Raw genomic sequence first — 60,948 nt, 5'->3', positions numbered from 1 at the left:
CGACCAGAATATTTTTAATTAAATTCATGGATTTAATTTCTCCTTGTCTCTTTGAAAATTATTGTTGAATTTGTTAATTAAAATTTTGCTAGCACGGAATGTATATCGAACATTGATTCCTTTTTTAAATAAAAGTCGGTTGTACATCAAATCCGATGAATTTGCCAGGTGGAGAACTTGCAACAAAAAAAAAATAATAAATAAATAAAAAAATGTCAGAACCTTCTCTCTTTCTGCCTGACTACCTGTAAATTGTTCCAAAATTAAACTTTCCTCTTTCAATGTTCACGCTTCTGCAGGTTGAAATTTTTAAGCGACACGTGAAAGGTCAATTTTTACGATACACATGTGTGGATCAGAAATGCTGGAGACGCTGACGAATTGGTAATGTACAAGTACACGACAACCTTGCATTTAATCATGTTGACGAATAATTTGGAAACAATCACTGCAGAAGAGCAGTCACTCTTTTAGCTGCTTTATTTGGAGCTCGACAATTTATGAAAAAATTAAATCTTCATTGGTATTCTTTGCTTTAAAAGTTTAATTTAGAAAGAATAATTTAGAAAATTCACAAGTAAATTTCAAAACAAGTTTTAATTCTTGAGTTTTTAATATTTCTAATTTTTGATAAATATATCTTTATATTTAATAAGATATTACACTCTAAAGATTCTTTTTGTAATAATTAAAATAAACAAATTTGATATGAAAGAATATATTTTCCTTTATGATTTAAATTATAAATATAAAAAAAAATAATAAATGTTAATTGGTTTCAAAGTGATAATAATTTGACATAAAATAATCCTGTAATTGAATGAGAATATATAAAAATCAAATCAATTCGTATTTTAAAATAAAATCGTATATTATATTAGTTAATTTTGCTGATAATTCTTTATAAAAAAGAATCTTCATTAATCTGTTCATGTTTAAATTAATATCAATATATCCAAAATCAGATAAACAATAATAAATTATATTCTTTTATATTTATAATTTAACTTATAATTTGGATCTCAATTTCTTCTTTTTCACATTTGAATCGTGAATTTTCCTTCAGTTTTATGCAAAATTCATACTTCATAAATGTATCTTCGTGCACCATTATTACCAACATTAATGAAAAGGCTTACGTTATATAAGAACGCGACATTCCTTGGGAAAAATCTGTAATAAGAACGCATTATGAATCCAGTCTTGAAAACAGTGCAGACAAGGAGGACAGGATGACGGGGGCAACAATGAGAAGAGCCGGGATGAAATCAAGAAACGCAGTTGCACGTCGATTTGTTTGCTCTTCCTCTAACCGCCCACCGGATCTGAACCACCCCTCTGTCGTTCCCCGCACCGATCCGCTCGATTCCATTCGACCTTTTCTCTTTGCTACTTCAAGTGGAATCCGACTGACGTAAGAATCCTACTTAAACCTTCGTTCTCGCCTTCCTCTACGACTTTTCCCCCCTTTTCCTCCACCTACCCAGTTTCTTCCTCGTCTGTGTACCCAGCTTTCCACTGTTGGCGCCTCACCCTCCCCATCTGTATCGAACTTTCTTCGCCACCCTCTCTCCGTTCGATTTGGAATCTTGACAGGAAATGGTGACTTATAAAACTTACGCTTCGACAATTTTTACCAAGATTTTTTTTTTTTTTTTACGATTCATGCGGTTCGTTAGAGCAGCACTCTGTCCATACTGATTTTAGTTGTCATCGGATCGATGGAAATTTCCCTTATAATCCATCCTCGAATCTGATCTCATAATTGCAAGATCTCTTCCGTGTTATCTACAACATACAATAAAATTCACGCGTTAGAATTAGAAATAATCTTCGATTTTACTACTTTACTACTTTTCCGCGAGTCGTTCTCAAGAGCCTTTCGCAAACAATGCAGCAATGCAGAACACGGAAGCGCTTTGAAAAGCGTAGCACAGAATCCATAGATCTTAAATCTTGGCGAACGTAAAAGAGGGATGGATATCGCGGAAGGAAACGAGCGTGGCACGCGTTACACTCTCATACGGAATTCCGTACACACACGGTTCTCAGAAAATTACAGACGAGACGTGTCCTTAAACCCTATCCTCCCGCCCGGATAGAATTTCACTTGGCGAAGCTTTGCAAATATTCGTTCAACGTCGAATCGCGATGTGCAAGTGACAGAAATGGGGTGGAAGAATAAGGGATGGGAAATATAGAAAAAGTACACGAACGCGGAATCTAACCAACGTGGTTAGGTTCCACGCACCTCGTGATTTCGCAATCTTTCCAGCTTTCCTTTTTTTTTTATGTCCGACCAGTCATCCCCTGGTGACAAACTTGGGCCGTGGTCGAAAAATCTCGTCGAATGAGAAATGTAAAAGGCTCGTTTCCCTCGAGAGAGACCCATTTTCGTTTGATGAAAAAAAAAAAGAGAAAAAGAAGATAGAAAAGAAAAAAAGAAAAAGAAGGAAGGGATAGGGGAATCGAGACGAATAGGGGTGGAAGAGGAGCAAGAGGAGGAAAGATAAAAGGGGAGAGGAAGAAGGCAAGGTCGGGTTACACGGGAGATTAATTCCAGCGTGAATCAGCCTCGCTTTCCAACGATTACATAATTAATCGCGTTATAATTAAGGTGTTCAGAATCCCGTGGCTATTAATTAAATGTCCCCCATCAAAATGATCGCTGGTAGAACCGTCTGTCCCCGAATTACATCCCGTGCACCACGTTCAATCCAAAAGAGGCTTTGTGGTCGACCAATGTGGAATGATTTATCTGTGTATGTGATTTAAATTTTTTCACAGAGAATATTATGATCACTGCAAATCTTCTGTATATTTTTTATTCCATTGAAAATATGCTTTCTTATCCAATTAAATATCGATCGAAATATCTTTGAAGGTATAAATATCTTTGACACAAATATAGAGTCAAATATCGTCCATCAAAAATTTGTTCTTTTCTAAGGACACGGCTTTTTCTTAAAAGAGAGAGAGAGGGAGAGGGAGAAAGAGAGAAGGAAGAAACGAAAAGAATTAATAAAATAAAAAGAAGAGAACGAAAAAGGGACGCGAATCAAAAATAAATGTTTACATTGTTAATTACTTCGGCAGTAGTTCAAACGCGGGGAACAATTATTCTCCTACCGATTGAAATTCTGTGGTCTTAGCCGAAAGGTAATTAACTTTTAATTGAGAAAGTTCAGAGAGTTCTCCTCCTCGTCACAGCTTGGATCCTTGCTTCTTGTCCGCTTTCTCTTCCGCCCTTTTTCCTTCTTCTTGCCGTCCGCGAGGCTTTTCTCTCCGCCACTCAACTTGTCTAAACTTGTCTGATTCGTGACGTTCGAGAGTGATGAAAGGGCAGTGGAGGAACGGGTGCACGTTTATCAAGAGTGCATTTAACTGCTCTTTTTTTTTCCCCCCCCTTCTTTCTTCTTTCCTTTTTCTTTTCCGTCATGATATTCCACTACTGGCAATCCAGCTTTCCTCCCTTCGGCATTGCCCCGCGGCATATATTATTCAGTCCGGTTCTTGGTTCTCAGCTGAAACAACCGAGTCCCGGTCTCGTCCAAACCCTTGGAAACGAAGGCTTAATTTATTTAAAACTCGAGATTCTTCTCCACCGAAAGCAGAACTTTCATGGGGAGCCAAGTTTATTTCCCCGAGGACGCATAGCTGTGTACCGCGTGGCTTATAACGCTATAGAATTTGATAAAGTGCACGCCAAGAGAGGCTGCAACCGGTGTATTACCGACTGTGTATACACCGGTTGATTTAAAATCACTTGCCTTCACTATGGATCTAATGGTAATGTAGAGCCTAGGGGAAACTAGCGAGCGGCGAGGTTGATTTTTCTTGGGATACGGGATGGAAACTTTGGAAACGTTTCAACCGTTAAGTTGTGTTGCAGTTGCTCTTAACGTTTCCTTCTATCTTTGTGGATTTTAATATCGGAAAGTTGTTCGTGTTAACTTAAGAGTTAGTAAAATTTTTTATTCGAAACTTCTTCTACAACTTGTCCGAAGTTTGAAGTTTATTAGATTGTTGCAAGTGAAATGGCTGCTGATTTCTTAATGAAAACTTGGAATCTCCCAAGTTTCGATTAAAATAATATTGATCAAGGATGATTATTTAGATAACCGTTGCTGATAATTTTTCACTTTTATTTTTTTTCATATTTCTATCCTCGAATTCAAATGTTTCACGAGCAATACTCGTTCCTCTTAATAAACGTTTAATAAAATTAATAACAAACAATATAATTATCAATAAAAATTGAAAAGTAAATACGGATCTGCTTCGTTGTTCAATAAATCCTTCAAAAAAAATTTCACATCGAATCCAACAATACGTGGAGACAAATTATATAGAATCTATTTGCAGTTAGAGACGAGATTCTGTTAAACCGACTGAAAATTGCGGAATCGGAGTCGCGTGATACTATAAAGGAAACGATCCATTTGCCCAGCACTAGCTCGCTGAATATGCCGTCAAATTGAAATGGACGTCCAGTTGGAAACGCACACGGGCCACTCCTAGCGCAGATATCCACGTTCATCTTCTACGATGGAGATTCACCGGGCGCATTACCATCTTCTTCGGCCAATCTGCGCCGTATTCTCCCGGAACGGTGCAATTTACAATTTCCATGGATAAACAGGACGACTCGAATCACGATACCTCCACGATCGTCCCGTTTGATGCTCCCTTGATAACAAGCAATCAGGTTTAGGAGCTAATTTAATCCCGTCAAGATTAATAGGACGACGGTGTATCGAGTAATTTCTCTCAATATTGTGCAATTTGTTTCACAATTTTTGTTTCACAAGATCGATTTGGAATATACAGGATTCCCTTGTGTGGAAACGTGATTGTAATTAGATTCGATAATTAGAGATTATACGAGCAATTCTGTCGATTCTGTACACTCTGTAGACTTTCTATAGAAATCTGTAACAAATAATTCGATTCGAGGAACACGAATTGTTATATAAATTACGAAATCTTCTTCCCAGATTCTATTTGTCATCGAGAAAAGGAGAATTCACGAATCGATGAATTGAAATAATCAATAGTGGATTTGCATACAACATCAGGATACCTATATCAATTCACGTGAAAGGATTCTTGATTACACGTTCGCCGACTATTCAGCGAAGAGGATGAAATCACCAAACTTTCCAATCAGTCAGATGAATCCCAACCGCTAATCATTATCGCGTTGTTTCACCTTGAAAAGAAAGAAATAGAATATGAATATAGGGAAAGGAAAGAACACAAGTGAAAATGATCGAATATTCGAATTTATTCGACGAATAACGATAAGATAAGAACGAAAGAAGGATAGAAGTGAATTTTGGATATTCTCCTTATCTTATCTACTCGCTAATAATTTTCATTAAATCGAAAGAATTTATCCAGATAATGAGAAAACCGGTTTAATAGCTTCGAGTCGAATTTAAAATTAAAACGGGTACGTACATTCCCGTTTCTAAATAGCAGCATTATCGGCGACCTGTTGAAAATTACGGGGCCAGCCGGCGCCCCGTTATCAACGCGCCGACACCCGTGACCTCCCTGAAAATTCGACACGTGTTACAGCAACGTGGCGCGCCGGTTTACGCAGACAGCGCTATAAATTTACCCTCACCTTCCGCCGACTATAAAGCACCCTTTGCAAGTCGGCGAAGCGAGATCGCGAGATTTTTAACCCAACCCTCGTATCTTCCCTCCCTTCTATCCTCCCTACGTGATTTATTCCAACTTATTTCCAAGACGCAAACGTTTCTGCCCTGTGTAGCACGAACAATTGCGATTCCACGTAGGCAACTGTGACCGGTGACTTGGATTGTCCAGAATGTTCTATTCAAATATATATATATATATGAATATCTAGAGAAATATTCGTGGGTATTTTTGAAATTTATCTTTATGCACGAATGATTGGAAATGGATTTTTTAGAGAATTAAAATAAAAATAATTTGTAAACTGACAGTTTTTAAGAAAAGTGATTCATATTTAAAAAAACTATCATTCTATTTAAAAAAAAGACAAAGATATCATCTATTCTTTTTTAAATAAACTGTATCTTCAAATAATTGTAGTATCATCAATAATTTAGATACTTGGATGAGTCGATTTAAATGAAACATCTTATATAAATACACAGTGGAGTCTTATAATTCCTGAACAAATTCAAGGCGAAGGTTTTGAAGAGAAGAAGGCAAATATGGTACGGGATGAAAAAGATAAATAAAATTTCGCGTTTCTTCCTTCTTCCTTTTCGCGGGGTGATGCGAACGAGAAGAGGCAAACACAAAAGCAAAGGAATGAAACGGAATAAAAATAGATGTGGAAAAGCCGCGAAAATAAATGGGGTGCGGTTTCTGCGGCTGGCGAACAAGTTCAGGGAATTTTCATTAAAATACTACCGTAACGAGAAGGTGCATAAATAGGCCTTGAGAAAGCGTAGACAGACCCTCTGCATCTTCCACGGAGGAACATTCATCCTAAATCCCGACGACTCGTAAATATTTGCCGTTACATTAGCGTAGGCAAAGATAAATCCCATATCAACTGTAATTATACCTATTTGTCGGCGCGATCCGAGAGTGAACTCGAGCGGAAAAATGGCGGGAAACCCAGGCTCCATCTCGTTGAAGTGGTAAGCAAATTAATCTTTGTTCGACCACTTTGAATTTCCTTATTGGAGAACATATTTAAGGTTCTACTTAGTTGTCAAATTTCTTGCTAAAATTTTGTTTTAATTATTCTTTCTTCGATCTATGACGAATATTTATAAACTAAAATTACGTTCCATCTTTTAGATAATTTTTAAAATCGCCTGATAAAAAAAAATGTGTTTGTCAAATGATGTTGAAGTATTTTTCTGTTCGAATATAAATTGTTAAAGCGTTTAAAAAATCTGTTAATCCTTAACAATTCCACTCGATATCGTTTATTTATAGTTCGAAAAATAGCGTGTACTTTATAAAACTTTTGTGACAAATAGATACAGATTTTTATTCTAACATTATATCCGAGTTTTATACGTACAACGAAAGATTTAGAGTGACAGCCATGCATAAACGTCACGAAGAAACTTTGAATAAATTCAGTTCAGTTTATCTAATCTGACGTGTGTTGATGAGTTATAGCTACCTATATCGTGTGTGTTAGTTTTAGAAATAGTGTTATCAGAAATTTTTAAACCTATTATCGTACGGACAGATGACACGTTAGAGAACAGCTTAGAACCGATCAATAAAATTAATACTGATCTATAGATACAACAGATCCGCGCTTCCTCACCATATATATATATTTCCATTTCGCTATTTCATATAATATCATATAAATATCCACGAGAAATATTTTTTATATTCGATCTTCAAAGTACAACTTGAGAAAAAAAAATCAATTTTCCAAAAACAATCTTGAAATTTCAATTAATTTCTCAATAACGATCGCCTATAAAAAATATCCTTCCTTCATCGATGCTTCCATATTACGTGGAAAGCAGAACAAAGGAAACAATTTGATTCCCGGAGAGCGTACTCCCCTCCCCTTTTTCCCTCACTTCCTCTTATTTTCCTCACTTCTAAAAATTATTTTGAGTGCAACCAGCGGGAAAGCAAACTGGGAAAGTGAAGCGGAACCCTCGAGCGGTGGGCAAATTTGCAGTGGATCCTTATTTCACCCGGATACGAACTTTTCGAATAACGTAATTACGCGAAGAACCGGGCAGATTTCCCGCGCGTGCAAATTTCTGCACGTTCGGTTCAATTACCTTTCACGATCGGATGGCCTCGCCTCGATTTTCGCGAGATGCGAATGTGGAGTGAACATGGAGAATTTAAAATAAAAACAAAGGGAGGGGGGAAAAAAAAGAAAGAAAAAGAAGAAGAAAGGGAGGAAAAAAGGGGTGACGAGAAATTTATCGTTTGCACAGCGCGGAGCAGGGATTCTTTTATTAAAAATATCTTTCCGTACTCCCTTTCACGCTCGTTGACTCCGTAAATGAATTTCTGCGTCAAGAATACCAATTACGTAGCGGACTAACGTTCCTGGATCGTTTCCGCTGGAAACATTCCAATTTCGACGAGAGGTCTGCCAAGTGCGTTAAAATCTATCGATCTGCAAATTGCACCTAGAGCCCATATAATCTCCGCGGTGCTGTTAGATCGATATATATATAAACGCCGCTGCCACCACTGATACCATTGTCTTTTACGTTTGGGGACATTTGCACGATATAATGTGATCCTTGGCTTATCTCTGACTTGGCTTATACATAATCTACGAGCACGTGGTATAAATTTAGGATAAGCGCTTGAGTTCATGGAAATGCGTTTTTGTTTATGACAAAGGAAAGATCGTAACGTTTGTATTCGTCCATTTCCTAGATTTATGCGCAAGTATTTCAACTATGTTGTGAAAACATTAGAATATTTCCTGTTACATATTTCTTTCTAAGTTAAGTTTATCGTATAAATGATAAAAATAATAATTTGTACACAAATATACATAGATGAAAAATTTCTTTCAATTTACGAATAATTTAATCAATTAATATTATTCGTATATTAAATTTGTATCGTTATTGATGCATTTATTTCATTCTTTCTTACAATGTTTATTAAATCATGCTACAAGAATTTATCCAAACTTTCTGCTCGTATCATTTGTAACGTGAATATTCCCGAAGTTCGTCCAAAATTTCTCGAAACATCCCTATTGAACATACAATGTCTGACATGGTCGAAATTCAACGAACCCGCAATCATTATGTCGACATGCTTACCGTATACACGGAGAGGGTCAGCGAGTGTGGCTCGGCGAATTTTCAGCAAGCTCTGCACATTGAATTATATTATACTCGTAAGCGGTGGTTGTGCACGGACAGAAATGTCGGGGACAAATATAATAAACGCTGCATCCATTGTTGACATTAATGGAAACCGACCGGAGGCGAATCGAAGTGTACCAAGAATATATCCACTGCCTTACGAATTATATTATGAACGTGATACGTTTAAATATCGTTATATTGTATCGATCATTTGTGATTGGTATATTAACAGCAAATTTGAAAACCGTTGACACGTTTTGAAACTATTTTAGAAAATTTTATTTGAATGCAATGAATAAATCAAATTAAAACAAATAAGTGTTCTATTCGTGTAATATATAAGTGGAAATAATTTTATAAATGATTTCTTTTTAGGATGTAGATAAAAAGGATAAGTTTAAATTATTCCAATTTAATCCAATTTAATCCAATTTAATTAATCCAATTTATCGTTCTTGTTAAGTAAAGTGTCTTTATCTTTTCAACATACAATAGTGATGGGTTAAAATTTTTAAAGTTTATTTAATTGGATCATTGGATCTCGTTAAAATAATCATTCTTATCGTTGACTTACGTACATATATATACGTTTTTAAAGTGTGATGTGATTAATTTAATATATTCAAAATTTGGAGTTTTGTATTTTCATCTTGTTTGATGGTGGATAAAGTTTAAGAAGTTACAGTGAGGATGGTTGAATTTGTTGAAACAGTAAACAGGTGCCCGCATATTTAGCTTATTGCTTAGTTTACTTAGTGTTCACAATTTGTCTTCGTTTAGCTTACTGTGCATAATTTTATTGCATAACTAGCGTTTAATTAAATAAAATATCTAATTTTTTTATTGCAATTTTGTAAAATTCCGAATTCTTTAAATTTTATTATAAATTTATTTATTTTGAATAATTAAAATTATTATAGTTTTATTTATCCAAGATAAATATCAATAATATCAATAAATATTCTGTTAAATTCTATTCCAAGACTAACTTTAAAATCTACATTCTAAAAATTTCTAAAATATTAAATTCTTTGTTTATTATATATAAAAAAAAAATAAATTACAAATAGTTTGAAAATAAAGCAGTTCTTTACTATCCCAAAGAATTTCAATTGAAATTATATTAATTATATAGATGTTTCCTTTGTTCAAATAAAATTATATCATCAATTTGAAACGTTAAACAATCGAGGAAGTCTCTCCTCCACGAAAGTGTAAACGTTAAATCAAATTGCATAGACCGCGAGACAAAAGGTAAATGAAATTTCATTTGGTTGAATGCGGATAAACGAAGCTTGACCGGCCACGATGGACGTTTGACGGCGAGGAAAAATTGTCTAGGAAATTGACAGTATCACGAGAGACTGCGTGTCACGTCATGTATCGTGCCTTTGGCATGAAAAAACATCATAGAGCATTTTCAGTTTTCCCACCTAGATAACCAAACGAATTTTCCGATTCAATTTTCGGGTGGAGCGCGCAAAAGCTTAAGTCACGGAAGTGATAACTGGATTGAATGTCGACGAGGATACCATTGATACGAAATATCGGAACGAGCTAAATTACACGCGAGATGATCATCATTCGTTACAGCATCGAGATGTAAATGTAAATATCTTGGTGATTTTATGCAAAAACTATGCAGAAAATTTAGAGAACAAATTTTCTCTATTATAGTTCATTTAATTTCACACGAGAATATTGTATTCCTTTGATGATCTGTAACAATGGATTTATTCGATTATATCATTTGACGTATCGATACTTTTTCGATAATTGAATTTCTGTTTAATATTTCTTCAGTAAGTCTCCATTGTCCGAATATTTGTACCAGTTTCCAATTAATAAAATTATCATTAACAATTAAATGAATCATGATTTGATTTTTGAATCTGTGGTTATGCTTTTCATTCATCAACTGATCTAATTTAAAGTGAGAGTTTTCATACGTATTATTGGATTCTTCTTTTCATAATATTCCATTATTACAAGATATTATCTTAATAATTAATTGAAGAAGATTATAAATAAATTCTATTACATCAGTTTTACTTGCTTCATTTTCTTTGTATTTTCTTTGTGTGAGTTTTTAATATAGATGTTACGTCTCTGAGCTATTTTTATTGGTTTCCACTTTGAAACTTGATCGATTCAAATCTTACGCGATTGTTGAATTACGAGGGAAAAATCATGCCGTGACATAAATATTAATTGTGCGTGAAATTGTATGGATAAGGGGGATCGAATTTTTCCCTGGTCCGCTTTCTCGAGAAGCAAATCGTCTCGAGAAAGAGAATTCAACGTACCGTATAAGCGAGAATGAAGTTTAAAATGAATACTTTATATAAGTTTACGCTTTAGAATCTGGAACTTGAAATACTATTGAATTTCTCCTTGAAAGTTGAGACCTTGAGGCTGCAAACACTATGACCGTGAAGTTGGGGAACTTGTTCAGAACTATCTTAAATCAAAGATCTTTCATCGCACGATCACGAAACTGTAGAACCACTGTCCATTTGTAGAATTCTACGTTACAAAATTTTTATGATACTGTTACGGAAAAATTTTTAAATTTACGATTCTGAGATACGAAAATTACTCACGATTGTAAAATAATGGACTTCAAAATCTCATTAATAAATTATTCGTAACGATAGTTCTGAAATTTTAAAGTTCGATGTTTCTTGATTAAAAGATTCGTGGTTTCCTTAATTTTAATTTGTAGAATTCGATATCATTCGATTTAATTCATTTTACTATGATTATGACGTCAAGTACAAAAACTTTTCTTAGAAAAAAGTAAAAAATAAATGAATACAATAAAATATTATTTCTTAATTAATAATATATCATAAAATCATAATCGTTGCAAATAAAGAATTTTACAAATTTTAAAATTATAAATATCTTTCATTTAAAGAATAAATTTTTTCTAAATTACATTGTATCCATATTAACATAAAATTTAGAACTAATATACGATTTATTCTATTTTTAAAATATTATTTTCTTTCTCAAAGGAAAACAGATCTTGTTTTCATTCAGAAATATTTTGAATATAATTTGTTGATCTAAAATTATACGGATGATTGTGGATACACGTCGTTTCATTCCAGTTTCTGTCATTTACTATCATTAGAGTGTCATAAACCGTGATATTTCGATTCAAAAATATACACAGTGTAGATTCATGCGGTGTCGTAGCTAAACAAGTGAAAAAGATGTTTCTAGGTCAACAGAATGAAGAAAGATATCATATATGCGAAGCTAAAATGAAAACTACTACGTAAGCTTTTCAACATCCAATATGAGATCAGATATGATCCAAGACATGATCTATCTTCATCAAATTGTTTGTGTATCCATTTTCCAAGACAGATACTCGTATCAGTGACATTTCTTCTTGTTCATATTATTTCATTAAAAAAACTTGACTTGGTTTGTCTTGATTAACTGTTTTTATAGTAAAATAAAATACTTCAATTTCTTATCTTTTTAATTTTTTATCTTATTTTTTCTAAAATTAAACTCTATAACAATTCCACATTAACAATTTTCATAATTTCTTATTTAATTATTATTCTTTGTATAAATTTTATTATTGTCGACCGAATTCTATTCAGAATTTCACGTATCTCATTGTACTCTACTTATTCCTTTAATTTTCTTCAATTTATAAAATCATTACACAGAGAAGAACCAACTTTATTTTTCACTTTCATCTATCCATTATAATTTTATTTCTTCAAAACCAATGATCGATCAACCGATTCCAACCAATTGCTCAAGTTCCACGTCGAGCAGCACGATTCATCGATGCGACTAAAGAATCGTGGAAATCCGTGCTCGGTCATTAATAACGAAGCGCATAAATAAGGCGATTTACAGTGGTGATTCGAGGGCGAAACATACGCGGCATACCGTCGTAACATAAGCCGGGACAGTGGAGAGTTACTGGGCCCGCAGATATGTACACATCACAATTGCAACGGGCAACATATGCATACCGTGCATTGATGCAGGTATGCGTGTCCAGCACGATGGCAAAGGGCTCGCCTAATTGTTGCTGGTAGCGTTCTCGTAGAATACAACAGGGTTCGGTAGCTTCGTTTTACTGTATACGATTCACCCGCAATGTCCCTCCACGGTTGCACGTGTGCCCGCGTTCTATATATTAGCCAGACAGTGCTCCACGTTCCTTGGCTCGAGTATACGTGTTAATGGATCCTTGCACGGTGAGTTAGGTTCATCTGCCAAATGGACGTGCACGTTGCCATCAACAGAACCCTAATTATCAAGGCCTGCTCGTAGCACGTTGGTTCAACGCGACAACGATACGGCCTTTTGAAGCAAACGGTGGCCGAACTTCTCCAATTGCTGGTTAGCCATATTGCTCGCTCGATTGGCGGGAATAGGTGGTAGTCAACCTGGTGGTCGAGGGCTAGGTATGCACGTTCGTCGTTGATGTGATGTTTCATCGCGTGGTCGGTGGTCTTTAGCTTTGATAAATGTTACGTGATTGAATTACGGAATGTGGAGCACGGGACACATTTTGGAAATTTGAAAATGTGACCATTCATGGCCGTTGTAATTAAACTTTTATACTTTCGCGTATCGCGATTCTTCTTCTTTTTCGAAATTTTCTGTCATCATCATCGGAAACGAGATTTTTTTTTTTTTATAAAGGAACGTTTAATATTTAAATGATAGATTGAAATTATAAGCGATAGAATTTGTAACAATTTAATGTATTATAGCTTCTGGAAGCTGACAGTTGGCAAAGTTAATATTTCTTGTTACGGACGAAATTTTAGCCAGCATATCCAATAGGAAGCATTTAACAGATGTTCGTTTTGCAATTTACATCGCGATCCTGTAACACATTTATCTTTGAACACATTACAGTCAAATGCAGCTAGAGATTTGGAATAATTAGATGTGTATCAACCAAGTTTAATGAAACTATATAAATACTATATAATCGGGAATTGATAAATGTATCGTGTACAAATTTAACTATTTACAATGCAAAGTAATAATAATTGTTATTGCGTTCATGTCAAATATCTCTATATAAATGCAAACAAATAATATCTATAAATTAAATTTGTTATTATTAAGGAAAGTATTGTTACGAATAATTTTTATAATTACAAAATTACGAAGAGAATTTCATTTGGAAATTACGTGGATTTTAAAAAATTATTATTTCCTTTTTTATTTCACAAAAAAATTTTAATCATTTATCGATACGATGCAAATCCTCTTACAATAAATAAATAAATTTTCACGTAAAACATAAATCATCAATTTTGTCTACGTCAATTACAAACGTGTATATTGCCATTAAAACGTTCGTTAAAGGAAAATTAATTTTTGCGAATAACAACGTATGCAACGGGATTAACGCGAATTCCATTCGGGAAAAACCTTTTAATTCGACAACGAAGATGTGGACAACGATGATTCCACGTGAAACAATTTCAAAGGTAGAAGTTTCTCCCAGATGAGGATACGACAACGACGATTCGACGCCTGCACGTATGGTCACGGCTAAAGGAGGAAACTATTTCAATTCGCCGAACAATTCCCGATATTAGTGAAATTATGGACATTAGACGCGCGTGTTTCTCGAAATACTACCCGCTACACTGGTAGTTAGAATTATGCAGATTAAACTCGTTCACCGTGTTCAAGTGCATGGAAGCTCCTCGACAAATGTCAAATTGCGTCTGTTCTTCCATCCTCGAGAAGAGAATCTCTCCTGTGGGAATATCTTTTTCCATATTGAGAATCTATTTTGCATCTATTCGTAGCTTTGTATGCTCATATAAGAAACAGTATAAAATAAAAACTTCTGTTTAATACTTAATATCCTGTGTTATTTTTTTTTTCTCTATACTTGGAATATAATTCATCCTGAATACACATAAAAAAATAAATTGTTTCTAACTTAATAAATAAGTCTTTCTTGCACACTAATTTTCGTACTTTTTTTAATTCTAAACTACGTAGACTTTCACTCTCAACAACACTGGCCGATAAAAGTCAATTGTCCCTGTCAAGATTCGATCCCGATAAAACTTTAAATACAGCCATCGACATTAGAGCGCTCCCTATTCCCGACTCGCCATCTCAAGTCAACCGGAAGGAGGGATCCAGGTTGCGATCGTAACTCAAGACAACCGTCCCTGTATTTCCACGCAGAAGTAAGATCGACGTCGGCAGTAAGTATACCATCCAAGATAGATTAGGATTCGAGTCGTGGCGACTGTTCGTACGGTGCCCTCCTCTCAAAAACGATCTTGTGCCGATCTCAAAGCCGTAATGATTAATGGAGTTAGGGCGGTGCGCGCAGTTCCGTAATACCGTGGCAACTATCGAGTCGGAATTACAGTTGAGAAACTTCGAGGTGAGTTAGGGGGCCGACGTCGTCGTCGTCGTCGTCGTCTCGGTTCGAGGATCCACCCTGTCTCTCCTTAACTCCACCACTCATCCGACCACGTTCCAAACTCGATTTGATTTTGATTCGACATACACTGGAAACGCATTTAATGCATGCGCTTACGTGGCAAGCACGCGTGTATCGACTAAGAATGAACACCGCGTGGATCATATTCCGGCCCTCGTATTAGATTGGAACACCTTCGGCTGGATTCGTTAATATTTAGAGCGATCTAATTTCTCTCTTTCCCTTCATCGATATACGTCTCGTTCTCCAACTCGTTATGAGACAGGATTTTAGTGTATAATTATTTGAACGATTGTTGGATAAAATAAATATAAGCGAGAATTCTTCAGATTTATACTTGTAGAGAGAATTATGAATTATTTCACTGTATTTATATGGTTTTTTTTTCATCTTTTAGAGAAAGTAGGATAAAGTCTGATAATTCAATAAATCTGAATGCTAAAAATCTTTCGAAAACGAGGAAACATTTTCACAAATTTATAAGTCTCGAGAAATGTGAAATATCTGAATATTTATGAGTGGTATTATCAGAATTATGCTGACAGTAAGTTGATATAATCTGCAAATTGACCAATTGAATATTATCCATTCTCTATATGCACGAATTTGATCCTATATTTCATCTCATCCACGAACAGAATATTCAGAAATTGTGTAAAAGAGCGATTTAATAGAGCAACACTGATAAGTTGATTTGTTTGCATCTGTAATTTATGACACACATATTATGCATTATGCAACTTGTAAATTGAATTTGAATTATGAAATAAACAAATCTAATTCTCAAAGAAATTTTCCTATTGAAATTAGATTGAAACAAATTTCCTTGTAATAAATATACGTAAATTTTTGTGAACAGATTATTATCCAAGAAATAAAAATTATCGATATTAACGAAGAATAAATCATTGCTCGAAGATTATCTTATATTTCCCTTGCCTTGATTTCCTCGATAGAACGATTTTTCTCCACTTACTAAAATTTCACCAGTCTTGATTGTCATTCGAAACAGGAGAAGATTAAAGCGGATCCCGGGGCAAACGCGATTTTTTCCGGACGAGTGGAGAGGCAGCGAAGACCCTTCAAGACTGAATCAAATCGATAGAATTCGACACCAGGCTAGAAAAACCACACTTCCACACCGTCGAAAGCTCCCCGCCGTCGACACGACGATTTGTCGCCGCTTTGAATTCCTTCGAAGCAATTTTCCCTCCGGGATAATATCGAGTAGGCGGCGAAGCACGTTTGTCATTCTTCTGCATCGACGAGATTTTTACCTACGTTAAACGGGATTTCAATTTCTACGCATTTCTGGCTAAGTGTTTCCAGATAAATGGCCACATTTTTTTTTCTCGTCGATTATTTCAATCTTGCTGACGAAAATGTTTGCCGATCAAATATACGATTACGATATAAAGATTGGATTTTTTCCTCTTCCTTTCTTTAAGTCGTGAAAATCTTTTATAATGTTTGAGCAATTTTCCAATTGTAAAAATAAAAAAGGGAAATTGTACTTATTTCGATTTGAATAGAAAGAATTCTTATACAATATAATAATTTGATCAATATTGAAATAAACGAATGACGAAAATAGCAATCCTTTTTTAAGAGTTATAAAAGTTACAAGAATTATTGAGATATGACATGAAGGTATTTATTTAAAGTATTTTTAATTTTTTCGTCTGTTTTGAAATATAATTGTGAAAGAAATAATATCAATTCTTTTGATCAGTAATATATTCGTCATAGGAAAATCGCGATATTTATAAGGCGGTTACGAAGTTATGGAAAGTTTTATGGTTCGAGTAAAAGTTGAGTAAGCAGTATTCGAAGTAGATTGAAGTTAATGCAACTACTAAGGGATTTGACATATTACCGTTTCGTGGTAGATGTCGTGTGAAGATTTATGAAGAGAAAATGCAGCAAATACATTGATTAAGCTCAAATTGCAGTAAATGGATATTTGTATAAAAGATAAACAATATGAAGAAAAAAATATAACAATTTTTTTTAACGTTATATGATTAGAATTATATATATATATATATATATATATATATTTATCATGTGTATTTTTTATCGAAATTCCATGCCATTATCTTCGCAAACTTTCAATGTACGACATATTCTAATATATAATTAACTTTATTAATTTGATTTATATGTAAATTACGATATCCATTTGCAATATACCTCATTACATACGTACATTATATGTAATTTTATATATAATATATACATTATATATAATTAATATAATCGTATTTTCACATACGATTAAGTTAAAAAGTATTCCTGTTACTATTTAATCAGCTTGACATAATGATTTGGAAAATCAACGTTAAAGATCTTCGATCTTCGATCTTTTATCATTTTTATCATAAATTATTTTAATAATAAGTTTGCATACTGATAATATTAACAGATATCGGGTAATTTTTACAAAATTGTTTAAACTTCGTTTAGAAAAGATTGTTTCGTCTTCGATAAGATTCGCTGCTCGAAGCACTACGAAGATTGCTCAACAAAGATTTCAAAGTGTTTGTCGATTTAATCGTGTCAATAAAGCAAGATGTTTTTGTTATTATTCCTTTGTGAAACGTTTCGTTTAATTCTTTCTATATTTTTATTTTGCAACGAGCAAAAGCGATTTTCCCCGTTTAAACCGCTCGACATATACAGAGCCTCCGGTTACATATTGGCTTAACATCCGACCGGAAGCTCGCACGGGACTTAATACTTTACGAGATAAGATTCTACGTATGTTTGTACGGTATCTTGTTGTTGTTTATTATGAATAGACGTGTGCTGTGTTTATTCAGACGACTGCGAAAATAAAATATATCTGTTGTATACTTTTATTTGAGGAAAAGATAGTTATTGAAGGATATATTTTAAACAATATGTAAAATTTCTTCCTTTCATTCCGTGTAAAAATAAAAATCACGAAATTATTTCTTTTTTCACTTTTTAAATCGAAGAAATGGGGAGTATTCTATATCGAATTTTCATCTAAAGACATATAGATAGATCGACACAATCAATTTGCGTGAAAAAATCTATAGAATCATTTAAAAAAAAAAAAAGAAACAATTTATTGTAAATTTTGAATCAATCCCACGATTGCTTCGTGCAAATTTGCGCTTCAAATTGAAAAAATTCTCCAAACAAAGACCCTTTCAATTCAATAATTACCAATTGTGTGAAAAAATATATTTTTACAAATAACTAAAATCCATTTCGATACAGAGTTTCGTTCAATTCAAACTATTCATTCCAAATAAATGCAAGAGTGACACTAATAATAAAAAGAGACAAACAGAGAAAAAACATTTCTGCCTAAAGCATTCTTACGTAACTTCATCCTGAAAACTTTATAAATCTTACTTCCTTTAGAGCTTTTTCAGAGGATTTCACTTGTAATCTTTCTCTATTGAATAATGATCGAACTATTCCCATAGTTAAATCATAGAATCGGTTACTGTTTATAGACGCCTCTCCGTTTCCGAATTCTGGCAATAACGGAGCCGATAATGGACGATCGGCCGTCTGTCCAAAATTGTTTTACAAATGAATCAAGTCGACCGGCGATATATCAATATTCGACCGGCAATTTGCCGCCCACTTTCCAACCTGTCGACTAAAAATACACGAAACGGGGATTTACGAGGGGCAGAGATCGGTTTCATTCCGCGGCGGAATCTCGTTACAACCACGTATCGCCACGACGATTATTCCTCCACTTCTGCCCTCGTGACGTTTCGAACGTCGAGTTTCCATCCCGCGAATCGAACTTAGGGAGCCGGAATCCGACTGGAAAACACTTCCCCTCTCCATTCCCTCTTCCCCTCTAGGCATTTGTAATTCCATCGTCCGTGAAAGTCGAAACCTTCCCCTTCCCCATGACGAGACCAAGCTTACAAGTCAAATATCGACAATTTCATTTGAATGTTACCGCACCATTCCTCTTTCATTCCTCTTCGATTGGCGAACTTTCGCACGAACGAAGGCGAATTCGTTGCGGCTGAAATGAGAATGAGCGAAGTGAGTTTAAGAGTAATCGGTAGTTTCGCGAGATTTGCAAGGGAAGGGAAGGGAAATGGAACACGATTGAAGAGGGATTGAAAGTAAAAAATAATAAGATGGTGAAGACTATATGTGGAGGATAGTATGTATGCGATAGTAATTGCACTGATAATTGAATAATGGATGATTGAGAGCGAGAAGAAGAAATATCATGATTAATTTCGTTCAAATGAAAATCTAACGATAAATTTGTTAAATGTTTAAAAAATAAAGATTTTTAGGAATATCGAATTTGCAAATATGATTCTTGTTAAGAAGAATCCAAAGTATTTTTAAAATAAATATTTAAAATATAATATATTATTTAAAATATTGTTTTCTATATGTATATAAAGATACTTTTTTTTATTCTCTAATTTTTACGTACAATTTTAGTAAGGAAAAATTATAAGGATGTAATAAATATATATTTCAGTTTCTTTTTTTTTTTAAAACTTCTCTGGAGGAGGTATAGGCGATTTACATTCTTTATAAGGAGGGCAGTAAGTTTTGCAATATTGTAATCGATCGATAAACACTCGGCACACCGTATGAGGTTCCTTCACGCATTTAAATACAACTTTACCGTTTTTCGTGTATTGACTGAACGGTATATGCCAAATCATTTCCCACCGATATCCTTGACATATTCTTGAACAAAAGCTATATAGGACACGAGAAAATTTTATTAGATTAAGTTATCATTCAACCGTTCCAAATATTATTACACAAGACGAGATTTATTTCCTGTTCAAAATCAATAATAACAGTCAAGTATTATATTATCTAAAAAAGAAAAGTAAAAATAAAAGTGTTAAATTCTATAAAACGATAAAATAAAATATTTCTTTTTTACAGTTGAAGAAATACGTGAAATTTTCAAACGCGTCATAAATGAAATTCGGCTCACCTGTTGTTACAATCCATCCTGAATAACCGGAAACCACAATCGCGCGCCAAGTGCCAACTTTCCTGGATCAGTCTTTTCCCGATCCCCAATGATTGAAAATCTTTCCTTACTGCTAGGCTAGCTTGTTCGAAGATTGTCATTACGCAAAATCGTTCCCAAAGTTTGGGCGCCTCCGAAACGAAGCCGAAAAATTCGATGAGATCGCGCATCGGTCCTTCCGCGCAACATTTTGCTAAACAGTACATTTTGTCCGCATCGCTAGAATCCACCACGCAATTTAAGGCGGCGCCGATGATGCAGTTGTCTCGATCCTCGGCAATAATCGAGTATCCCCCTTTTACTTGATCAAACATCATAGTTCTCCAAATAGGTGGCGCTTCCGTGCCCGCCAAACCGATGTTAATGATTAACGGTTCGTATTTGTAGTACGCTTCGCACATAAAATCTACTACGTTCTCGTAATCGGGTGGTAAAGCTAAACGAGTTCTAAAAAACGGTCTATCCTGGAAAAATGTTACCCAATAATTTATATATAAGAAGATAAATTCAATTCTTTGTTTTTTTAAATACGATTTTGTAATAACGTAAGATAGAATAAATATATTGAATTGTAGTGATAGATTTTATCATTGTTTATTATGAGAAACATTTTCCTTTTTTTAAATTATATTCAAGATACGAAATATTGCTAAAATTTGGATCGATGATTGGTTTCATATATAATTCATTATATGCTCTGCATATATTATAAATTTTTATTAAAATCAGAATTTTTTAAACAAATGGTTTTATTTTTTAGATAATCTATAAACATTTATGACTTTGTATATTTATACATATAAATTATTTATTAGAATTTTGCGTGTAAAATCAATTTCAAAGTATATTTTTATTTTTGTGATTAATATATTAAAATTTATGTGCATGAAATCTCATAAAAATCGATATTTCAATAAAAATGATGTTTAAGTAAAATATTTAATTAATAAAAATTGTCAGTAATGATCAATTTAACATTGAAAACATTTAAATTACGATTTTAAAAAATAATTACGCTTTGCAAAAGTATTTTGCAATTTTAAATATTAATGTAAATCCAAACGTCAACGGTGTAATTACACTTTTCTATAGGTTATAAATGCAAACATATTACAAATTAAATTTACAGTAGCAAAAAATGCACTTACGTCGCATTTCACTTCGAAATTTTTTGCCGTAGTATGAAAATTTATTTTTCCTTTTCCAATTGTATTGCATTTCGAAACGTGATTCGGATATTTGAGAATCAAACTTCCGTATATTTTCAACAGTGTCGCTGCCATTTCATTATGTTTCAGTACTTTTTCCCCGATAAAAATAACATTTTCTTTCAATGTGCTCACGTTACATTTTTAAAATTATACCTACCTTACTTGTAATCAATTCAAAAACTACTACTTGCGTACTCTCGATCTCGTGTTCTCTACGTACAGATTCGATGTTCTAAACGTCAGCCGAGAAACTCAAACGTAACCTATTATTATCGATAAGACAAAATTCTCGCAAACAATAATTAATACATCCACGCAATATTACGTTAACATCATGATGAAATATTTGCCTCAAATTAATTCGATTACTTTGAAATTGTTTGATTATTGAAATAAATAGACAGCGTGAATTATGCAACGTCAAAGAGGACGCTCGAAACCATTCGAGATTAGTTGTTTTAAATATGTATTATTTTCTAAGGCCAAGTTAATCCTTCTTCAATACTCGATATTTATCATTAATAAATAAGCTTGGATAATTTACTAAAATACTTTGTTAATTGGACAGGAATATAGAAGTAGGAGTATTATTATATTATAGGAGAAATTTATCGATTGTATGAGATCTTTCGTGTACTTTACTTCGAATGTATGCTTTGCAATACGTGATATAATGAAACATCTACATATGTAAATGTATGCGAAGAGGCTATAGATTTTGAAAGAACATGTAAAATAATAATTCAAACACCGTTCTTCATTCATCGTTGCACAAAATGACATGGCAGTTAATAGACCAACTGATTTATGTGTTACTCACACCGAGTTTCATCTGATATATTTCTACTAGTTCAAGCAAAAAATTGAAGAAATGATGAACTAAAAAAAATTGATATAAAATATAAGTTAAAAATATTAATATATTAAAAAATATTGACACGTACTTTAAAACATTAAGTTTAATTTTGAAAGAGTTATCGTATTTTTGATTTTATTATTAAATGATGCAAATGATTGTTGCAATTGAATTCCGGCTTCATTAAAAAGAATAAATATTTGAATTTATATTCTTTTTTTCATTAATTATACAAATAAGTTAATCTCTATGAAAAAATTGCAAATGCATTACATTTTCTTCATTGTAAATATACGAATATTACCATAAATATACATAAGAATACGTATAACAATTTATTCAACTGCATTTTCAACAAATATCCATAAAACGTTTCACCGTTACTATAAATAAAAGCACACATGCTGGAGGAAGATAAATTTTTCTATCCATTCCAGAGACGCACGCGAATACACGCGAAGGCTATGCACCGTCGTGCTCGAATAAGGGTATAACGAGAGGAGGAACACGTATACGTACGTTACAAAGCGGGCAGACGTGTTTGCATCAATTACCGTCTTTTATTCTCATTTCACCCGATACGCTGAAAGATTGCAATTTATCGGCGCAACAATGCCGAGCATTATTAATATCCATTAATCAAGCGGAGGCTTCGCTTGCTGACGCGCGAAACGATCCCGTGCACGGTCGAATTATCGGTTGCCCATCGTATAAATAAAAGCGGCAAGGGAAAGAGAGAGAGAAAAAAAAAGAAAAAAAAAGAGAAAAGAGAAAAAGTAACGGAACAATAGCGTTTCTGATGAACTGATGCAGGCGAATACGAGAGTATATTTTTGGGTTTCACGCTTCTTCTCCTTGTCGAATCGATGACACTCGAAATGAGAAAATTCTGAACCACGATGAAAAGGTTCGTGGAGGGGGTGTAGAAAAATGGACGAAAACGCGGGGTTGGCGAATATAAACGAGATGTAGACCATGGAAATTGATTTTTCCTTTGACGACCAAGTACATGTTGTTTAACGAAAGAAAATTGATATCTGTCGTACGATTTGTGCCGAGGCTTTTGTTATTGCGAATTTTTAACGATGAATCTTTGCCCACTCTTGCCTTTCAAGAGTTTTTCGAGGGATGTGTGGTTGATGGGATATCGATTGGACGGTGATATGGATGTTAGACCATGGTTGTTGACTGTGTGATAGAAGGGGAGTTTGTAATAAGTGATTTTGAATAAGTACGTGATTAATTATGACGTGAAATGGAAAAGTTTGAAGAATTTGTTTCTCGATATTGATAAATAATATTAGAAAATTTGTATTGAACGAAAATAAAATTGCGAGAAAAGTTGATTTTTAATTTGACAATTGCACATTATTGTAAAGGATAAATGTCATCCGTCTCGTTTTAAGTGTCCTGGATAAAAATGTGATACAGAAAATGGAAAAATTAACAAAATATATGAAATGAAATACATCAAGTGCGTATTGGAAACAATTGCGTATTTCTGAACAATTTAAAATAATCATCGAAATATGAAATATAAAACATAAAATAAGAGGAATATTTTATACATATTAAATGTATCAACATTTATATTACATTCATACTAATATTAATTTCTGGAATAAAAATTTCTGGAATAATATTACCTTTTACTACAATACTTAACTTTTCTAATTAAATACACATTTTCTTCTTAATCAGCTGCTTATAAAATTATATCAATTATTGCCTAAACAAACGAAATAATAAATAAAAAATTGTTCATGAAACAATAATCGATTAAAAAATAATTCTAATTTATTAGATATAATAAATACATTATCTTTCCAGACATATTATATTACCAAACTACTTACACAAGAATTAACACATTTTCATCTAATCGAAGCCAAAGTTTTCACCATTTCTGTTTCTCCGCTTCCTGAATCCCTGAAAGTTTTTAAAGAATCTATCCATGGCGAATCTCATAATCTCTGGTTTCACCGCTCGCTTGGGAGTTCCCCTGCTTCTAATGTTTCGCTTCATCGACATCATCAGAATCGTGAGCACCACCCTTCTTGTATCTACCCTCGATGGCGACATGCTTCTCGTTATATCGTCCATGTTTCTTCGAATGACCTCCCTGATCGTCGTTGTCGTAAAAATCATGATCCCTCTTGTATTCGTCTTTGTGATAAACGTTTAAGTAACCAATCGCTTTACGATTCGCGTGATCGTTGCTTTTCACCCGATAATTACCTCCTTTCTTACCTTTAGTCCGTTTCATTTTTTGCCCCGAATTGCTTCCTCGATTATGCTCAACCTTTTTCTTCCCACCAGTTTCAACGCGTTGAGTCCTCTTCCTCTTCCTCAAACTGTCCCCTCTCTGACCCTTTTCGAACGAAGATACTTCACGATATCCCTCTTCGTTACCCTCGTTACTTTTCGATTTCTTGGCCACTTGTCGACTGTCATCAGCCCTCTCGACTTTGGGCACAACTCGAGAAACTTGGGATTCGGCGTATTTCAGCTCCATATGATCGACTCCAGGAGGTTTGACACTCGTATAATGGAGGGGTAACATTTCAGCATCCGGTTCCAAAGGCAGTGCAAATATTCCAAGATTCTTTCGAGGCTCCTTTATGGGGATCAATTTCTTCTGGAAGTTCATTTCAACTATGGACGGTTCGTCATCAACTATTTCCGTGAATGATTGTCTCGTCTCGCGTGTTTCCGGATGTAGATTGTCGGCTCGAGCAATCGTAACTGTGAAATGCACGCAGAATACTGCGTGGACCGTGTACCATCCTCTTCTGAAGATTCTCATTTTTCTTCGTCGCAACACCGATGATGCTTTGATCTCTTTCCTTTCCTTTCCAAAATTGAATTTAAATTGTACACATTTCAAATTGTTTTAGGCGCAGTTACAGGTATGTTGGTTCACAGAAACGCGTTCAATTCTACTGTAATCGCGGCACAATCGAGCTCTTTTATACGTCACTGCGACCCACTCTAGTGATTGGACACGATTTCCTCTCGCCCAGGATTATCGACCAAGTAATACATCTGAAAGGACAGGCTCGAAAATGTCGTGATGAAATTTTCACTTCACGTGGCTTTACCTAGTCGTATCGTTGATCAAACTTCCAAGATCTTGGTTAATCATGTATTTGATGTTCCTTTGCGACTTTAGAGAAACTGAGCTAGCCTTGACAGCTGTGGTGGGATTTGAGAAACGATAGGTGTTCGCAACACTTTCCTTTGCCTTTCGTAAGAATTGCGGTTTCTCTCGTTTAGAATATCTCTGAAAATTAATTTTACAAACCTTCGAATTTAATAATAAATATTAAATTATTGCTTAATAAAGGTATTTAATTATTTGTTTCTGATCTTTAAACGTTCATCAATAGTTTTAATTTATAAAATATTATGAATAAGTATTATTTAGAATTGTAAAATATTATTGTTAAAGATTCAATTAAATGATCAATACTATTAGAATTTCATTATATAATAATCTTTCTTATGGTGTATAAACTTGTATAGCATATAAATTTTAATTAGACTCATCGTGTTTTGTATATCGTTAAAATTAGTTCTAACTTTTTATTAAAAATATATTAAAATTCCTCGTTCGATTTTGTAACACCAATCTGCTGGAATCGCCACTGGTTTCCTCTTCACGCCTATCAAATAAATTTACACGAAATACCGTGTATCCCAGTAAAAACTTAAACTCTCCATAAACTACATTTCACATTTTACGTACTTATCCTTAACAATCTTTCCTACAAAAATTTTCAAGTTTTCAATCTCTTTCATTATTCCAATTATTAAATCCTTTAAATCCTTCAAATCCTATCCTTCAGAATTGCCGAAATACTCATTCGACATTCTCAAAATCATAATTATCCATGGAATGATATGATTCAAAATGATTCAAAAACAATCTCCCACACTGAATATTGAAATTCTTGAAATCGCTATCCATTATTATTAGATCAACCCCCTTCGACATTCGTCTTATCTCCCATACTTGAGAATCGCGATCAAAATCAGCCGAAAGGATCGGTGATCAATTGGTCGGTGCTCGGCCCAGCCGCGTGGTGATGCATTACGCAAATCACCCACGATTCCCTAGAATGGTCGGCGAACAGGCCGAGCATAAACGTCAATAACACGGTGTACTTGAATTATCGTGCTCGGCCGTGGAATACTCTCGGTTCCGCTCCACGATCCCTTATTCCCGACGAATCACGTTTCCCGCGTGTATGGTATATATATAAGGCGAAACCGTCGATTCACGGGCACACCGGTTTGCATACCGATCCACCACCGATTACCAATTCCCCAACTCCCGAGTTTCGTAACTCGGAGGACCATGCTTTCGAGAGCTACGTTTCTCGCGTGCCTGTTTCTTCTGCGTCAAACTGGCGCAGCCACGGAGCAACGTATGACGTTGACGAGCAAGATGATCGCCGAGGATCTAGATAGGTCGGCGACCACTGGTTACGTGTACAATCAGCAACAAGGACTTCCGGTTTACTACGTGCGGTACACCAATCACGGAAGTGGACGGTACTATCATGCGCCGGCCGCCGTGCAATACGTTGTCGAGGCAGCTACACCTGTTGCACACCGTGTAACCGAGACGAATTCGCTTCTGCATCCGTACGGTGTTCCGAGTTATCAAGGAATTGCCAATTACGGTGACGAGCAATCGTTGGAACGTCAAGTAGCCGGGGATTTGTATCGTGTTGATGGAAAAATAACTGTGAACGAGAGAGATGATGCGGAAGAGGAGAAGGAGAAGGAGGAGGAGGATGGAGAGAGGGATGGTGAGGAGGAGAAGGATGAAGAGGAAGACGACGGTGTCGACGATGAGGAGATTCACGATGGATCTGGTGGATCAGTGAAACTGTTTGGGGGTTACGAGGATGAGGAGGTTGGTGAAATCTCCTCCAGTGATGAGAGTGGTTCGTTCGAGACTGGAAAGGGGGAGAGATATTCGGAGCATGGAGAGAAAGGGGAGAAGGGATACGAGACTTGGAAGGAGTTTAGCAAAGGAGAACGTGGTGACAATAATGATGAACGTCAAGAAGGTAAGTTTTTTTTAAATTATTTTAATTATCTCAATCAATTGTAAGAATAATGCTCGTTAATCTGAGAACAGTGTTCAACTTTCTTCGTAAGAAATAAAATTGTAGAAGTAAAATTATATGGTATCCTTTTAATCGATCCACGCTCGAGCAATTGCTCTTAAATGTCTATCAGGATACTATAAGAACAGAAGTGAAGACAAGAAGGGACACGTCGACGAAGCTGAAAATCACGGTTCTCACGAGGAGGAAGGGAAAGGCAAAAAGGACAAGAATTACGGTCACTCGTCTTACCATAAGAAGGGGCACAAAACTAATGGTTTCCACAATGTCTATCACAAGGACGAATACAAGAAGGAAACGGATTTCTACGACGATGAGCACAAGAAGGGCGATTTTGGCGAATACGAGGAATTCGACAAAGGTTACAAGATCGAGGAGGGTGATTTTAAGAAAGGAGGACATCATTCTTTTGAGAATGATTATCAGAATCGCGGAAAGAAAGGGCATTACGATAAGGGACACCGTGTAATCGAGGATCAAGGTCACCGGGCAGAAGAAAACGAAAAATCCCATTATGAGGAACACGAGGATTATAATGTCGCGGAAGATTCGAAATCTGACAAAGCGCACGAATTTAATAGGAAAAATCGTTGATCGTATCGTAGCAGCATCTGAAATTTTATGAAAATTCTATTATTATATTTTTATAATATATTAATCTTATACTGATTATATATTAGTATACTTAATTTAATTATTGATTCCTTCATAATTAAGAAAAATGAGTGTTATTTAATAAGGATAAATAAAAAGCAATTGGAAATTTAAATTGTTGTGAAATGAAAACTTTGTTACCTAATAGAATGAAATAACTCTTCCAGAAAGTGTTATTGACCTAATTTTTTTAGGATTATACCGCAATGTATCTAAAAAGATGAATTATGCAAAAATTGTTACTAAATCAACACTGACGATATTTTGTAATGCGTCGTAGAGAAGAAAATTGAGAAATAATCAATTTCAACATCTTTTATATATTTTGCTATTTTTTTGAAACATTTCAAAAAAATATTTTATAGAGATATTGATCGATATATTCTGTTCATCGTAGAAACCTAAATATTTTAACAATACATTAACTATTTATTATAACTGTATTGTAAATATTTTATATTAAACCATTTATCTCTCAAATATCTGAAAGATTCAGATATCATAACATTTAGTTTATATTTTGCTTATATAATATTTAATTTTGTTACAAAATATTTGATTCGAAAATACCGAACAACAAACAAAAGAAGGAAACATAAAAAAATTGTTTCCAAAAATACATTTATTTTCGATCAGATACAAAGATCAACTCTCAACAGTGTTCAACAAACATAACAATCGATAAAAATCATCCTCAATGCCCTTTCTTAAATCCCCATGACTTGTGATCATCGTGTCCCCCTTTCTTCCCATGATGGGAATGATGAGAATGATGCTCCTCGTGTCCACCTTCGCTCTTATGCCCCTTATCATCGTGATGATGATGTCCCTTCTCAAAGTGTCCCTTCTTCCCATAATGATCCTCGTGCTCCCCGTGATCGTGATGCCCTTTCTTGAAATGTCCACCCTTCTTGTGTCCGTGTTCGTGATGATGGCCACCGTGATCCTCGTGGTGTCCAGAATCGTGGTGTTCATCGAAGAATTCCTTGTCTTTCTTGAACTCGTCCAACTTGTGAACCTCGTGATGCCCCTTCGTCTTGTGCCCCTTCCCATAATGCCCCTCCTCGTGGAATTTGTGACCCTTCTCCCCCTTCTCCCCCTTATGATGCTCCCCGTAATAACCATCTTCGTGATGATGGCTCTTCTTGTGACCCTCGTCCTCGTCGTAATGACCGCTGTGATGATCCTTGTCGTGGTGTCCCTTCTCCCCTTTCTCGTGATGATGAGACGATTTGTAACCCTTGTCACCGTGGCCACCGTGCTTGCTGTGATGATCGGAGTGGTGCTCCTCGCCACCGCCCTCCTCGTGATGATGATGCTGATGAGTCGCCGCCGCAGCTAGGTCATCGTACGATCTCTTATCGATCTCTCGTGCAACGATCGAGCCGAACTGACAGAAGACAAACGCCAACAGTAGAGAAATCGCGAGTCGAGACTTCATGGTGGTGGGGGCAGGGTGGTAGGTAGGGATTCGATCGATGGTGATATCGGAACGTTCGACTCGGACGCTGTGCTCGGTATGATTAATCCGGCCATCACTCCCGGATTATATATCGAACGGGGAATAATCGATATTAAGGAAGCAGTGGTTCCTGCTTCTTTAGGAAAGTTGCGAAAGTAACGTCTCCTTAACCCGCTTGGCGATTCGTCGATTTCGATCGATCCAACGCCGTTATGCAACCTGCTCGAAATCGGTTGCTCAAACTTAACAGGCGAAATATCTCCATGTAAACATTATGTTTCTCGCTTCCATTTTTTGTAGACAATGTGTCTTTTCGTAATGATCCAATGATTTTCCAGGGAAATCTGGATTTTAGATTAAATATTTGTGGCCACAAATATTGTTATATTTAATAATTTTTATCTCGAGTCGATTCATCGATACACGATCGTAAAACTAACAGTGAGATAGAAGAAAATAAATGAAATTGTATTTATTAACAGGAACATACTTTTGTTGTTCATCGACCGCAAAATAGATAGAACGATTATGCCTCCTTTTAAGAAATTCTTCGACACGGTTGATCTCTTTATCTCGCGATCAATGTAATCGAACATATCTGACCGAACACTTTAAATTTATACTGAAATTCATTCCCTCATTACCTTCATTTTCAATTCGTGGTACGTAAAATGGTAATAACAAGAGAAAATGAAGGTAAAGGAAATTCAGGTAATAGTCGAATCGATCAGCAATACCATTGAAACAAGTTTCATTTTGATGAACTAATTTCATACGTTTATTATATTCAATTTCAATGTGCAATAGATTCTAGAATATTTAAGAGATCAGGATACAGTTTGAATTTATTATTGATACAATCTAATGCATTTATAAAATTGTCAATCCTTTCTTTAATTGGAACACTCTATCGATCTTTTCATTTAGATATGCTCGATGGTAATAAAATTTATGATTTAAAATTTAAAATTCGAAGAAAGGAATTTATCCGGCTGTTTGGAAAATTTCGATTTAAATTTAATTCATATATCTTTCCCGTTCGTTAATTGAAATAACTTCTGAACCAATACTGAATCGGGAACGAAAGCTAGAAACTATTGTTGCAGAAAGAAGTTCGGTGAACGGTGAAAATAATATTTTCGTATTACCGGCTGTTTTGTAATAAACGTTCTACTGTTATTCAGCCGTCTACAAATTGATTGGCTTTTTATCGGGATTGCCGCGTTAGCGATGCTTGATTTGACTCTGTACTTTCCACGTTACGAGCAAATAACATTAATTTATTTCACAGTTAATTGCTTTGTAGGCTGAAAATATCCGATTATTCTTATTTATTTAGAAAAAGTGTACCCCTATCTTTATTCATCGTTCAACGTCTTTATTTTGCTCGAATTTATATCAATAATATGAATAAAGAAATATTTCTTATCTTTTATTATTATTCAAAGTGTAGAAAGTAATAACAAATCATCTAATATATTTTTCATTTTTTATATTCTCTATGTGATTCAAAGATTTCTATATTTTATATAATATTCATATTATAAAATGATTAAAATATAAATTTTTTTTTCGAAAGAAATATCTTCATTCATATTTATTAAAATCCGAAAAATGATTATATGAGTCACTAGTGAGATGAAGTTTTTGAATAAAAAAGAATAAATTTTTAAATCGTATTAAAATTCTTTTTCTAAAAAATGTCATAAAAAATCATATAAAAGTAAGACAGACTACTTATGAGCTAAAATAGGAGTAAAATATAGATGTAGAATAAAACAAGAAAAGAGTATTAACATTGAACATTGAGATATTAATAGAGAATAAGTAAATAGATAAAAAGAAAACGTACAAACTGAAAAGTATAGTGAATAAAAAATTGAGAATGGAATAACGAACAATAACTATAAATGAAATTGATATGGAAGAAGTGAAGAGTGAAGGAACAAAATTTTGAGCAACTCTCGATACTACTCTGTTTAGTATCAACAAGCGAACGAACGAAAGCGATTACGTATAAAACGCCACTATGCCACTAGGTATATAAGCATTGCTTTAAAGCGATGTGATCAGTCGACGATAGCACTCGTTGGTATACAAAGGATCCCAATATGGCGAAGAGTTTGTGGCTGTGCCTCGGCCTAGCCGTGATTTGCACAATCGTCTCTCAATCAACAGCTAGGGAGTTGAGAAACAGAAGGGATCTCGATATGGCAGCTACCCATCATGGTCATCATCACGAAGAGGGTGGTGGCCATGAAAATCACGGACATCACCATGACGAGCATGGGGAAAAGGGTGAAAAGGGGTACAAGCATTATCACCATCACGACAAGGGTGATCATGGCCATTACGGTAAGGATCATGACGAAGGTCATCACGAAGAGCATGGAGGTCACAAGAAGGGGCATTTCGACGAGCATGAAGAACACGGACACCATCATGAACATGAAGATGGGCACAAGGGTTCAAAGTATGGGCACAAAAAGGGTCACAAGAAGGGTGAAAAGACTCATGGCTATCATCATAAAGCTCACAAGGATGAATACCATAAAGAGCACAAGTTCTACGACGATTACCACAAGGGTGGCCATCACGAGAAACATGGAAATCACCATGGACACCACGAGAGTAAGGAAGGCCATCATAAGAAGGGCGGCCATCACCATTCCGGCCATCATGAAGATCATCACGGAAAGAAAGGTCATTTCGACAAGGGACATTATGACGAGGATCATAAGGGTTACCATGGAAAGCATGGGCACGATGAACATCATTCGCATCACGAGGATTATGGCAAAAAGGAAGAGCACCATGGAGGGAAGAAGCATGGATATTCGAGTGGAGGTGGAGGTGGTGGACATCACCATTAAATGCAGCAAAAACAATAAAATTTATTTATTTAATTTGTTTTTTATTCTATCGTTGATTAATTTTAGAATGAAGTTGAAATTTAAAGTTTGTCATGTTTTATTTTAATAATAAAATTGTCCCCCAATAATTAAATTTTATTTTTATTCCTTAAAATATATTTCTTTTATATTTTTTAGAAAATTTTATACCTTTGAAATCCTGCATTTTTTTTTAATTTTATCAAAGAAAATCCTGTTCTTTTATTCTCAAATAAATTGATTTTCTTCTGAAAAGATGAAACTTACATCATCTTTCGATTCCTCTCTATATATTACAGAAGATAAGTTTCAAGATATGGAAATCAATAGGTTTGAACAGTTTCAATGACTACACATTCCTTGTAATGCAATCACACTTCAGTTACAACTACTACGACATAGTAACGGAAACAATGTAAAGCAATTTGGATTCCAGAATTAATAGATTAATCTATATCTATCGATATAGATCTTTTCATAAATAGCTGTCAAGCGATAAAAGAAATTTATAATCTCTCATTTGCATTATCTCTATTTATTTTCACTTTAAGAATTACAGCAAGGCTTATTCAAGTACAAAAAACAAGTAATTCAATACATTGTAATATTTATCAAAGTTTCAAACTCACATCAAATCATAAAAAATTTTTATTATATTATTAAGTCTCTCACTTTCGTTTCTTAAATTTGTCCAATCCATAAAAGAGAAGAAACGAGTTCTTACCTTCGTTTCAAACAATGGATCACTTCGCGTAAGAAAAATACGAGACTGCTAATCGCGAATCAATATATACATTTCCCATCAACTATCCAACTTTACAAAATACACATTTGTGCCCTTTTCGAAAAATAGGAAGCCGACCGGGGAGATTAAAGAAAACCGATACGTTTGCCGTACGTGAAGCTCCGATATTGATACTACTGGCTATTTTGGCGCCCCCCAGTTTCACGGCTAGTATCAATTACAGATCCTCGAACCGGTCGATACCTTTCTATCGATAGGGGAAGATAATGGAAGTGATCATTATGCCGTTCACGAAGACAATACTGGTAATTACATCGATAATGATTACTGCTATGGCGATGGAAAAGCTAACAAAAGCCACCATGACAAACATTACGTATATTATGATCAAGATGATGATGGAGAAAAGGATGATCATTCATCGATGACAATTATTATCGATGAATATCACGAAGGAGAGGCAAGGAGGTGAAAATTTCGAGGAGAATGGCCATTATAGAAAAGGATACTCATGGTTATCACGAAGTGAAAAAAGTTAGAGTATAAAAAAATACAAGGATCTCTACGATGAGGATTATGATTCTGACTTCGAATGCAATGGCGGTTATCACTATGATCACGAATGGGAGGACGGTTGATATTGCAACGAAGATCGTCACGATTATGAACAAAAGCAGGATCATGGTAAGAGAGATCATTACGAAAAAGAGTATCATCACAGAGATCGTAAAGGACGCGGTGACGACGAGGATCACGAGGATTATTATTACAAGGATTATCGTCATGGCGAGAAAGACTTTCGTGACTATGAAAACAAGTGGGAATATAATGAAACGTTAGATTTCTTCCTTTCTTTATTGTTATTTCTCATAAAAATCAACGTTTCATTTGTATATTATAAAAGCTACTGCAAACTTAAGTTATTTATTAATAAATATTTTTTGTATTTATTTTTATAATATTTATGAAAATTACAACTTTTAAGACAATCATCTAATAAAGGTGAACCAATTAAAATATTTAATAACATATCAAACAGAGATTATAAATAATATAGAATCATACATAGTACGATGAATATAAATTCAATTAAAATTTGAACAGGACATTAAATTATTCAACACGTCGGCATCTTACGCGTATATATTCCACAAGTATGCTTAAAATTTCAACGCGCCCTAATAAATTTTCACGTTCCGCGTGACGAGAATGTATAAAAATATAAAGATATAAATGCTCAAAGCAATTTTGAAACGCGAAACTTTATACACACAACAAACATCCGTATACGTACACACGTGTCCCCCTCCCCCATCATTTTCTTCGCGGCATTTTCATTTTATCACGCCACTAAAACACGTGTACACATGTACACACAAACACACATTGAGAGAAAAAAAAACGCGCGCACGAAGAGAACAGTCGGCCAGGCAACTAGCAGCGGGGTTTGATTAACGATTCCACCCTCTGCAAATGAAATTGCCATGGCCATTTGTGGGTCTATCTAGACTGGATTCCGGTGCACCGGACACGGATTAACGAAGCTTTATACGCTTCTTTTAGGGCGGCCTGGATGTTGCACCAAGCCACACGATCACGCTTGCCCATTCTCGGCCGGAGATTGCATACAAGCGAGCGGATCTACTTGAAATTCTCTGGCGTGTGACAATTCCGCCACTGTGGAAGCCCTACGCTCCGCCACCAACACCGCCGAGCATTGTTTCATCCCGTGATGCATATACGCGTGGCTGGCTTAATTAATCTAATTGGAGTGGTCGCGCGACTCATAAAAGAAAAAGAGGAAACGGTCGTGGATCTCGAGTTACTGTGCCATACCGTGTACGCTCCTCTTTCTCTCTTTATCTTCCTCTCTCTCTTTCTCTCTCTTAGGATGTACGCGGAAGCGGCCTGTTAAAGAGGCGAGAAGCGAATCTATCTCGCGCTGGTACTTTCTTTTTTTTTCTTTTTTTTTCTTTGATCGATCGCATGATAATCCTGTCGTTCGAGCAAATTAATGAGCACTCTCGAGCACAGCGTCGCCGATTCATTCGTCCTCGCGGAGAGGCTGTTGTCGGCATGATACGAACAAAAAGAAAAATTATCCGCGTCTCGCCAACGAGCCACTCGTACGGAGCAATTTCTGCGGGACAGGATTTTTCATCGTCAACCACGCCACGTTTCTCGAATTCGGTGCAACGGGATTCCTGCAATTTATCGGTTTTCCTCTCCGGTTAAATATTCTCGATAGGGACATTGAAATCGTCTTTTTTTTTTTTTCCGCCCCTTTTTTCGATTTTATCTCTTCCCTGATCTCTTCTTTCTCTCTTCCCTTCTCGTATTTCCGTTCATGCTTGTCCCACTCGTCGCATCAATTAGCAACGTTCAGACGTTGTAAAATGTAAAAGGTAAATGCGTAATAATTTAACGAGATGATGATGCAATTCTGATTTATATATTTAAATTGCAAAAGAGAATTCAGAGTGGCTTCAAGGAGTAATGGATTCAAAGAATGAGCAAAGAATTATAAAGGAAATTGTATGTATCAAAACAAAAATATCTTTTTTTTCCTTATCTTCATTAAAGTGTGAAAAGAAATATTGTTGTATCTATATATATATATATATTTTTTTGTTTTTTGCTTTTAATTCACGTCTTGTTCAAGAAATATATCTCACTGGGACAGGATCTATTGTATCGTTTCATTGTTCCGCTCCACGTCACTGTCAACTCACACTGTGTGTTTTCTTCCGATGCAGTCGAGTTTTTGCTATCCGACCGGAAACAAGGAAACTACGACAGACTCTTCTTCGAGTAAATTCGATCGAAGCATTCGATTAGAAGCTTTCTTTTTCACTTAAAGGATTACGCCCCGGTTCCACGGGATCGATCAACGGCACATCGACAATTTATCTTTTTCTTCGACCAAGACGAAGACGTTCCCGTTGCGAAATTACTACATTTAATTACAGTCGCTCGTTCGTATTTCCTCCCCGCTTCCTGGATGCTTCTCGACCGCGGCCACGAATCCAAATTGATTGGATTTTCAAGAATTCTTCAAGAAAGGAGATATATATATTTGTCAGAATATATTTCACGGGGAAGATAAGTTGAAGAAGTGTGAATTTTTACACGGCGATGATCTTTGAAAGATTTCTTATTCGAATAAGATTCGACATTTGAAATTTAGATTAGATCGAAAAATTATAGAATATTAATTATTCTTGTGAAAGTTAATTAAGAAATCGTATTTCATCAAATTCATTCGTATATATTGTCTGATACATTATCATTATTAATTAGTAAATTTACATATTATTAGTTTTCAGTTATGTATACAAGTAATGAATATAAATTGTTTCTAAAAGCTTTGACAAATTTCATATATCTAATAGCAGCCATCGCCGTTCGTTACACGATTAATTTTGAAATTAATATAATTAATTTTAGACAGTTCTGCCAAAACACTTTTGCCAACTAAATTAACCATTCCATCATAACTGACGAAATCATAAATAGGAGATATATATAAGTATCTTGCTGGAATATTAATCCTCGTGTATTTTCGTTATATGCGGTTGTCGGCGATTCATTTATATCAAATTAAGAACATTGAAATAACTTTCTCGCTCAATTTATAAAACGTTAGTTAAAGCGGAAACATTTTCTCTAAAACTGGAAGGAGAATTATCCCCACGTATATAGAGTCCTGTTTGATTTCAGTCGTTCAGTTAGTTTTTATTTATGCCACGCTTCTCCTCGCAAAAGTTTTTCCTTGCCTGAATTACTGATTACGGATTGAATTATTTTCCAGGGAAAAATTTCCACAAATTTGTTTACCGTTTGTTTTAGATTTTATTCAGAGAAAGATAAAAGAATAATTATCGAATTAATCTTGCTCGTTATAATATCCATTTGTCGAAATGAAATTTTTTATCAATATAATAATTGTTTATATTTTACTTTTGCTCGTTTCTCATCATCATCATCATCATATAAATGATTTTATTAAAACAATATTATTCCATTTATGCCAACATTTCAAACAATTCATCCTCAAATTCCAGTTAACGAGTGAATGTGCTGTTCAAATCCAATTATTTGAATTATTCTATGTATTCGGATAAATTGAGCTGTGTCATATATTACATTTCTTTCCTGATAATTGCGTAATTTAATCTGAATTTTGTAGCGTTGTAACATGTTTAGTTGATCAATATATGCAGAAGTTATTATTAGAGTAATAGCTCCAATTACTCTAATTCTTGTTTTCATGCATATAGGAAATGCTATTGAAAATTAATCAACTATGCATTTGGGTGCATCCAATGAAAACTATTAAATTTACATTACATTTAACATAGAAACCGGTTATTATTATACATTGATGATTCGTTTATGCGAAAATTGATCAGATTGGAAAACTTACTTTAAAAATTTGATTGAACTTAATATTAAAATTAGAAAAATTAAACTACTTTCACAAATATTTTGTATATTGATCATCGATTCAAACATTTTCATTCAAGAAATAAGATTTTCTTCTCTCGTCAAAATTTTATCAATAATGCATCAGGCTACAATTTACATATGATACCTCAAGATAGTATTAAGACACTATTATTATTGCAAACGATAGATTAGTAGCCAATTAGTAGCCAACGGATAATTCGTAAAGGAATGGTTAGAAACGTTCTACTGGTAACCGGTTTTATTTTAATGAAATCGAGTCGTGAACGAAGCTGTTAATAGAGTTTACACCGGCACGCAAGTAGCAAGTAACGAGGACTTAGTATGCGAGCCGAGGACAATGAAAAGCGTTTAAATTAAACGGGACGTGTAAATTCCGAGTGAATACGATGAAAAGCCATGTCTGGAATACGAAAATTTAGATCATAGACTTTAAAGGAGACCTCATCGATGATCCAGGCATACTAAAGATCGATGACGAATGACTTAGTTAATGAAACGAGGATTTCAATATTATTCCATTTCAGTTCTATCTCTGTATATAAAAATTTAAATTTGTATAAATATAAATTCACAATCTATTCATTAAAGTAGAATTAAAAGACAAAATGGATTTTTAAATACAGTGTTAATAATCAATGAATATTTATATTTAAGTTTCGTTTTGAATAAGAAAATATTCAAATAACGAAATCTTAAATTTGTCTTATAATTATTTCATTTTGTACTTTTCCTTTAAATCGTATAATATTTTAAATATTCTCAAGTTTTTTATTATTTAAAATCGTATATACTCTCGTAGATGTAGATTCAATAAAGACAAGTAAAGTAAAGTAAATTTTGAAATTTTTTTCCCTAAGAGCAACGAATCGGAATACATAAAAAAGCTATTTGCATACAAATCTGCAATACGTAGTTTGAATTATTTTTAAATATAAATCCGATATATCTTGTTTCCTCTTTTTTTTATTTTTTTTTTTTTCACGAAATTCTTTAAATCGTTCAATTTCACAGATTTTCCACGGTAAACATAGAATATTCGTGTTTTCATTTACAAACCGAAGTACAACACAACTCTCTCTGTTTACTTTTCTTCGAGCTTAAAATTGAATTAAATCGCGTATGAGCAACAAAGAACAAAAATTAAAATACACTTGCGATAGTCTGGCAAAGATATGTAGGAATTCGTTCTCATTCGAAAAATCAACATTACCGAGCAATTTGTTTCGTTTACTGAAAAACCAACCGACTGGTACGTCCATCCTGTTCAATCTCCGAGTAAAATATAATTTTAACTGAAAATTACAGTTTTCGTTTTAATACGTTTCAGAGTTAAAGCACACGTGAAATGTTTGAAATTAAAAAGGGGGGCGCGGGCTCTCTGATTCTTGTTACGATCGTCGAAATACGATATTCCGAAGAGAATGGAATGGAATGGTATGGAAGTTCCGTATAAATAATAATTATGAACACGAAATAGGGAGCGTAATAACAAAATAATTCCATATTGGACGATTAATCCTTTGATAAAATGTTCATCATCCGATGAAATAATAAATTCGTATATAGTTACAGGTCCCTCTTGTTTCCATTGAAAATTGCACGATAAGTTCATGGGAAGAGAGCCCTTCGCGATATAAGCCAGCCGGATTAAAGTGCTCGGGATAAGCATTTATGTTCTCCCAACGTTTCCATTCCTTTCGAAACTCTGACCAATGGGCAGCCAATGTATGGAGGGAAATAGTTTAATTAAAAAGAAAAATGTTCTTGAATTTAAACATAATTTGTAAAAATGGAATAATATCTATCCTATTTTTATCTTTGTATAATCGATTAACAAACTCTTACAATTAGATTCATAATAGATTCTTCTTTTAATAGAATGTTACATCTTTTTAATATTTTGAAACGTGAGTAATTTTTATGATAAAAGGAATTTCGATATGGATGAAAAATTTTAATACAAAAAATTTCATATCTATTTTTCATCATCACAGCATAGAAATCATGATGAATCCAATGGCCTATAAAGAAAATAGCTGCGAATTATTCTGTCAGTCACACGAAATCTTCGCTGTTAAGACATAAAACGTACATTTAAAAAAGTTTAAAAATCCACGTTGAAAAATAAAAAATTCTTTTATCTTTCAGGATCCAATGAAATTTCCTTACGATACAATTTAATTGTTTGCCACTCGGCTCGTTTCATCGGCGATTTAAACTCGCGACAGCTCGGAATGAAATTTTTCGAGCGTGCGGGACCGATCCGTGATGGAAAAGCCTTTATTGCATTACATGAAACAATTTTCCAACGTATCGGGGACGCGCTCGCATAAATAGCGAAATTGTCCGGATTACAGGCGGGCGCGATCGCGTTTGATTAAAATCCCGGACGGCCTGGACACACTCCCTTCGCTATGTGCTTTTTTCGATTGTAGCTCCAATTTCGAGCCGAGCACATTGTTTTTCGCTCTCGTTATTACCGTAGGCGCTTCCTTGCGCGAGCACACAACCCGATGACGGCGCGCAAACCGGCGTTACACACCGATGTTGGTCCCGATGTGAATCAACTTTTCCAAGGTGTGGGATTATACGGGACGGACGGGTAAATAGAAAGAATTTCCCGATGGAAATATTCGCGCGAGCAGCGATGTCTTCGATATGAATATATATACGTGAATAAACAACGAAGGGAAATCGATATAGGATGTGTCAGGCGAGCCTCTTAGGAGGTATTCGTAAATGAAGTTATTACACTGTGTTATTTCATTCAATATAATCGTCAAATGTTTAATAATAAAACTCGTATAAAACTTTTCAATTACTTCCACGAAAAATTGCGAATGTTAAATTTAAATTATAATAATTATTTAAACGTGCTCATAATAATAATTACATTTGCACGTTTGCTTTTAAATTAATCGATTCCTTTCTTCTTTTTGATATACTTTGGTAAGTTAAATGTGTTTAACATTTCGAAAATGGATAATAAAATTGCAGATGTAAAATGCAATTTCAATTACTAAATATATTTCATATTTAAAATATATCGTGTTTATTCAATGTAAATGTAATTGACTACTATTGTAATAGTCATAATAATAATTTGATCATTGGAATATTTTTGTAAAATTACATCGTATACGATTCGATTAAATCGTACGATGGAAGATGAAATTTTTATCGAAAGAAAGGAGCACAACATCCTCTCGATTTGATTAATGGCTATATTATGAGACAAATATGTGCAACGGAGAAACTTATTCGCAGCACGCCGCGGATAAAGTGAAAAAGAGAGCAATGAGGCACGTCATATCGATGTTTTTTCTCGCGCGTGCAGCCACTATATCCGTGCGCGTATTTACATAATGTATTTACACAATACTGGTCATGATATATATATATATACATATATATCGTATCGTAATACATTATTTCGCCGTCACTTTGGAAAAACTTAAGACTGACGGCTGTGAAATATTTAAGGTATTAAACGAGTGTAGCATGAATAACGAATGGCGTAAATAACGTTCCGTTAAGCGTGTAATTCCACATTGTATTACGGAGATATAAGCTACGTATAAAGTAATAATAATCATCATTGAAGACAGTTAACTTAATATCAAATTTTACAATATTACAATATAATAACCATTATATTGCAATATAATATAAAATTCGTTTTATCTAAAATTCACTTTCTTCTTCGTATAAAAATATTAATTTGTTATTCCTCTATTATTAAAAAAGTGGTAACAATATTCGCTTTTTAAATCGTCGATTCACAAGAATAGAGTTACAACACGTCTATTCTTGAACTGAAAACAAGACGACAATTCTGAAAGAATCCAGAATCCTTCTTAATCGACTCTTCTTCAACCTTTGTGCCCTTTATTGTATCCGTATTTCTTCCCGGAATGATGATCACCCTTCTTCCCGTAAGAATCATGATGGCTGTAATGCTCATCGTGCCCGTGTTTCCCATGATGACCTTTGTGCTCCTCATCGATGTGCCCCTTGTCGCGATGACCCTTTTTACCACGATGATCCTCGTGATACCCGGAATGACGATGACCACCTTTCTTATGCTGCCCTTCCTTCTTCTCGTGATGCCCGTGGAAGTCGCCGTGCTTCTTATGATGACCCCCTTTATGATAATCGTCGTAAAACTTGTGCTCCTTGTGATACTCGTCCTTGTGGAACTTGTTGTGGTACCCTTTCGTCTTGTGACCTTTCTTGTGCCCCTTCTTCTCCCCAAACTTGCCAGCCTTGTGCCCCTTCTCGCCTTCGTGGTGTTCCCCGTACTTCTCGTGCTCATCGTGGTGCCCCTTCTTCTGGCCACCGTGCTCCTCGTGATGGCCGGAATGATGATGTTTGTCGTGCTCACCCTTGTCGATCTTGTCGTGATGGTGATGGCTCTTGTACCCTTTCTCACCCTCCTCGCCGTGCTCCTCGTGGTGATCAGAATGATGGCTCTGCCCCCCTCCGGACTCGTGACGATGACCTTGGTGTCCGGAGGCAGCTGGCACGAGGTCAGTCTTCGACTCGATGGGCATCGAGGTGACGGAGGTGACATCCTGGACGTCTCGACGATCTCGAATCAATTCCCGAGCAACGCATGTTTGAAACAATAAGAGAATTACGGGCGCGAGACGCAGCATCTCCAGATCAAGCCTCGACTGATGATCGCGTAGCCACCGGTCACACTTAAATATCCACGGTTCGATCGTTCCTTCGAGGGGCTTCCGACCGATTCCGCTTTCATCCGCGCGACCGCAACGCTTCCGCCGCGTGGGGCGTACCTTTCACACTTTCTCGAGTAATGAAACGATCCAGTGTTTTTCGGGGTTAGAAAAGATGGTTGGAATCTGATTGGAAGTGATGCAATCGAACATCGAGGAAAGGATCGAAGAATAAAATATAGGAATATAATTTAAATGCACAAGTTGGGAACGATGGAAGAAGGAAATGGCGTTAAATGTCGTGTGTAATTCGGAGAATTGGGAGTAGTAAGTCGGTGATGGATTTATTCGTTGAGAAGGTATATGATCGATCTGTTTTCTATAGAATTATGCATGCTTTCCGAGGATTTTTAGTTAAATTCGTGTAAGATCTTTTTTGTTACACATAGTATGAAGTGAAAGTAAAGTTACATAAAGTTTATAAAAAATAAAAATAAATTTTCAATTCAGAAAAAACCGTGATATTACGTTAGTTTAGTAGAAAAATTTATAAAGACTTAAAAAAATTCGTACAATTTATTTGTTGGGCCTTCTTTTTTCCATAAATATAAATTCATTACATCTCTGTATTAAATCATCTTGAAAAAGTATGGATGTTAATATGCTATCCCATAAGAATTTTTGGATAGTGAATATGTCCATTGCTCACCTTATGAAAATTGAGCATTTGCTATGTTGGGCGAATTCATGAAAATTATAAATCCAATTTATAGAATTTCACAGACGTTGGCGATTTATACATGATATATCATCGATCGTTCTTCCAACTGTTCCTCCATTTAATCCATTTATTATATATTTCCATTTCCATTTATTATAGAATTTTGCTGACGATTTTATTACGGTACGATCTTGTAAAATTTCATCGAGTCGACACTGAATCTTTAAGATATTCGCTTCGTGCTAGTATCCTCAGGATTGATATATATCTGAAAGTCGAAGGAATCTTGCGAATTCGACTCAATCGATCGACAAAGTTGTTGTTGTAGAAAGGGATGAGATTTTGCCACTGTTATTCGGTTCCAGAATTTTTAGGTTACGAAGTTGCTAGGAAGTTGGCGAGTTGGTCGTCGCCAAGTTAAGAAAACTCCACACTGCTGTATAATTTTGTAATGTGTACTTATCCTCCTGTATAAAATATTCCTTTTTCAATTGTTTTTCAAGGTGCATGCAAATGGGTAAAATAAAAGAAGAAAAAAAACCGATACTAATACTTTCGATTTATAAATTTCATTTAAAGGAAATCGCTAAATTATTCCATTTTTCGATTATTCCTTAATTTTTTAACAATCCTTTGAAATAACTTTATCAAATATGCTTTGCACGTTCTTTCTTTCAATTGTTCGAAAAAGAAAAATGTTTAAAATATTCAGGGATATATAAATATACAAATAGATTCAATCAAGTATCATTCAATTTTTAAACGTAATAACGTCGCGAGTAGATGAATAACAATTTAAAATTCATCTCAATTTAATCGTCAATGAAGCAATTAACGAATGACTCCTCGCTTCAACGAATCGATTTGAATCCGTGCTGTTTGGACGGATATCTGTTCACGGTTTGTCAAGACTCCACCTCGACTCCAAGTGTTCGCAGGAATAATCAGTCAACGGTTCGTTTTTCCTCTCCACGCCCGATACAGAAGAGTCGAGTTTCTTTTCTCAGCTACTTATTCGAGAATGGGAGGTTCGCATCGTCGTCGTTCTCGGCTTCTCCCAATCTCCATTGCAAATCAGCCGCGCCGAATTTGCAGTTTGAAACGGTGATCGATAGATTCGGCCTCTTTACGACCTTATTTGGCAGCCTGTTCGGCTAGAGATTGGCTCCTCCGGCGTTGGCGCTGCATAATCAAGATAAAGATTGGTTACTGCCCAGGCTCCATCGTGGGAAGGCTCCTTTAGAGATCGGGAGAAAACCGGATACCGGAAGCTCTTGCCAACTTCGATTTGGACTCGGCATCGTCGTAACGGAGATTAGATTAGGTGGCGTTCCCTTTGGACCTTCCCAGATGGAGAGATTGCTTTGTAAGCAGATCCAAGGGCGGCGGTGGTGGATCGCCGCTGAAGAGTATCCACTTCCCTCCCCCCTTTCCCCTTCGTTTGGAAAAGAACAGGCCGCTGACTATTAAATTAAGGCTTCGAGTGACGCAGCTAACTCGAAAACATTTCAACCCGATGCTCTCCGCTTCTCCTCTTTCTCACGCTGCTCAGATTTTTCATTTCTCTCACAGTTCTCTCTTTCCTTTCTTCTTTGTTAAAGGAAGTGAAAAATGAGAATTGATTTTAAAATTATTCCCGTTAATGTCTTTCAAATTATCCATTTAATATATTACAAGCTTTTAATCCATTCTTGATTTTTTAACATATTAAATTGTAAAAGAAAAAGTGTATGAATAATGATGCTTGTTTCGATGATAACTTATATTATCTTTGTAAAATCATTACAGAATTATGGAAATAATTTAGACGTGTAAAAAATTGTTCCAAATTGTGCATCATAATTAGAGGAAAATTCGCTTTGATAAATTTTAACCCCTTGATCCCTTCTTCAAAGGGAAACAACTTTGGCAAAAAGAAACGCAAGTAATAGTTCGGGATGACGTTGCTTTTAATTTTCTTTCCTATAGATTTACTTAATTGCACCGAGTTGAAGCTGTTCCCCGGGTAAGATGAGAGCGCCACCCTGTCGCAATCAGTTGATGGCTCAACGTAACCACCATTCTTTTCTTTTCATTCCTCTCACTGAAATTACTTTGCATTCAAGTCGAATCGGTCACGATATATTCCTTCTCTCTTTTTCCCTCGATGCCACCACAATGCAACCATTCCTCGATACTATTTCATTCGAGCAATCGACCAATCCAACTATAGGCCACCAACAATGGCACTCGCGTTGTCCATTGGACGGCTAATGAAATTGTTTTCTAATTTGCGCTCTCTATGGATACAATGCTCCCTCTCCTTCTCTCTCTCTCTGTTTTCCAGATCGAGAAGAAGGGTAACTAACATTGACATTCGACAATTCGAGTCCCGAGGCGCACGATGCGATTCGGATTAAGTGCACTTGAACACGGATTGCGTGCCAGTTTGAAAACGAGTTGAACCAGAGGGTGGCTTGTTTATTGGGCACGGGAGAAGGATGCTTGAATTTCACGCGTGATAGGAATTTTCGTGGAATAGCGCAATACCCAAAGTTGTCTTTTTCGAAGTTGTGAATTTTAATGAAGGGTGAAACGAGAGAAAGAGAGAGAGAGAGGTAATTTTAAATGGTACTTTTGGGATTTATTGGCAAACCAATGATCTGGAATAATCGGAATAACTTTGATAAATGTTCCAGAAAATTTGATATTCTGATTGACAGGCTTGCGAATGTTTATACAAAATAAGATTCTTATTCCTTAAACATTATAATATAATTTGAATATTTCTGTTCTCAATCTCATTACGTCTATAAGAAAAAAATGAGTCGAATAACAATTTTAACAAATAAGAATTCATATTTTCTATATTGAAATATTTAAAATTATAGCCTCAAGTATCAGATATATATTCGAGTTTCTCAAAAACGTCGAACTAAAACAAATTATTTCTTCTTTTCCAATAATTATTCTCATCTATTATCATCTAAAGATACACATCATACAAAATTGATTTCTTTTATATTCATCGAAATCCACGGTTGAAAAATCAACAAACGAACGTGGTCGAGTTAAAAGCTATAAAAGTTGAATTTCGCGCAAGCGAATACTTCGAATTAGCCGAATCCACGACGACAGCGGGAATCATTCTTTGTCACGCGCGTGCACCGTTTAACAATAATTATCTCGCGCAATTAACGAACCGATTCCTGGCTGTCCCGAAAGTTTCCTCGTTATAAATAATTGCAAATCCACGGCCACCGCGAATTCCCTCCTCCTCTTCCACGCGTCAAACGTCGCTCGCCCCCTTCAGCCTCGGATCGTCGCGTGACCGGTCGTAATTTTTAACAAACGGGTCTCGTTGCTTCTTCGTGGGTAGGAAACAGACAACGCTAATGGCGTGCCACCGACTTGTACCTCGTGTTTTCGCATAAAATTCGCGAGTTTAACTTTGTTAAAGTTGGAGGGAACGAGTTAAGTTGTCCCCGAGCGTCGATAATTTCTTTCTGGAAGCGACTCGTAAGATAATTTTTCTTAATAATTGAAACGTTAGACAGAAAAACCATGTTTTTGGATGATATTGTTGGAATTGTTGATATTTCAAATAAAAATAATTTATTGTACTGGCTAAAATCTTCTATTTTTGATATGATATTTCTATGGAGAAATAATTATTTATGTTCAGTTTCAGTGTGTCATTTTGTATATAAGTTTTTATTCCATCATTTGGATGATAAAAAATATTCTTCCACTTCGTATCAGAGAAAAAGAATTTACACAGAAGATTTCATGAATCGATTTTACATTTGATTTTCATTTCGAAAATTAATTTTTCCCTTTTCCACTCCACTTTGTTCTCATCTATCAACGTTTGTATATCAACCGACGACGTAAAATATTTTCTTGGTTGAACAGTTTTCTAGTTACTTCATTTTCCTGTAACTATCCATCATTTAATAACACGATACACATCTTGAACAAATTGTCTGGCTCATAATCGAGGCCGGATACGGCAACGTTATTGTAACGAGCAACCGACGAACAACAGTGACCGATGACCAATTGCAATTTAGATCGACTCGTCAATGCAGTGCAAGCGTAATATCATTAAATTTCGTAATAACAGTTCGCCACCTTTGCACGCCATCAAAATTACACACAGCGTTCGTTACGTAACGATTAAGGGGTGGCGCATGGGTAACCATTCAATGCACTTCTAATAATAATTGATATGGGTGTATTGCAAAGCAACAATTGGAAGCATTCGATAAACACGAAAGGAAGTAAGAATTTTACAAGATGCTGAATTAAAATATACGAATAACAACAATAACGTGGCGCGATTACAAAGTTTATTCAAAATCGTTGAAATGTTTTAACTGTAAATAATTTTCAATTTTCAGTCATATTTGTTATTAAATTTCAATTGTTTCTTATATAATGAACGATAATTTGCATTTAAGAGAATATATGTAACGTTGAAATTCATTGTTTTAAAACAATGTATTTCAAATCTTGGTTCGTTTAATCGAATAAAAGTAAACCAATAGTTTTTAAATAATGTTATAAATAAACGAATATGTATTTGTTACGAAATGTTTAATAACAATAAATTGTACAAGCACGATTGTAGTATGAAATATGAAATATTCATTTATAGGTAAAAACAATGAATATTGCTGTCATCGAACGTTTTTGAAACCAAGTTGAAAACTGTTCCATTTTTGATTTGATTGTACTCGTAATCGTTCGGATTTAATTGATTAATCTTTAATTGATGACACGAGATTGGACATGCGTTGCCCTTTTCCCGCTCGTACTTTGTTCGTCCAATTTGTATAATTTTTTCGCTTTCACGATTCATCAAGTTGAACAATTTTAGTAATTGCTGTTAAAATATCATGCCTTGAATTTCAAGCTTCAATTTTTTCCTTTAATTCGGCCTATTATGATTGTAAATTTTCCGTTCGTGAAAATTGCACGTATACAGTGTTAATATATTCGAAACAGGATCGATTCTAGAAATTAAAATAATCAAAAATTGATATAAAAATATCGATTGAGAGTTATCTATTATTGAAGATAATGTTAGTTGAACGAGACAGAGATAGATAGAAATGCAATTGTTTTACTCTATTTCCGTCTTTCTTCATCTAAAATAAACTGCAATTGCTTGCTAAATATCTTCCAATCAATATTTTTATACATCGAATTTTGTTGTACCGTTTGTTTAGATTTCTAGAATCGAAAATGTTTCACAAATATATTATATTTTTATAAAATATAATTTCTATATTTATATTTAATATTTTCTTGTGTTTTCTTATCATCTTTATCATATATACAAAAAATTACGTATCTCATTAGATACAAAATAAAGAAATTGTCAATTTTTATTGCACTTTGAGAAGATATAATTTCTAAAATAAATGAAATTTTAGAAATTTATTGCCATTTCTATGAAATATTATTGCAAAGAAAAGAATATTTCCTGTTCTTAACCAAGTTTGAAAATTTTAATTTTATCAAACTTTTAAATTATAAAACAATTGATTGTATATCGAATGTGTAAAAATATAATTCATCAATACTCTTTTAATTTTTCAAATTAGATATTTTTATCCTATTTTCCATAGAAGATCAGATAACTAGATAGATAGATTTAACCAACCATTTGGCAAAGGATTAGTAGTAATGGCTTCCATCGTTTCCGTATTCATCACCAGAGCTTTTCGAGTAGGAGCTGTGGCTTTCGTAAGAACCGTGCTCACCGTCTCCGTCCGTGTAGCTTTCACTGTGTCCGTAACTCGAAGATTCTGGTTCATGATCCGTATAGTGGGCGCCATCTTCGCGAGTATAACCGCTGTGATCGTTGGCTTCGGCCTCGTGATCACCCTCATCGATCGCATAATGAGTATCAACGACAGTGCCTAAGGAAATTTATAATTTGTAATGCAATTAATATATAAATTTGGGATAACGTAAACTAGAATCAATATGATCAATCTAATTCGCTATTTTGAATTGTAAAACTTGTAAAATGTAGATGAGTCTAAGTGAATATCAATACACAAAATAGATGTAATTTTAAAAATAAATATTGTATTTACAATTAAAATAGTTAATTGTGATTTTAAGAAGATTTTAGAATTATTATCATATCCAGGAATTTAATTAAAAGTTAAATTTAAAATTTTAGAACTCGAAAAATATTTAAGTAAAATGATTATTGACTATATTTAGCTATTCAAGCAATAACAAAATTAACAAAAGATTCGATGGAACTATAATTGGATAAGTGATTCCAAAATTTCTGAGTAATGTAATTGTAAAATTCGAAGTTGAAATAATCGTTATAAAATGGGAAATAATTTGTAGAAATAATAAAATTTCTATTTGTATCAAAGTAATCGATAGCCACAAGTGATCCAATGATATATTTCTATATGAAGTAATAAGCAAAATGGCTAGGTGTCGTAGTTAAAATTAGGATAAAATGAGCGCACAAATGCATTCAGTTAATATCGTTATCCCGATGGTGTAGCTTTATTGGGGATCGATACTCGAGCCACTAAGTTTACGAGGGAAAACTTGCGATCGACGTTCATTAGAGTATCCCGTACGACTAATGGCATCGATATTTTATATGAAAATTATTGACAAAGAAGAAAGTTTTCCAACCTCGAAATTTATTCCAATTTACTAACTATCATACGATTAAATGGATTCAAATTATAAAATTAATAAAATTATTGCATTATTGTATCGTTGAAATATGTTTGTTTCTCTTTGTCTCTTGATTTTCGACTAATTAAATGGCATTTGATAATTAATTATTTTACGTATTTAATTATTTAACGTAGAATTGAAGCATATATACATAATATATAAGGATTATTTTATTCGAGAAGTCATTTTGAAACGAAATATTATATTGTTTTTAAAATAATGAATTGATATAATAAAATAATTAATTATTTCAAATAAAGCGTGCTCAATCTTGTGCACAGATCCATTATGTTTGGAACTAATTTAATATTTATCTCCTACAATTTGATTATTATCGATTCAAAAGCTGTTAAAAGCTTTTTTCTAACTTAATTTCTCGATAGAATATAATAATACAAACTTCCTATGTACATACATCCTACAGAAAAATATATCGTCTTATCATATACATGCATTATCATTCACAGTAGTGGCATAAGAAAAATTTTTGAATTAAATTTGAGCAACATAATTACTTCATTATCAATTATCGTCGTGTGTTGCAAAATTAAGAGTTACAAATTCCTCCTATCCTCTTGTTTGGTAAATTGATAAGAAGCTAACTTCATCCTTTGTGCTCTACGTAGTTCTCGCGCAATTACGTGCTTCAAGGTTGTACAGTTTCGTCGTACCTGCACCCTCGTGATCACCCGCTTTCCAGGAACGAGAGGCTGCCTCGTCGTGGCTACTTTTCTTGTCAGCATGCGCTTTGCCGTAGGCAACATGCTTCTCGAATGCGTACTTGTCGCCGTCCTGCTTGTGGAAGGTGTCGAGGGTCTTATAGCCATGATTGCCCTTGCTATAGGTTGCCTTCTCGTAACCCTTCTCGCCCTCGGCGTCGCTACCGTACGTCTTGTAGTATCCTCCCTCGTCTGATTTGCCTAAAACCACCGTATTATTCGTGCTTGTTATCGTTCATGACACTGCAACGCCTCGAGAGGCTGCTTAAACCTCGTTCTCATGAGATCTCTTTTACTTTTTTGTCCCTTTTAATTTGTTAATCCTCTTGCTTTTTTTGCTTCTGCCGGTTCAATATAATTTGGAAGTGGAAGCAATAATGTTTTTGTCAAACGAGATAACTTTTTTGCGTTAAATCTTTTAAATTGCTTTAAATTGCTCGAATTAGCTTAATGATGAAAATAATAATTTTAAATATTTAAGTATCTATTTTAGAATGTTGTTAAGAGAAATCTTAATTATCTTACTTACACAATCTCAATACACAATACACAAATCTTGAAACAATTATTTCATTTCTAAAAATAAAAATAAATAAATTAATAATAATCTATATCCTTTAATTATGAATTCAAAAGAGGATGATCTTGATCGTCGATTCAACAAATTTTTAAAAATTATCTTACAAATCTTCTGAATATTGTACATATTAGCACTCGTGAATTATTGAACACTGTACTCTTCAACTTACCAATAACATTGGATTTCGAGATTTTGAAGAATTCCTGCAATTAATTTATATTATTTCATCGTTCAAAACCAACAACTGCTTTGAATAAATAATTCACGACGAGATATAACTTTTCATCCACTCATCTTGAAAATTTTAAAATTACAATCCACATGCACTCCTTTGTTATTTCTGAATTCGACACGAGATGACATACCGGAAGCATTCTTCATGCGCTTTTTGGGGACTTGTTGTTCTTCCGGCGAGGTCCCCTCGCCGAGTAAATCCTGGAACGCCATTTCGCGGACATCTCGACGCATCGATTCGACGTTCACGAAGCCGGTGTCGTCGCGACCTCGAGCCTCGAGCGAACCGCAACAGACGAGAAGAAGCAACGCGACGACCGGCCCACGCCTCATGGTTCCGATACTCTCGATATCGATATCGGTGTCGTTTGTTGGTAAACTTGGGCAGAGGCTGCTTTATCCACCTCCTCCCACTCGGCTCTGTTGCGAATTTTCTTCCGCAGAAGGGATATCGGCGGCAGATGCCGGAGATCCAAGGGATTTCGCAACGACTTCCAAGCCTTCCACGAGACGATAGATTTTGGTACGGCCGCTTCGAAAAATCGACGCGTTTCCATTGGAAAAAGGAGATACAGGGAATTCTCGAGAGTTATTAATGGAATTAGTTTCAAGCTTTTCGAGTAGGAATTGATCCGTTTTAATATTTTTCATCGATATCGCGTGGTTGCTACGTGATTCAAAGTGGAAGCAATCTTTTAATGCAAATGTTAATTGAATCTTAGTTAAATGATTGTCAGAAATATGTTAAATTTTATTAAGAAATTCGAAAAAAGAGGATTCAACCTTTTCCTTCAATAATAATATTAGTCCTTCTGTATTGTTTAATTCAAAAGAAAATTGAAATTATTATATATTTTAATATATTTTGATTGATCGCAAAGGCTAATGCAAAGCTTAGTTTTTGCTATTTGAAAAATAATTTATATTTCTTTTTCACACAAACTCGAAATCAAATGTTTTGTTTTTAAAGTTACAAATTATAATTAGAAGTAAAGTAACGTGACCCAGTAATCAACTAATAATCAAATGCAATTAATATATCAATTTAAACAAATTCCAGAATTAATAAAATAATCGTAGATTGATCGCATTCTCGTATAAATATTCTACTCGACACTTTTAACAATTATACCACGAACAAAGCATCAGTGTGTAATTAAAATTGGCCATTAACTATAATAAGCGACCCAGTTCACCACGAATTTTAATACGTGCAAATTCCCAGAAATCCCGACATTTTCGCAACCAAAACCACGCCAGAGAAATTCCTTTCCAAATCCACGTTGCTAACGATAACCTCCAATTATCAAAAAAAAAAAAAAAAAAAAAAAAAAAAAAGAAAGTTATTCAATGGAATTTCCCAGTTTTTCTTTTTATTCCATTAATAACGAATTAGAATCCTTTCATCCTTTCCTTTCAACTTCGTCTTTTTCCAACATTCTCGCCTTCAAAACCACGTACACACACATTTAATTTATTCTCAAATCTTTTCTCTATTGCAAAAGTTACTCGACGAGATTTCCCAATTTTTTCCTCTCTTTCCATATCATCAACAAAGAATTAAAATTTATTCTTTCAATTTCTTTAACTCTCAGCATAACTCGATCGAAAAGTCGAACAAATCGCGAAACGTGCGGCACGAACAATTTCACGCTTTCCACGATCACTGAAACGAGACGGCGATTCAGTGGCGGTGCCGAGATCGTATCGATCGGAGCACAATCGAATGACATAACATTGACCACCCCACCCCACCCCTCTCACGAAAGTGTTCCGCGCTTTTTACACGTTGACCAGGCTTCTTACGACGGTATCGTTTCTCGATCGACCGCATTATCTCACGCCTGTTACAGAGACGTTTCAGTTAGTCGATCGTTACGCGGAGGTATATGGAAGTTACTGTTCGCGACTGACCGTTTCTTGGACATATTTTTTTTTTTTTTTTTTTTTTTTTTTTTACCACTTGGCTTACCGGATCGATGGAAATTGTGTAAGCGGTATTAAGCGAAGTGAACGTCAGAGAGATCCGATTACGTTAATCCTTTATGGTCCGATCGGTATTCAACGTTTTATCTGAAATGGTTTATGATTAATGAGATATCTACTATTTTAAACTGATTTAAACGACGTTGTTGTCATTTTTTTTTTATTGGAATTCGGATTAATTAGTGTTGTGAAAGTTAAATCTTTCTAATCTTTCTTATAGATCTTTGCTAAGTTAACGTGTAATTGATCATTTTAATTGTGATTTGTAATTATTACTTTGTTTTTTTCCTTTTTTTATCTTTTTAGTAAAAATAAAGTGCAGAAAAGTGGAAAAGTTTCACAGGATATTTTTCTAATCTAGATCTATCAAATTTTCAATAATTATGGATGAAATTATAATACAAACGAATATGTTTTATATAAAATAATTATTAATGTCTCGATTATTTCAAATTATAATTTATAATCACTATAAGTAATTGCAAAAATAAAACGACCATTTAAAATGATCATTACTTTACCATAAACTCATTATTTTTACTTTGTCTAAAAAATTAACATTATACATTCAACAAAAACGATTAAAAATCTTTAAAAAAATAAAGAAAATTTGACAAAGTATTTGGAACAAAACTTACTTCCATTATCTTCTTTTATTTTCTTATAAAGAATTTTTCGTTCTTCTTCTCTTCCTGTCGTATCATTGTTTTAAATTCAACTTCATGAAAAATCACGTTACATATGACGCTATCACACGGTATGACGCTAAGTTATAATCATTCACAACGCGGATCCAACGTGAAATTATCCCTAAAACACACGAACACGCGAAATTATTAAAGATTTCCATTTCGAGCGAGTGACAACCCCATCTCGTTCAACTCTCGGTGATTATTCTCTTCGTGGTGAATAAAATATCGCTCGAAGAAGCTCAAGGTTCCATCATGATGGAATTTCAGTCATTCGTTTTGTCTAGGAACGTGATTCTTCTTCTTCTTCTTTATTTAAAAGGAGCCAACGCTTCGAAGGAAGCGTCGACATAATCGAGCTTAAAACCGCAAGTCGACGTTAAGCGATCCGAATACCTGCCACGCCAGCTACTTTCCATCCAGATAATCCGGTAATTTGAAAATTTAGAATGGAATGTAACTCCCGGGAAACTATTTGAAGTCTTGTCTGTGGTGGAGGAGGATTCCTTTTCTTTTCGGACTTTATTGTCAGCCGTGGAACACGGTGAAAAGGTGATGAATTAGAATGGAAAGAATTAGTGGAAATTGGCTTGATTAATTTTAAATTTTAAGCAGGATTTCGTTACGTTAAAAGGATTTGATGACCGTGCGAAGATATTAGAGAATTTTAAGAGTTAAGAAGGAAACTATCTCTCAAATCAGAGATTTCCAGAAGTTTAAAGAAATTTGTGGAATCTGGGATAGAGGATTCTTGAAAAGATTCTACTACTTCACTCTTTGAAATTCAGAGTATTGTAAAATATCGATCAAATTATGAAATTTATAAAATGAAAATGAAAGTAATTTCAAAGAATATAAAAGAAAGAAATACAAAAAGAGAGAAAACAATGAATGTAAATTGTTGATTATTGATTTGAAGCAAATTGGAAATTTTTTTAGATTCCTAGAATTTTTCCTGTTTTATATTACGTTTATGAAAAATTGTTTTTTAAAAATAATCTCATGGAAATCTGAATTATCTTATGATTAAATCCAAAAGATTACACGTACAAGGTTTTAACGCGTGCACGCAAGCTCGATGGTTAACTGAATCGACGACACAGGTAGCAGACCTTTTAATGTATTCGGCGCCTCGATTATTGACGTACACGTATCGCGTTGATATTTATGTTGTAGCTTGCTTATAATGTCACGTCGATACTTTAAAACTTTGAACTATATTTATTATAACTAATGAAGAATTTGATACAAAGTAAAAATAAAATTTAATCTTCTAATCATTTTTTTTAAATTATTGTAAAGCTTTAGAATTTTTCCTATTCTTCTTCCAAAGTAAAAATAAAATTTAATCTTGTAATTATTTTTTTTAAATTATTGTAAAGCTTTAGAGTTTTTTCTATTCTTCTTCCAAAGTAAAAATAAAATTTAATCTTCTAATCATTTTTTCTAAATTATTGTAAAGAGAGTTTTTCCTATTCTTCTTCCAAAGTAAAAATAAAATTTAATCTTCTAATCATTTTTTCTAAATTATTGTAAAGAGAGTTTTTTCTATTCTTCTTCCAAAATAAAAATAAAATTTAATCTTCTAATCATTTTTTCTAAATTATTGTAAAGAGAGTTTTTCCTATTCTTCTTCCAAAGTAAAAATAAAATTTAATCTTCTTATTATTTTTTCTAAATTATTCTAAAGAGAGTTTTTCCTATTCTTCTTCCAAATGTATACTCTTCTTTCTTACTTTTTTAATGCTCCAATCATCAATCGTGTCGTAGATGAGATTCCATCACTGTTATATTATTTCGAACGGATAAAACCAGATTGGTCAAAGCTGATTTTTCCATAGATACATTCTCTATTTCGAACGTGAAAATTCAAGCTGAAAGCCGCGACACTCGCAAGAATAAATCGCGAGCGACGTTTACTTTTAATTTCATTATACCGAAACGGACTTAGCGGTTTTAATAAAGAGCCCGTGAAAATTGCGACCCTTTGTTTTCGCCGCGTAACGCGTACCATGGGCATTTCATTTCTTTTATTTCCATGCTGTTTTTTTTTTTTTTCAACTCTCCACTCTTTGTCCCGATTTCTTACTTTTATTTGGATCATTAACTGTTTCGCGGTGGTTTGCTCACTTTGGCTCACTTGAAAAGAATAAACCACCGTGAAAGTCGATTTGCGAGTAAATGAGGATGTGTAAAGTTCAAATAATCAGTTTTTCATATCATAAATCGTCAAATTATTTTAAAAATAAATACGATGTCTTGGTTTTATCCAAGAAATATTATCGTTCAATGACTTTGTTGATTTTGTGATAACCAAAATCGTGTTCTATTATTAAAATAGAAATATTATTTGCATGTAGAATTTAAACAATAGAAAATATGTTTCGAATGAAATATTTGCAAAATATAAAAATACACAGAGACAGCTATTCTTTCTTTTAAATATGAATATAATCTACACGATTATGATTCTTAGCCCGTTAATATAATACAATATAAATATAATACAATTTCTGAAACGAATTAAGAAAATTTAAACGTAAGAATATAAATGTGAAAAATATTATCTTATGAAATATTAGAAAATATTTAATTTTATGTTCGTATTTTAACTTTTAACGATGGCTTGTTATAAATTTTGTTAAAATATATTAAAAGCAATGAAATTGTATACAGCTTTTGACAAAAGATTATAGAAAGATGAGCAATTGGCGCTGACAAAGAATGAGCTGATTAATGGGTCTTCTTTTAACAAGGGGCTTAAGAAAAGGATGGGATAAAACGAACTCTTTAAGAGTAACTTAACTTTGATGAAATCTCGTGATTCACGCCCATACTGTTGAATTTTTCAAACAAGTTAAATATTTTTAAATTCTTTCATATTTGAACAATCATTATTTAATATTAAATATACCTAATATTTATACGATACATAATTTCATCGGTGAACAAATACTGCAAAATAAACCCAATAACTTTAGTAAAATAGAAGATGGAAAAAATTTTCATAAAATGAAATTAAGTGATCTCATAACAAATAATGCAAGCGTGAACATCTTTTACTTCTTTACAACGTTCACTATTTTATTCATATTACTGAAACGTTTCCTCTTAGATTTGATAACAAAAACTTTATAGTCTACGTTTAAAGCAAGATTAAACGCGAGATACTATTTACGTGCTCTTAAAAAAAGTACAATCGTAAAGTTTCACTTCTTGAAGAATCTTATCCAAGAGAAGATAGATTTTTAAATTTACTGCTATTTAAGTAGAAATAAAACTATAATTATTGTGAGTTGTTTAAGAAGTTCTTACGAAGATTGAAACTCTTCGAGGTGAAATTCGAGATGAAAAATTTATATTTAAGATTTATATTACTTTATATTTTATCATGACGTATAAAATTTCTAAATTGCTTTCAATGTATCTTAAACTGTGTTAATCTGATTTTCTATTTTTATCGATCTGTTCTCTTTTTATCAATTTCCATTGAAAATATTATTCATATATGTACACATCTCCTTTTTTTCCTTCCTAAACAGCAACGTGCAGAAAAATTAAACAGTTCGCAAATGTGTGTATATATATATAGCTTTCACGTTTAACTATGCTCAATGAAAATGAATACTTCGTTTACTTAATGCATGCAGCTATAGTATTAACACATGCTGTTTCACATTCTTATGCATTACTTCATTCTAACATCTATTACAGTGAAACTCATTTGCTAGTTTGTACTAAAATTATTTGTATTTTTATTTTAATTAAATCTAAAAGTATCGAATTTAATATCATATTAGTGTAATCCATTTGTATTAACAAATGAATTAATATCATACGTTTAATAGGAAAAAATATCATGTTTTAATGAATTAATTAAAAGCAACTATAAAGGAGAAATAAATATGGCACTTAGAAAAAAAATAATTCTCCAATAACACAAAAAATTGTTTGGATGTTTTTTAAACTGTCTAATTTTAATATTCTCGCAAAGAACCACGAACTTATTACAATCTAATATTTTTTTCTTGTTGGTGATAAGCACTACAACATCGACCTCAATTTATCTAATGGAAATGATATACGGGAACCATTTAAATCACAGAGACTTTTAATTCGTCTCAATTTTTTGCTTTATAATATATTGTAACGTAGATAACAGGTATATGATATATGACATGGACAGTTGCAGGAAATCAGGATCAATATATGAAATTTCTAGTCATTTAAATCCAAAGTTCTCCAGGCGAAACGTAATATCGTGTCGAAGCAATTGCTCAGAAGAGATAGCAGCAGTAAACCATGAACTTCAACTTCAACTTCCGTATATCTAAACGGAAATTTATGAATTTCGTGATTCTATAATTGCATTGTAACATTCTATACTAATTATATTCTATATTCCCATATAATTATATTCTGTAAATATATTTATTCGTATTTTGAATATTAATAATTGTAATGAACCTCTTTAAAAAAAATCGATTTTAAAATGGATATCAAGAAATTAAACTATTTATCACATTCTTATATGTATATATTTTATTTGAATTCATTTGAAATTCTTCCTATTGTATATTTATTGCTTAATATTAGTAATTTCTATATTTTTACATAAGAATATAAATTGGATTTTGTGTCAAACTTTCTGTAATTATTTAATCTTTTCAATCATTTCAACATCAAATTTGTTCACAAATAAAGGAAAAGTTCATTTTTATTAATTTTATCTATGATAAACGTTTTTTCTTTTTTTTTTTTTTTTTTTGCGAAATTTCTATAAAGAAAATATAATATATTTGAGACTTTTTTCACTGAAAAGAAATATATTTATTATTCAATTTATTTAACATCAAATATGAAAGAATTAATAAATTAAATATTTCATTTTAAAAAGTTTTATCCATTGATATCCATGATTTTTCATCTCATAAAATGAATCGAAGAATTCAAAATGAAAAACTTCGAAAGGAAGATTTGCATCTCAATTCGATCGTTGATTGGTTCGTGACGATTTGGTTATTATATTTATAACCATACAGATTTAGAGATTTACGGGGATGAATTGAAATTGTTATTGTATCAACCTCTGAAATGGTTAGATTGGGAGCTCTTAAACCTTAATTGGATTTTGAAGGAACTAGGCGGGATATCGTAGGGTGTTTCTGAAGGTATCGATTTCGGTTCGTTTTATGGGACGATGTCACGCATAAAACATTGAATATCCGATTTCCTGACTGGAGATTGTTTCTTGTTGATATATCATTAAATTGATAACATTTAGGATTTTGGATATAAATAGAAGGAAATCCTTTCGTTTCAAAAATTCACTTTTATAATAAAACATTTATGGATAATGTATGAAATTATCGATATAGCGATAAATTTATCAAACTTTACAAAAATAAAACTTTAAGTAAAACTAATTTACCGAAATAATTATTAGAGAAGATAAGAGAATATAAAAGTAACAAATTCGATAAAACTTTCATTGTTATTGAGATTGAAAGATAACGAGTTAATAATTATCAAAATTTATTCCAATTCGTTTTATTTCCATAAAAATTGCCCCGTTTCAATAATTCACTTATTAATTCCACCGAGATTGAACGTTCTTAGGGGAAAGAAAACTTTAGAAAACTCATCAAATTACCATATGAACTGAAATTCTCAAGTAGTCGCGAGTTCGCTTCCTCGGTTATTCAATTTTCAACGCCAAACAATTCGAAATCCGGTTCGTAGAACTCAGCAATCAAGTATATTGTCTCGCGTCTGGCCATGTACTGAAGGCCAACATAATAAAAGACAGTGAAAACTGATTTGACCAACCGTCTCTCCCCTGAGAATCATCTCGTTCCGTTTCGATCGTGTTGTCGTGGACAAGCGATCCCTTCCCATCATTTCATTCGATTCTCCTTTTACTCTAACGATTTTTACAAGTTCCACCTCTCTCTAGATGGCGCGGATAATCAGTTTTTTCAACGACAATGTCGTAACAAAATTATTTATTCGCGATAGAAGAAAGAGTTATTCTTATAAAAAATTTCAGATGAATTATTTCTAAAGTAAAATAAAATTGAAGTTGATTTATTATTAGTTTCATTAATTATTTTGAAAAAAATATGACAATTATATATTTATTTTAAAAATCAAAATACCTAATCGATCTTGTATAAAGTATCATAACTCAGAAAAAGTATTTTAAGAAAATTAATTTTTAATTGTTTAATTGTTTATAAATTTAGAAACAAATTTTAGCTTTCTCTAAAAAACAGCCTTTGAAATACATCAATTATACGTAAAATTAAAAAAAGATGAAATCTTCCAATCTGTCAATTTATTAAATTTTCTTAGCGGAAAATTGACAGGATCTATAATAATACCAATTGATACACGTCAAAGAGATCGATATTCGTTCGAAATTATATGGTTTGAAATTAGATTAAAATTAGAGAATTCGAGGATCATTGATTCGCTAATAATATTTATATGAGAGCCAGATATATTTAAATTAAATTACATTCAAGGAAAATAACGTTATATTCCAGGGAACGTTTCCATTCTCTCGTTGATATCCGATGGAATTTTCCACCTAACGAGGTGTCAGGAGATCTGGCCCTGATTCGATTTCCCGAAGAACTCTTCTCATTCTTTGGCGAAATTCAATTTCGACTTGAATCTCGGATCCTGTCATGGAACAACTTAGGCCGCGTTTAAACGGGGACGGCAGCTAATTAAAAAGCCCCCCGAGATTTGCATTCCCCGATCAACTGAACATCCTTCCAGTTTTTCCTGTAAGTAAATTCCACGATGACGTTCCACGGAAATTCCTTCTTGATATCTCGTTTCCACATAATTGTATGGAAAATAAGTCGAACGAGT

General features: G+C 33.9%; 7 protein-coding genes and 1 long non-coding RNA gene across 10 annotated transcripts; 3 read left to right on the top strand and 5 right to left on the bottom strand.

The window, feature by feature from the left end:
* Window positions 1–999: 999 nt before the first annotated feature.
* On the bottom strand, window positions 1,000–51,590 carry LOC724783. The gene is made up of 5 exons (XM_016912883.2): window positions 51,523–51,590; window positions 51,327–51,360; window positions 50,530–50,778; window positions 48,801–49,059; window positions 1,000–1,788 (listed from the first exon to the last, which is right to left on the bottom strand). Exons 2-5 carry the CDS (start codon window positions 51,333–51,335, stop codon window positions 1,760–1,762), a joined length of 546 nt encoding a protein of 181 aa, XP_016768372.2. The 5' UTR covers window positions 51,336–51,360; window positions 51,523–51,590; the 3' UTR covers window positions 1,000–1,759.
* Window positions 5,632–7,115, top strand: LOC113218843. Its single transcript, XR_003304852.1, has 2 exons — window positions 5,632–6,647; window positions 6,811–7,115. It is a non-coding gene; the product is annotated as an uncharacterized LOC113218843 (long non-coding RNA).
* Window positions 19,791–22,405, bottom strand: LOC102654206. Its single transcript, XM_006560034.3, has 3 exons — window positions 21,469–22,405; window positions 20,282–20,784; window positions 19,791–20,034 (listed from the first exon to the last, which is right to left on the bottom strand). Exons 1-3 carry the CDS (start codon window positions 21,601–21,603, stop codon window positions 19,821–19,823), a joined length of 852 nt encoding a protein of 283 aa, XP_006560097.1. The 5' UTR covers window positions 21,604–22,405; the 3' UTR covers window positions 19,791–19,820.
* On the bottom strand, window positions 24,163–25,664 carry LOC102654660. Of its 3 annotated transcripts, none has more exons than XM_006560042.3 (2): window positions 24,638–25,664; window positions 24,163–24,553 (listed from the first exon to the last, which is right to left on the bottom strand). In XM_006560042.3, exons 1-2 carry the CDS (start codon window positions 25,191–25,193, stop codon window positions 24,396–24,398), a joined length of 714 nt encoding a protein of 237 aa, XP_006560105.2. In that variant the 5' UTR covers window positions 25,194–25,664; the 3' UTR covers window positions 24,163–24,395. The 3 variants fall into 3 exon arrangements, with proteins under 3 accessions (XP_006560105.2, XP_026297054.1, XP_026297055.1); XM_026441269.1 differs by having other exon boundaries at window positions 24,170–25,432; window positions 25,489–25,664; XM_026441270.1 differs by having other exon boundaries at window positions 24,431–24,509.
* On the top strand, window positions 25,904–28,185 carry LOC102654621 (sarcoplasmic reticulum histidine-rich calcium-binding protein). The gene is made up of 2 exons (XM_006560041.3): window positions 25,904–27,468; window positions 27,641–28,185. The coding sequence occupies exons 1-2, from the start codon at window positions 26,748–26,750 to the stop codon at window positions 28,120–28,122; spliced, it is 1,203 nt and encodes a 400-aa protein (XP_006560104.2). The 5' UTR covers window positions 25,904–26,747; the 3' UTR covers window positions 28,123–28,185.
* LOC724892 (histidine-rich glycoprotein-like) lies at window positions 28,667–31,072 on the bottom strand. Its single transcript, XM_001120792.5, has one exon. The coding sequence runs from the start codon at window positions 29,621–29,623 to the stop codon at window positions 28,877–28,879; it is 747 nt and encodes a 248-aa protein (XP_001120792.2). The 5' UTR covers window positions 29,624–31,072; the 3' UTR covers window positions 28,667–28,876.
* On the top strand, window positions 31,430–32,628 carry LOC102654897 (histidine-rich glycoprotein-like). The gene has a single exon (XM_006560048.3). It carries the CDS (start codon window positions 31,756–31,758, stop codon window positions 32,515–32,517), a length of 762 nt encoding a protein of 253 aa, XP_006560111.1. The 5' UTR covers window positions 31,430–31,755; the 3' UTR covers window positions 32,518–32,628.
* On the bottom strand, window positions 40,672–43,652 carry LOC102654534 (histidine-rich glycoprotein-like). The gene has a single exon (XM_006560040.3). The coding sequence runs from the start codon at window positions 42,406–42,408 to the stop codon at window positions 41,623–41,625; it is 786 nt and encodes a 261-aa protein (XP_006560103.1). The 5' UTR covers window positions 42,409–43,652; the 3' UTR covers window positions 40,672–41,622.
* Window positions 51,591–60,948: the final 9,358 nt, after the last annotated feature.

The sequence above is a fragment of the Apis mellifera genome, linkage group LG6 (genome assembly GCF_003254395.2).
Source record: "Apis mellifera strain DH4 linkage group LG6, Amel_HAv3.1, whole genome shotgun sequence".
Lineage (NCBI taxonomy): Eukaryota > Metazoa > Arthropoda > Insecta > Hymenoptera > Apidae > Apis > Apis mellifera.
Note: the sequence above shows the minus strand (reverse complement) of the source record. Positions and strands in the feature narration are given on the sequence as shown.

What these genes read in the sequence shown, in the direction of transcription:
- LOC102654206 (XM_006560034.3), bottom strand. Translation starts at nt 21,603, where the DNA reads ATGGCAGCGACACTGTTGAAAATATACGGAAGTTTGATTCTCAAATAT. An exon ending in ATTTCGAAGTGAAATGCGAC is followed by an intron (nt 20,785 to 21,468) that starts GTAAGTGCATTT and finishes ACATTTTTCCAG; the next exon opens with GATAGACCGTTTTTTAGAAC. An exon ending in AGGATGGATTGTAACAACAG is followed by an intron (nt 20,035 to 20,281) that starts GTGAGCCGAATT and finishes TGTCCTATATAG; the next exon opens with CTTTTGTTCAAGAATATGTC.
- LOC102654660 (XM_026441269.1), bottom strand. Translation starts at nt 25,193, where the DNA reads ATGAGAATCTTCAGAAGAGGATGGTACACGGTCCACGCAGTATTCTGC.
- LOC102654621 (XM_006560041.3), top strand. Translation starts at nt 26,748, where the DNA reads ATGCTTTCGAGAGCTACGTTTCTCGCGTGCCTGTTTCTTCTGCGTCAA. An exon ending in TAATGATGAACGTCAAGAAG is followed by an intron (nt 27,469 to 27,640) that starts GTAAGTTTTTTT and finishes AATGTCTATCAG; the next exon opens with GATACTATAAGAACAGAAGT.
- LOC724892 (XM_001120792.5), bottom strand. Translation starts at nt 29,623, where the DNA reads ATGAAGTCTCGACTCGCGATTTCTCTACTGTTGGCGTTTGTCTTCTGT.
- LOC102654897 (XM_006560048.3), top strand. Translation starts at nt 31,756, where the DNA reads ATGGCGAAGAGTTTGTGGCTGTGCCTCGGCCTAGCCGTGATTTGCACA.
- LOC102654534 (XM_006560040.3), bottom strand. Translation starts at nt 42,408, where the DNA reads ATGCTGCGTCTCGCGCCCGTAATTCTCTTATTGTTTCAAACATGCGTT.
- LOC724783 (XM_016912883.2), bottom strand. An exon ending in GGGTGATCACGAGGGTGCAG is followed by an intron (nt 49,060 to 50,529) that starts GTACGACGAAAC and finishes AAATTTCCTTAG; the next exon opens with GCACTGTCGTTGATACTCAT. An exon ending in TACTAATCCTTTGCCAAATG is followed by an intron (nt 1,789 to 48,800) that starts GTTGGTTAAATC and finishes TGTATGTTGTAG; the next exon opens with ATAACACGGAAGAGATCTTG.